Below are 65,480 nucleotides of genomic sequence, written 5' to 3' on the forward strand. Positions count from 1 at the left end.
GCGCAACCATTGACCCCCTGGTTCACCGTCCCCACCGTGGGTTTCACCGTGCCAGTAAAACAACCAGAGGATCCCGTCAGCTGGAAGATACCAAAACCCAGCAGCGTGTCGGCGTTGAAGGTGTCGGCGTTGAAGTTGGTGCCGTCGGGGATGGATGGGATGGAGGAGACCACCGGGAAGGATACAGCACCAGGACACCGCTCTAGGGTCAAATTGCCAAAATTCGGCACAGGTTTTGCCAGGAGCAGGTTGGAAGGGGAGGGGAGGATGAGGATGGGTGGCATGAAGAAGGCGGTGTTGGTGTTGGTGAAGCCAAAGGAGAAAGAAGACAACCGGGTGGTGGACACCCATCCCCATGTCAACGGCGAAGAAGACCCGGCGATGGCGCTGGGTGCCCAGGGTCTGTTTCTCCCCGGGGGGTGCACATCAGAGCCCCCCATCACCCAACCCAAGGAGGGCAAGATTCGGTTGCCCAGCGTTGAGCTCTCCCCTGGGGACCCTGAATTCAACCAGTGGCCAGTGATGACGCAACAAAAGGTGTTGTCACGGCAACGCCAGAACCAGCAGCATTGAGGTGTCTGGGTGCCACAAGCCCCTGGTGGGTGCAGAGTGGGGGCTCACAAGCCCCTGGCGAGGAGCTGACTCACCATGGGGACGCTGGTGGTGGGTGCTGAATGCTACGACCTGGTGGCCACGGTGGGGAAGGGGACCTTCGGGGAGGTGGCCCAGGGCCGGCGGAGGAGCACGGGGGAGATGGTGGCCATCAAGATCCTGAAGAAGAAATGCTACCATGGCCGGGTGGTGAAGAATGAGCTGAAGCTGCTGCAGGCCTTGCGGGGGGTGGACACAGAGGAGTCGCACATCGTCCGTTTCCTCGAGTCCTTCGCTGACGGTGCCTGTACCTACCTGGTCTTTGAGCTGCTGGAGCAAAACCTCCGGGACTTCCAAAAGAAGAACAACTTCTTGCCATCGCCCGTCCGGCACATCCGTACCGTCACAGTGCAGCTGCTGGCGGCGCTGCTCAAGCTGAAGGAGCTCTCCATCATCCACGCTGACCTCAAGCCAGAGAACATCACGCTGGTGGACCACGCACGCTATCCTTTCCACGTCAAACTCGTCGACTTTGGCTCAGCCTGCATCCTCACCGAGGCCTGCCACATCAAGCAACCCTACATCCAAACCCGCTTCTACCGGGCACCAGAGATCTTGTTGGGGTTGCCCTTCTGCGAGAAGGTAGACGTCTGGTCTTTGGGTTGCGTGATGGCTGAGCTTCACTTGGGTTGGCCGCTCTACCCCGGCATCAACGAGTACGACCAGGTCCGCTACATCTGCTCCACCCTGGGGCTACCACGGGGTGAGTTGCTCTGCGCTGGCTGGAAGACGTGCTCCTTCTTCCAACGGGTGCCACATCCCACCGGTTCCTGGCAGCTCAAACCACCGGGCGAGGAGATGGCGAAGCCGGTGGAGAGGAGGAGGTACGTCTTCTCCTCGCTGGATCAGTTGGCGGCGGTGCACATCCACCTGGCGTCTGATTCTGGCCAGGAAGCCCTGGCCGAGCACTGTGACCTGCGTGGGATGGTGGCGCTGCTCAAGACGATGCTCACGTGGGACTCGCAGGAGAGGATCACGCCCAGCGCTGCCCTCGAGCATCCCTTCATCTCCCTGCAGCAGGTGAAGTCCAGCTTTGAGGCCACCCAGTATTACCAGCTCTGCCACAAGGACTTGAGGGCATCCCGTAAGGATGCCAGCGCGGTTCAGCTCTTCCCTGGCACGGAGGAAGGTGCCTTCATCCCCGCCAGTCAACGCGGCATCCAGGAGGCCACCACCCAGATGGATGGGCTCAGCCTGGCTGAGCCAAGCGGGTACAGCAGCGGCACGAGCCCGCAGGACGTCTGCCAAGCCCCCATCCCCACCCGCCACGGCACTCGGCGCTACCAGCATCAGCGGCATCCCGGGACAAAGCGCGCTGCCGGTAACTCCATCGTGCTGGGGGCCCCCGGCAGCCGGGAACAGCGTGGCCGCCACGATGGCAGCGTGGTCGTTGGGAGCGTCGTGGAGCAGAACCTGCCTGGGAGAGCGAACACCTTGTCCCACGCCAAGGTACAGCCATGGGGGGGGCCTTGTGCAGGGACAGGGGGCTCCTGGGCGTGGGTGCTCTGGGACACCGGGTGCTGGGTGGCTTTGTGTCCCCCAGGTGCTTTGGGGCCCTGGATGCTCGGGGTCCCTGGTGCCCCCAGATCATGGGTGCTGGGGGGTCCCTGGTGCCCCCAGATCATGAGTGATGGGGGATCCCTGGTGCCCCCAGATCATGGGTGCTGGGGGGTCCCTGGTGTCCCCATATCACGGGTGCTGGGGGGTCCCTGGTGCCCCATGTCATGAGTGCCCAGAATCCCTGGGTGCTCAGAGTCCCTGTGTGTCCCAGGTCCCCACCAAGGGGTGGGCACACCTCCCATGGGTGCTGCTCACCCCCTCCCCACCCTTCTCCCTCGCAGGAAGCTCCGGTGACGCGGTGCGACCCCAAGCCGCCAAGCGCCATCCCTGTCCCCAAGGATGGGCTCCAGGGGACAGACTGGGACTCCCCCACTCTACCTGGCACACTCCTCCCGGCACAGAGCCAGGAACACTCACATCACTGCTGAGCCACCGTGGCAACCCTGGCACACCCCCTGGCAGAGAAGAGCTCCCCAAAGACCTTCCTCTTCCTCACCTTCAGCCACCCTGACCAGCAAGACCCGGCTCCACGCCGGTAGAGAAGAACGGAGCCAGGGACGCACCAGGATGTGCTGTGCCAGATGCTGTCGGCACCGGTTTTTGCAGCGATCCCCCAATAAATGGTTTGCCGACAGCCAAGCGTTTCATCTGACTCTTTGCTGGGGTGGGTTTGGCACTGCCGAGACTCGAGGGGCGCCCGGCTTCCCTCCCGGTGCCGGCACGGCATTCAGCAAAGGCCCGGCGCTCTCCATCGCCGTGGCGCAGAGGACCCCTTGCCTCAATAACAGCACCGCAAACGCCACAAAAACTTGTTTTTTTCCCCAAACGGGAGCGGGGAGGCTGAATTCGGCACAGCCGGAACCCGCGGTTCCCCGGTGGCCCGTTGCCCGGTGCCTACCGGGAGCCGCAGAGGCTCTCCCACTGCTCAGCGTCGCTGATGTCAGCGCTGTAGCGGGAGCTCCAATCCCGCTCAAAAACCGCCTGCAGCTGCTCCCGGATGGTGCCGGCCGCAGGGACGGTGGCGGTGCCGGCACTGCTGGGGCTCAGCGTCTGGTTCACCACCAGCGCCGATCCCGCCGTCCGCGTGAAGTAGTCGCCGGACCAGTTGGATGTCCCTGCAAGGAGATGTGGGGTCAGGGGGACACACACACACACCCCAAAACCCGCCCCCAACAGCAGCCGGCGGCGATTCGCACGCGGGGACATCGTGCTCACCGATATATGCCGCCTTCTCCGTCACCATGTCCTTGTTGTGGTGCACCCGGGCGGAGGGGATCTGGGCTTGTGCCGCGCTGGCCGGCACCATGAACAGCCGCTGCGGGGAGCGAGGAGACCGTCACCCAGCACCCACCAAACCACCGCCCGCCGGCACGCCGCGCTCAGGCCGCGATACTCACCACCGCCACGCTGTAGTGGGTCTGGTTATCGGCGATGGCAGCAAGGGATTTGAGGAAGGGGAACATGGTGACTCGGCTGTGCCGCCAACAACCCACCAACAACCGGACCTTGACCCGGCGTTCAAAGATGGCTTTCCGCAGACGGTTATCGATCGCCGGCCAAAATCTGGGCAGGGAAAGCGGTTCAGCCTCACCGCTGCCGGCAAGTCAGGGTTGGCGTAAGACCACACGAACCTCTGGGGGTGGGAGAATTCGGTGGTGGGTAGGTAGCTCATCACCGCGACGTCCACGAAGGCCTCAGCGGCACCGGCACCGGGCCCCAGCGGAAGGTGGCCAGGCTGGTAGGTGACTGTGGGTGCAGGAATGGGGTGCAGGGGGGGCCTGGGGGGCCTGTGGATGCAGGACAGGGATGGGGGATGCTCGGGGGGCCCTGTGGATGCGGCGCTGGGGATGCCGGATGCTTGGGGGTCCCTACGGGTGGACGCATGAGTGTGGTGGGTGCCAGGTCCCATCTCCCGCACCCTCACCCAGAGCATCCCGATCCTGACGCCCTCCAAGGAGCTGCCAGCGGCCCCCGGCCCGGTGAGCGCAGCAGCCGGCAGCGCGGTGGCCGTGGAGTTTGCCCTTCCCAAGCTCCCCAAGCTGGTGAAGAGCCGAAGAGCTGCCAAAGCAGCACCAACTGCCGCAGCCACCGCGGTGCTGCCCGCGGCGGAGCCCAAACGGCCACGCGTGACGCCATCCCGGTTAACGGTGAAGGAAGCGGCCGCCACCAAAACGCAGGCGATGGAGGAGCCGCCAGTGGAAACGGAGGTTGCTGGCGGTGCCACCGAAGTGCCGGCAGGTACCGGCCCGCGGTTACCAGCCGCGGAGGTGGCAGTGCCAAAAGTCACCGTGGGGCTGAGCCTCGCTGGCGCGGCGCTGCCGGCCGCCCCTCAAGCCAAGGAGCCGGCGTTCCGGCTGCCACGGTTGGAGGTGGCTGTGCTCTTCCTCCTCATCCTCCTCCAGCCCCGCGGTGTGTCCCAGGGGTCCCTCTGTCGCCTGTGAGGCGAGAGGACACGGAGAGGGGGCACAGACACCGTGATGAGGGGCTTGGGGACACCCAGGGACGCTTGAGGACAGTTGGGGATGGTAGAGGATAGCAAGGGGCATCCAGGGAGCCCCAGGGACAGTCAAGAAGCTTCTGGGGACATTTGGGGACACTCGGGGACACGCAGGGAGCTCTGGGGATGGTTGGGGACACCCAGAGAACACCAGGGACATTTAGGGGCCCCCAGGGATGTCTGAGGATGGTCACAGACACCCAGAGAGCCCCAGGGACCTTCAGAGACCCTCCAGGTATGTCTCAGGATGGTCAGGAACGCTCAGAGAGCCCCAGAAATACTTGGAGATGGGCAGGGAGTCCTGGGGGTGGCCAAGGATGGCCAGGGACAACCAGAGGGCCCTGGGAATAGCCATGGAGGCCTAGAGGTGGCCGAGGATGGCCAGCGACAGCCAGGGGAGCTCTGGGAACACCCAGCGCCAGTCAGAGACCCCCGGGGGCTCCCGGGGAGGGCTGGGGCTCCCCCAGGAAAGACAGGGACAGGCGCGGGACCCCCAGAGAAGCCCGGGGACAGCTGGGGACACCCGTGGAGCCCCCGTGACCCCTGGTTCACCACCTGGTTCAGCACCACCCCCACCCCCCCCCCCCCAAGCTTTACAGGCCCCCCCCAGAAGGCAGCACAGAAGAGGGGGTGCTGCACCCACAGGCGTTTATTTGACAACTAAACCTTGTTACAACCAGCAACACTGAACAGGGGGAAAATACCGGGTCTGTAGGAAGAAACCGGGGGAAAAAAACCGGGTGTGTAGAAAGAAAATAGGGGGACACAAAGAAAACAGGGGGCAGCAGCAGGGTGGGGGGCACGGGGGGGCCCCCCTCAAGCCTCCACCAGTTTGCCGAGGGAGCGGAGGTTGAGGCTCTTGAGCTCCCCTGAATCCATGAAGACGAACCCCTCCTCCTCCTCCTCGTCGATGTCGATCAGGTACCCGGTAGCTTCACGGTCCTCCCCCAGGATCACCTTGACCTGAGGTGGGGGGCAAATGGGGGAAGAGTGGGCCTTGAGGGGGCTGGTGGGGGGTCCCAGGGGTGCTGGGAGGGTCCCAGAGGGGTTGTGGGGAGGTCCCAGGGGGGCTGGGGTAGCACCTGAGGGGATCTAGAAGGTCCCCAAAAGAGCATGCGGTGGTGGGGGGAGTGTTGGGGGGCCCAGGATAAAGGATGGGGCTGGGGGGGGCCCTACCTTGTTCCTTCTGGTGGGGGTGATGGGCTCCAGGTACTCGCTGGAGATGCTCACCACCTTCTCGATGTCCTTCAGGTAGACGAAGCATATCCCGTCCTACAAAAACAAAAAAAGGGGGAGGGGGAAATCAGCATCACCATGTGTGTTACCCCCTCCCTGCCCCAAAACCACCTCCCGGGGTGGGGGGGTCTCACCATGACGCTGCGGATGACGCCGGTCTGTCCCACCACCCGACTGTCACGGTAGGTGTCACGGACCTTCACCTGGATGTCGGTGGTCACCCAGTCGCTGGAGCTCTGCACGATCCCTGAACCGGGGGTGTGGGGGTTGTCCCCCCCTGGGGAGGGGGCCCCAGGGGTCCTGCGGCTGGTGCTGGCCTGGGGAGAGAGAGAAGGCGGTGTTGGGGGGTGTTGGGGGGCTACAAGGGGGGGTTTGGGGGTCATAGCGGGGCTATGAGAGGGTTTGGGGGGTTGTAGGGAGTTTAGGGGGCTGTAGGCGGCTACAAGGTGTCTTTGGGGAGTTGTAGGGATTTTAGGGGGGCTACAAGGGGAGTTTGAGGGGGATGCTTGGGGGGGGGCCTGTGGATGCAGGACAGGGATGGGGGATGCTCAGGGGGGCCCTGTGGATGCAGGACAGGGATGGGGGATGCTCGGGGGGGGCCTGTGGATGCAGGACAGGGATGGGGGATGCTCGGGGGGGCTTTGGATGCAGGACAGGGATGGGGGATGCTCGGGGGGGCCCTGTGGATGCAGGACAGGGATGGGGGATGCTCAGGGGGGCCCTGTGGATGCAGGACAGGGAAGGGGGATGCTCGGGGGGGACCTGTGGATGCAGGACAGGGATGGGGGATGCTCGGGGGGGACCTGTGGATGCAGGACAGGGATGGGGGATGCTCGGGGGGGCCCTGTGGATGCGGCGCTGGGGATGCCGGATGCTTGGGGACACCTACAGGTGGACGCATGAGTGTGGTGGGTGCCAGGTCCCATCTCCCGCACCCTCACCCAGAGCATCCCGATCCTGACGCCCTCCAAGGAGCTGCCAGCAGCCCCCGGCCCGGTGAGCGCAGCAGGAGAGGATGAGGAGGGGGACGCCGGCGCGCGAGGGGGATTTACCAGCGTCCGTGACCTCCCCGTGCTCATCGCCGACCCCATGGGTGCCGTAGAGCTGGTCCCTGAGCTCAGCGTGCCCAAAGCAGAGCCGGCCGTCACCAGCGGGCAGCCGCGGGTGGAGCTGGACTGTCAGTACCAACTGATGCACGCAGTCACACGGGTGAATAAGCGCCTAGTTTTTTTATTACTAAAAGCATGCATTTTTATATATCTCAGGGGCCGGAGCGTCACAATATAATTGGTAAAAAAGTTGCTTCCAACGTTCTCATTGGATAACCTGTATCAGTTTTCTCCCTGGTTACTTCGTGCTGTGCAAGTCTGCAGCTCCCTGAAGTTACTTTCTTGAAGCAAAGCTTCCCTTTCTCAAGGGTACACTGGAATGTTGCCAAGGTCAAACTCCTCTTCAGTCAGGTTGTCGGCAGACCCGCTGCCTTCCCCAACAATTCCCCCTTTTTGTATTTGTGTAAAAATATTGCATGAGCAGTTTTTTGCAGGGCCCTTTGCAAGAAAGTGCCAAAGCAAGGCAACATCAGTACCGCAACCACAACTGTCAAGATAATTAGTCCCAAAGTCCTGACCACAGATATTAACCATCCGGACAGTCCCCAGCTTTTGAACGTTTTGGTAACCAATCTAGATTATCATCCACCTGTAAATGTTTCACTCCTTCTTTTAGCTGCTGTGTGCTTTTATGGATCGACTCAGAACGATCCGATAAATTCATACAACACATTCCTTCAAAATCTTCGCCCCCACGTCCTTGTGCTAAAAGCAAGGAATCTACGGCAGCTCAGTTCTGCAAAGCCGCGTGTCTGACGTATCTGCACCAGTTAGTGACCCCCTGAGGGCCAGTGGTGCAGCCCTGTCCTGTTCCTCAGCCAACACCCCAGCCAGTCCATTTCTTTAGTGCAGCCGCAGCAGCGACTCCTGGTGCAAAAAGGGAGGATGCGATAATTTGACCAGGATTCCACAATGTTACTCTGCCATCACAGTTCTCAGCACATCGATGCATATTCCTTTCCTGTCGCAATTCTTTGTGTCTCACTGTAACACCAGGTGTTAGCACAGTAAGACGACCAAGGCTACGTGGGCCACCATTAAGTTTTGAGGGCCGTCCTCCCCACGCTCTGTCCCCACGTATCAAGAATATTGCAGGGGGTAGAGCAACGGGAACACCAACTGACTGAGAGACCTTCGGAGGGGTAGAGGCACACCAGGCTGTTGCACTGCGATAGATCGGCTTTACCTGCTTTTCCTGAGCCATCTGTAAAAACAGCGAGGCCTTTCACTGCTTCTGGGTGGCTTAAACGTTTCTGACCAAATGGTACTTCCCGAGCAAATTTCAGCAGGGCTGTGCTGGCAGGTGATATGAGATCTGTCCCTGAAAACCTGCCATGGCTGCCTGCAGCTCGTGATTATTTGCCAGGCACCATTCGAAATACCAACTGTGCACAGGTAAAACAACCGTAGCCGGATCACGCCCCGTGAGTTCTAAACATCGCTTTCTGGCTTTTATGATTATGTCAGCAATAAGCTCAGACAGTCCGGGAGCAGTTTTTCGTGGGCGGAAGGACAGAAACATCCACTCTAGACTATGCAATGGGTCATCCCATTCAGGGTTCCGTTGTACTGGAGCCCCGAATGGGACAGTTTTGTCAGTTAGTACAGAGAATTGTACTACCTGAGACAGATCTATTCGAGAGACAAATCTCCCGTGTGTAGATTGTTCCTCCATAGGAATGACACTTAAGGCTTCCTTGTTTAGTATTCTGGGTTCTGCTGGATCATTAGAATGTTTTAGTAGCTCCAATAACGGCTGTAATTGAGAACTGGTAAGTCCAGGACAGGCCCTTATCCAATTTAAGGATCCCATCAGTTTCTGTACATCATGGAGAGTTTTAATTTCAAGGTCGAGTTTCACAGGTTGGGGCATAACCTGCTTGCTTGTCACTGTCATTCCCAGATATCTCCACGGTTCTGCCTTTTGCACCTTTTCAGGGGCAATAACCAATCCGTATTGTTGCAAGGACTCTGGCTAAGTGCTCCGTGCTGTTCAACTGCTCCTTGCTGTTGCTGCTAACAGGATGTCATCCATGTAATGGCAGCAATAGCCAGGAGGGAACTTTTCTCTCACAGGTGACAAAGCCTGGGCTACAAACCATTGACAAATTGTTGGCGAATTTTTCATGCCTTGTGGCAAACCTTCCCAATGGTACCTTTTCGAAGGCTCTGCATGATTTCAAGAAGGCACAGAGAACGCAAATCTTTCTTTATCTTGGGATGCCAATGGGATAGTAAAGAAGCAGTCCCTTAAATCCATCACAATGATTTCCCAAGCCATAGGAATCATGGCAGGTGAGGGTAGGCCCGGTTGTAGGGCCCCCACTGTGGCCATAACAGCATTTATTTGCCGTAGGTCATGCAAAAATCGCCATTTTCCTGATTTCTTTCTAATTACAGACACTGGAGTACTCCATGGGCTGGGAGAAGGCTCACTATGTCCAGCAGCTAGCTGTTCATCACCAACTCCTGCAGGGCCTTTAATTCCTCAATTGGCAGGGGCCACTGATCCACCCCCACGGGGTTATTTCTTAACCAGGTCAGCGCAAGGGTGGGTTGTTTTACACCCTGCAGCACAGTGGCCCCTGTCAGAAATCCGTAGTAACCTTCGCTCCCCGTTGTGACAAACGGTCCCTCCCCGTAGGTTCAGGGGGGCTGTCGTCACACAGGGCTTGGCCCTCAGGCTCGGGAACCAGAAGAGGCGCAGCTGCTGCCCCTGCTTGTGTTGACCCTCCCCGTCCTACCACTCCCATTCCCGTATTTACAACTGGCCAGGTGGGTGGCCACGAGCACTGAGATACAAGAGTTACCTCGGCTCCTGTGTCCAGAAGTCCCGTCAGTTTTACTGCTGTCGGCGAGTGCCCTCTGCTGGATAGGACACAGCCCGTCCGCGCTCTCCGGGATGAGACAGTCTGTGACCAGACCTGCGGGGTCCCGTGCAGCCAAATCCTCCGTCATGTCGCTCCCGACGTTCGGTTTGGGGTCACAGCTCAAAAATGGTACGAGCTGAGCAATTCGAGTTCCTGGGGAATGGTTACGGGCGGGCAGGGAGTAGAAATCCCAGCACAAACGTGCCCAGTATAATCATCGGTAATTCCCACGTGCACAATTAGTCCACTCGAGGTGCTGCCAGAGCTCCCAGTCAATCAAGCACTCAGCCCTCGCCCTGTAGGTCCTTCAGCACCCAGCGGTACTTTGACGATGTCTGTCGGTGAAATGGTGGCTGTGTCGGCAGTGCAGACACCCCATCCTGCTGCCCCGACAGCTCCGGCCGGGAGCCGCTCACAGAGAGGTGCCGAGCCCCTGACGTGCAGGAGGGATTTTTTACCGTCGCGTGCCCCCTCGCGCTCGCCTTCCCGTTCCCCTGGAGAGGCTGTCCGCTGGCAGGAAATCTGCACCAACATTGTTTGGCAAAGCGCCCTATTTTTCCCCAGCGGCTGCAGGTTACTCCTGCGGAATTGCTGGCAGAGTTTCTTGGATTTTCTTGTCTGGCAGGGCAATCTGCTTTAACACGTCCCCCCGGCCCACATCCAAAGCACTTGGGAGCGGATTTAGCCTTCATGGCCGTAGTAGTGCAGCCACTTGATGCTCCACAGTGCCAACTTCAGAGCAGGCAGCGACCGTATCAGGCACAGAGGGGTCTCCAGGCATGGCTTCAATCATTTTTTGGCAGTCCTCGTTAGCATTATCTCTTGCCAATGGCAAGAATACAAGATATTGCACCCCATAAGTTTTGCCCTGCTGCCTGCCACGCTGATACACTAAACGCCGTGGCAGCTGTTGCTTCAAATCCGTGCGTTTTGCTCCAAACGAGCATTCGCCTGAGCCCGTATTCACTAGTCTCCCCACCCTTCCGTTGAAGCAATGCTTTCCATGGGGACAGTGGTGTTTCCTCTCCTTTCGTTAAATGCTGTCCCATGGCTACAGTCCCGTTCCCGGTGGCTCACCTTATCAGGTGTCCAAGTTCAGGTCCGGACCACGCAGGTTCCCACTGCTCTCAGCTCCGCCGGGCTCCGTCTCCGCTCACGCCGTCCTGCAGCCCGCTTTGGCGAAGTCGCGGATCCCGAATCACGTCCTTGCCAAGTCGCCGTCTCGGCCTCGTTGCACGTCGTCGTCGCGCGTCGGGGCCACCAGATGTCGCTGTACAGACGGACAAAGCGACACACACACACACGGGTGAATAAGCGACTCGTTTTTTTATTACTGAAAGCAGGCATTTTTATATATTTCAGGGGCAGCGTGTCACAATAGAATTGGTCAAAAAGTTGTTCCCAACATTCTCATTGGATAACCTTTATCAGTTTTCCCCCTGGTTACTTCCTTCATCCTGCTGCATAGTCTGCATCTCTGAAAGTTATTTTACTGAAGCAAAGCTTCCCTTTCTCAAGGGTACACCGGAATGTTGTCAAGGTCAAACTCCTCCTCAATCAGGTTGTCGCAGACCAGCTGCCTTCCCCGACACTGTGAGACCCATGGGAAGTCTGTCTGTCCAGAGAGGCTTCTGAAGAGCTGACTTCAGACACGGGAAAGTCCCTTCCAACCCAAACCATTCCAGGATAGGATTCTAGGATTTCTCTTAGTCACGGGTTCCTCCCTGCAGGCACAGAAACGCTCCCTCGCTCTTCTCCAGAGCCACCCCTGCTCTCCAGAGAGCCTTTCCCCAGGCGAGCGGGCAGGGGCTGGGCTGGCCGGCCATTCCTGGGGCCCACCCGTGCTCCCCGCAGGGCCCTGCTCTGGTGGTGCTGCCCTGCAGAGCCAGAGGGCTGGGGTGCCCCAGGGCCGTGGGGTGACTCTGCCCTGGCCGTGCTGCTGGGGGGGGGAGCAGAACCTGCTGGACGGGGATCCCTGCTGCTGAGCCCTCTCCCACCATTCCCGAGTGCTCAGCAGCCAGGGACGGCTCTGGGCAGGACCATGGCTCACAGGGGGCCTGTGCCAGATCCACCCCGTGAGTTCTTCCCAAGTGTGTCCCGAACCCCTCTCCAGTCCTGTGTCCCTTTGCCTGCTGGCTCCTCCCAGCCTCTCCCAGAGGGGATCCTCAGCACGGCCCTGAAGATCTGCACATAGGACACCACAACGAAAACAAACCATCCAAGAAATAAACAGGCAGTAACCATGATAAGCCCAACTTCCCTGAGGTAGGAGCGTGAGCGGGAGAGCTTGAGGATCTGGGGGATTTCACAGGGTTTTGCCTTGGTAGAATGATAATGAAAATGTGTTGGCAGTGTGCAGAAGAGAATTGAGCAACCCAGTGCCCCAGGCAGCTGCTGCCATGTGGACACAAGCTCTGCTGCCCAGGAGGGTCCCCTACTGCAGGGGTTTGCAGATGGCAACGCAGCGGTCGTAGCACATGATGGTGAGGAGACAAAACTCTGCTGTGACTAAGAAGAGAAAGAGAAAGGCCTGGGCAGCACATCCTGAGCAGGAGATGCCCCTGTTGTCCCAGAGGGAATTGGCCATGGCTTTGGGGAGAGGGGTGGAGCTGGAGCCCAGGTGGAGGAGGGAGAGGTTGAGGAGGAAGAAGTACATGGGGGTGTGCAGGCGGTGGTCGCAGGCGATGGCGGTGATGATGAGGCCGTTGCCCAGGAGGGCAGCCAGGGGGATGCCCAGGAAGAGCCAGAAGTGCCAGAGCTGCAGCTCCCGTCTGACCGTGAGTGTCAGGAGGAGGAACTCAGCGATGGAGCTGCCGTTGGACATTTGTTCACTCTCGGCATGGGGGCCTGTTCACAGAGGAAAAGACATCACTAAGTTAGGACAGATTTCTCATTTCTGTCTATTCGGTTTCTCATGAAGCTGCTGGAGAACACAGAGGTGCCCTGGGAGAGCTGTGCCCTTCTGCAGGACAGGATGCAGCCCAGCAGGACCCCACTGGGAAAGAGTCGAGTGTCCTAAGGACGGGGTGTCCTGAAGAGTGAACTGGCTCATTTGTATCACCCTGAGCCTGCAGAGTGCGAGGGCACATGGACATTTTACTCCCATGGAAACATCTGCATGGCAGTGCCCACAGGGATTGCTCACGGCTGAACCCCACCCCATCCCAGAAAGTCCGGTGATACCAGCACGGGGAGCAGAGGCCGAAGGGGAAATATGGAGAAATGCCACAGGGCTGCTGTGAGGAGGCAGGACAGGGACAGAGGGTCGGGCTCTGCTGGGTGGGAGAGGAGACCAGGGGGTTCCTCTGGAGTAGGTGTCTGCACTGCAGGGGATGGCAGGGAGGTGCCTGAACTCCTCCTCCCGAGGTGTTTCCAGCAGCAGCTCCCTCTTACTCTCTGCCCACGTCTCTGCTGCCTGGAGCTGTCACAGCCAGGAGCTGCTTCTCTGTCCCCAGGTCTGCTCCCTGTCAGTGCTCACAGCCCCCATCCCACCCGCTGTGTGCTCAGCTTGGCCCTGCAGACCCCTCCCGGCAGCAGGGCCCTGCCCAGGGGCATCTCTGTGTGTGCAGGGGCTCAGGAGAGGCTCAGACAAGTGCTAACGAGACCTGGGGTCTTAGTGTCTGTTCCAGAAAGGAGAAATATATCCCCATCTCCCACTGCCCGCCCAGCAAAACAAGAGGACACTTACTGGGTTAAGTACTGTGAAGATTTCTCCTCCTTCGAGCTCTCCTCACCCTCCCGCTCCTGTCTGCCTTTCCCCTCTCTCTGCCCCGCTCCTCTGCCCTCGGTGCCTGCAGGCAGTGCCCCCAGCCCTGCTGGGCTTGGCAGAGGAGCTGCTCCTGGGCAGAGCTGGCTCTCTGCAGCGCTGACCACTTGCCCTCAGCTCCCTCTGGCCCAGGAGCCCGGCCCAGCTCCGCAGCAGAGGACCAACCCAAGGCATTTTAAGGACCCCTCGGGTGGGTTTGGGGCCGAGTCCATGAACCCCAGGCAGCGATAGGAAGTTGAAGAGCCTCTCAAGAAGTCCAAGTCAGATGCAAACTCCAAAGTTCCTTGGAGTGTTAATGGGTCCCAGTGAGGACCGTTCCTGACAAAGCCTCCCCAGGGGCTGTTACAGCAGAAAACTCCAGGCAGAGGTGACAGGTTGTGAGAGACGAGAAACCAGGCCTGCGAGGAACTAAGAAAAACAGCCTGAGAAAGCAAAAGTTGAGGCTGATCAAAGAAATGCCTCAGACACTCGCAAGACAAAACTCTGAGTGACGGGGTGGATGGTGTGGAGGCTGAAGCTGATAAGGCTGCTCCAACAACACAAGATGCAGCTGGAGGGGGGAGCCCTGTGGAGACAGGACGGCTCTGCTCTGGGGCACCCGGCCAAATTTCAAGGGCCATCTGTCCCGTGAATGACCTTTGCTTCATTATCCACGAAATGCATATTAAAGCTCACATCCCTCAATATGCTAACGAGGGCTAACATGATCATGCTAATTACATCATCCCATGAAACACCTCACCCCTCCCATACATGGGATACGTAGGTGTGTGGGTCGACCTGGGGGACGGACCCAAGGAAAGTGGGTATAAATCAAGGGGGGGAAGGAAGGGGGGGCCCTGGAGAGTGCAGGGAAGCGAAGAAGACGGCTGCCTCCTGTGCCTCCTGGAGCCCTCGCCGGCGGGATCAGCGCAGGAACCCGGACGGGTGATCTGTATTTCCCCATTCCCTCTGTCTCCCTCTTTTCCCTTTCCCATTAAGACATGCAAGGCATATTGTATTGCTTGCCACAACTCGCTATGTACCTAGCCAACTACCGTGTGTTCAGTTAGTACATTGTGGGTAGTTCATAAATGTTTGGACTTGGAGACTTGTCGTCCGCTCCGTTGGGGTGATACTAAAAAGCCGGTCGAGGAAGAACTCTCTAAGACTCAGAATCAGAGTGTTAGAAAGCAGGCATTCTTTACTGCAGCGCTGGGTGCACGGGGGATCGCTCCTCCCCAAGCGTGCACACCTTGGAGCGAGAAGCGGTTCCTTTCTATAGTGTAAAGCATCTACATATTCATTATAATTCCGAGAATAGCGAGAGATCTTACAGTTAGTTTTGAGAAATCATTAACACAAACCCCACTCCAAGTCTCTCTCTGTTGCGCCTGCGCAGGGGCTTCTGGTGGTCTTGGGGGGGGTCTTCAGGGTGAAGACTGAAGATGCCTCCTCTTCCTCTCGTGACGTCTCACCTAGTTACCATTTCTAGAGTTATGACAACTTAGCCTTCACTGAGTCACAGAATCACAGAATCGTCCAGGTTGGAAAAGACCTTGAAGATCATCCAGTCCAACCACTGACCTCACCCTGACCGTTCCCAACTCCACCAGATCCCTCAGCGCTGGGTCAACCCGACTCTTCAACCCCTCCAGGGATGGGGACTCCCCCCCTGCCCTGGGCAGCCCATTCCAACGCCCAACAACCCCTTCTGCAAAGAAATCCTTCCTAAGAGCCAGTCTGACCCTGCCCTGGCGCAGCTTGAGGCCATTCCCTCTTGTCCTGGCGCTGGGTCCTTGGCTCAAGAGACTCCTCCCCCCTCTCTGCACCCTCCTTTCAGGGAGTTGCAGAGGGCCAGGAGGTCTCCCCTCAGCCTCCTCTTCTCCACACTAAACCCCCCCAGTTCCCTCAGCTGCTCCTCCTAAGACTTGTTCTCTGGATCCTTCACTAGTTTCGTTCTTTTCTGGCCACATTCCAGCACCTCAATGGCCTTTTTGGGGTGAGGACCCCCAAAACTGAACCCACTCATCGAGGGGCAGCTTCACCAGTGCACAGGGGTGAGATCCCTTCCCTGTCCCTGCTGGCCATGCTATGGCTGATACAAGCCAGGATGATGCCATTGGCCTTCTTGGCCACCTGGGCACAGCGCTGGCTCGTTATCCATCAATCACCCCCCCAGGTCCCTCTCTGACTGGCAGCTCTCCAGCCACTCCTCCCCCAGCCTGTAGCCCTGCTGGGGGTTGTTGTGGCCCAGGGGAAGCACCCGGCATTTGGCCTTAGTGAAACTCCTCCCGTTGGGCTCAGCCCATCGCTCCAGCCTGGCCAGGTCTCTCTGCAGAGCCTCCCTACCCTCGAGAGATCAACACTCCCACCCAACTGGGTGTCATCTGCAAACTGACTGAGGGGGCACTCGATCCCCTCGTCCAGACCATCGATAAAGATGTTAAACAGGAGTGGCCCCAAAACCCAGCCCTGGGGGTTCTTCATCCCTCTGTCGTCTCCACCACAGGCTGTCCCACCGTGTCCCACACCTGCACCTCTTTCTCCACAGGCTGTAGACATCCACCCGGCTACCACGCCTTGCTCTCACCGCAGCATCTCCCTTCCTTTACTGAGATCTCTCCATCCTCCCTGGCTGCTCCTGCAAACACAAAGCCTGGGGCTGCTCCAGTCTCCCTCTGGGTGACTTGTTACACCACAGCACTGCCCTTCGAGTGACAGGGTTTGCGTCCAACCTGGGCCTCCCCAGCTGCACGTAGTGGCATTAGTTCTTTCTCATGCTGTATCTTACCACCAAGAAAAGCTCCACCAGCTCTGAAATCCCCCCTCAGCCACTCTCAGGCTACCCCTATAGTGCCTGGAGCCTTCACACCACTGCCCAAAGAACTCCAGGTCCCTCGGCCCCCCCACACAGGCCATGGGCACTAGGTCCCGAACCCCACCTTGGCAGAGCTTCACTCAACACTCTCCAGGTCCCCCCTACTTCTCCAAACTGGGGAGCCACACCCTGGGACGCACCCGTGTGTGTGGGGCCACACCAGTGCTGAGGGGAGGGGGATGGGAACTCAGGGTGTCGGGGTGGCCCCCGCTCCTCCAAATGCAGCCCCGTAGGCAGCTGCCCTTGTTCCCCGTGTCCATCCTCTCCTGGCTCGTAGGGCATCCCTCGTAGTGCCCAGGCCCTTCTCCTCAGAGTCGCTGCTCAGCCGGGCAGGCCCCAGATGTACGGGGCTATTTGCCCCCTGCCTGTGCAGGACCGACCACTCTTCCTTGCAAAATTTCAAGTGACTTCCATTTGCTGAACCCCAGGTTTTCTCAAGGTCTCCTTGGACTGAAGATCCATTTGGTCAGCTTTTAATGTTTATGTGTAGCTGGCTCATCTTGATTGGGGGGTCTCTCAGAAGAGAACAACGTGAGCAGTTGAAGGGTACTACAAATACCCCCTGCTAGAGAAACTCTGGCTCTTGAGGGGCTGGTACTGCTAAGGCCATGAGGCTGGGCCTGGAGGGGAAGTTGCCCTTCATGGGGGAGAGCAGCAGGAACGTGTGGAGCTCTGCCTGGGGATGGAGGATGAACCAGCTGAGAGCTGAAGGGTCACGGGCAACACTGTGGTGGGCGGATGTCTGGTACAGACCCCCCGATGGAGGAAGTAGATGGACCTTCTTCATTCAACTGGAAGAAGCCCTGGGCCTCATGGCGGACATAAACTAGCCCCATATTTGCTGAAGGGGCAACACAGCAAAGTGAAAGTCATCCAGGAGGTTTCTGGAGTTCAGTGACAACATCCTCCTGACAAGGGTGACTGAGGAGGCAGCAAGGGGAGGTGTCCTGCAGGAAATCAGACTTAGGAACAAGGAGGAGCTGGTCAGGGATGTAACAATCAGGGGTGAGAAAGTAGAGTTGAGGCTCCCGAGAGAAAGGAACAAGGCAAAGAGCGGGACTTCAGGAGAGCAGGCTCTGGCCTGCTGAGGAACCTGCCCGGAAGAATCCCATGGGATACAACACTGAAGGAAGAGGGGAGAGCTGTTGGATGGTCAAGGATCTCCTCTGCCAGCTCCAGAACAGCACACCCAGACATGCAGGAAGTGAAGCAACACAGCAGGAGGCTGGTGTGGATGAGGAAGAAGCTCCTGACAAAACTCAAGCATGAAGAGGCAGCCCAGGGAAGGTGGAAGCTGGCTGCCTTCCAGCCTCAGTGGTTCTGTGACTGTGCTGGAGAGAGACCTTGGGGTGTGTGTGTGGCAGGGAGGTTGGGAGTACTGGAGGGATGGGGGGATCCCAGGGCCAGCTCCTGGACAGCTGGAGAGTCTAAGCTCAGCTCCTGGAGAGATCACTACCGGACGTGTGTCTATCTAGGGCTGTTTGCCACTGCCACAGCCCAGCATACAAACAGCCCAAACCTCGTTTCTCCTTTCTCCACTGACAGTGGTTGTGCTCGGCCTGCAGACCTCCGGGGGCCCCTTCCAGGATGGGTGACGGTGCATTTCCTTCCACCACAGCTCTTCCCTTGAGGATGACGGGGAGAGCACTCACGTTCCCCATGCCCATGGAAGCCAGCAGGCATAAGTTTGGAGCGATCAATACGGACTTTTTTGTCCCCTTGAAGTCACTGACGCAGGGCTGCTCGGCAGGGAACCTCTGATGCAGGTTTCATCCTATCTGAGCTTAACCTTTGGTTTTCTTTTTCCTTCTTTTCCCTCCCAAGTTCTGCATTTTGATCACCCTCATACACTCCCTACAAACAGCCCAACTCTGCTCTTTCCCCACTGCCCCTGGCTTTGCTTGCTTCGTGCCCTCCTAGAGTGTTTCTAAGAGGGTTCTCGTGTTGATTCCTGCCTTGCTCAGTCCAAAACCAGCAACTCCTTTTATTAGCTGTGGTGTCCTGCAGTTTCTTACCCTGTGATCTGGTGTTGATGGCTCACCACAACCAGGGTGAGGCACCTGCACACAAACATTAACAGCTCACAGAATGGAGCTTCAGTCCAGGAGGCCTTTGAGAATCTCTGGGATTTGGCCAACAGAAACTTCTCAAGTTTTACAAGGAGAACTGACCAGTCCTACGAGGGGAAGAATAACCTCTATCGATCCCAAGGTGTAAGAATCAGGAAAGGAAGGCAAGAAACACGCATGGCTGAGTGGAGACCTGCTGGTCAAAGAAGGGCAAGAAGGAAATGCACAGGCAGTGGCAGCAGGGACAGGTACCCTGGGATGAGTAGAGCAACTACTCATGTAGTAGGGATGGGGTCAGGAAAACCGAGAGGTGGCTTGAGAGGAACTTGGGAAGGGATGCAAAGAATAAGAAGAGCTTCTACAGGTACGTCAGCCTGAAAAGGAAGGTCAGAGCAAGTGCATCCCCCTGATGAGCAAGACCGACAAACTAGTAACAGTGGACAAGGAGAAGGCTGAGGTACTCAACAACTTTTCTGTCTCAGACTTCACTGCAACCTCTCTTCCCACACCTCTCGAGTGGATGCACCGCAAGGCAGGGACTGGGGGAGCAAAGTCCCTCCCGCTGTGGGAGAAGATCAGGTTCAGGACCACCTGGGGAACTAAACATACATAAGTCTGTGGGACCTGACGAGCTCCATCCCAGAGTCCTGAGGGGACTGGCTGATGTTGTTTCCAAGCCACTCTCCGGGATATTTGAAAAGTCACGGCAGTCAGGGGAAGTCCCCGCTGCCTGGAAAAAGGGAACCACTGCACCCATCTTTAAAAAGGGCAGAAAGGAGGACCCTGGGAACTACCGACCCGTCAGCCTCACCTCTGTGCCTGGGAGGATCACGGAACAGATCCTCCTCGAAGCTGTGCGGAGGCACATGGAGGACAGGGAGGTGATTCGAGACAGTCAGCGTGGCTTCACCAAGGGCAAGTCCTGCCTGACCATCCTCGTGGCCTTCTAGGATGGGGTGACTACGTCATGGACAAGGGAAGAGCTACGGATGTCATCTAGCTGGGCTTCTGTAAGGCCTTTGACATGGTCCCCCACAACATCCTTCCCTCAAAATTGCAGACATCTGGATTTGATGGGCTATTTGGGGTCCGTACTGGGACCAGTACTGCTCAATATCCTCCTCAATGACACGGACAGTGGGACCGAGTGCACCCTCAGCACGTTTGCAGATGACACCCAGCTGAGTGGTGTGGTTGACACTCCCGAGGGACGGGATGCCATCCAGAGGGACCTGGACAAGCTGGAGAATCGTGCCCATGTGAACCTCGTGAGGTTCAACAAGGCCAAGGGCAAGGTCCTGCACCTGGGTCAAGGCAACCCCTGCTATCAGCTGTGGATGATGCAGGGGTACTGGGGGATGAGAAGTTGAACATAAGTCAACAATGTGCCCTTGCAGCCCAGAAAGCCAACCGGAGCCCAACAAGAAGCTGTTTCCTGCTGTGCCTCCAGAACACGGGGTGCCCCGAGGGCTGGCACTGGCTGCCCCTCACCAGAACACCCCAGTTTGCTCTAATCTGCCCTTGCCTGGGGCACACGGCGGGTGGGACGGGGATCTCCTCTACAGACCCCCCCTGGCCTCCCTCAGCCACTCTGCTCATCGCTGAGGGGCAGCCAGAGAGGACCCGAGCGCCCGCAGAGGAGAGGGGACGAGGACACGCACACGCACCCGGCCGCAGAGCGTACCTTTGCTGAAGGGGCTTATTGATCGTTAGAGGGAAACAGCCCAGGGCTCCCGGGGATCAGCCAGGGCTGATCATCTCCTCGTGCCGCTGCAGGGGAACAGAACAAGGGTGTCACCACCAGCTCCAGTCCTGAAAGACAGAGCTCAAAATGTCACCCCCAGTGTCTGCTGGGACACGGGACGGGACTTGTCCCCACCGTCTCTCTCTGCAGAGACCTGGGGAAGGAGAAGGGAATTGGAGCCTTCAAGGTAGGACTTGGCTCTCCTGAGTCCCATGAGGCACCCAGAGCCCCTGGCCCAGGGTGTTGTTGCCCCGGGATGCCCCTACATCTCCCAGAGCCCTGCCCAGCCCTCACAGTGATCCCAGGGTCTGGATGGCACCAGAGCCCCTGCCTGGCCTGCACGGTGACCCTCCGGGGCTGCAGAGCACCACGGAGCACGTGGGAAGGCACGGGGACAGCTCTGTCCAGCTCACCCTGATGGGGGACACGGGGCAGGGACAGTCCCCTCTGCATCCCTCTCCCACACCCAAGGTCTGCCCACCCCTGAGGGCTCAGGGATCCCCCGGGACCCTTTATGGGGGTAGAGACACCCCGATGCTGCTCACCTGGACATCAACAGGGGCAATCAGGCGTTTCTGGTCTGCAGCATCCACCAGCTCGTCACCCATCAGGGGCTGGGAGAAAGGGAGGGTTAGGGACACACCCGAGTGCACTGGGAGCTACTGGGGGGCAGGAGACAGCAGTGGGGTCCTTGGGGAAGGGGCTTCTGGGACAAATGGCATATGTGAGTCAGCGGGGTGCTGCGCAGAAAGGAGTGGGGGTCCTGGGGAAGGGGCCCACCTGGGTGCGTGGCTGTGTACTGGGGCATCCTGGGGAGTACTGGGGTGTAATGGGATGGATGGGAATGCAATGGGGTGTGGAATCGCTGGAGAACAACGAACATGTTGTGAGCGATCCAGACCGAGGGGCCTCACTGTAACAACAAGCTGCAGCTGTGTTCAAGGACATAAGCAAGGCCGAGATAGATTTAGAAACTACATTCCTGGCCAAAAGATAAAGAAGTTGGACTGTTGAAAACAGGATGCCTACTTAGTGGGAGAGCAGTGTGTGGACACCACACCGGGACCAATCGTAGAGGGCAAAAGGGTGTGTGAACAAGTAGCTTTAGCCTATTAGCAATAAGATAGCGGCGCGTGAAGCTTGTGATAGTGTATAAATTGCTGTGTATCCTTTAATAAAGTGGCATCAACTTGATCACATTGGTCGTATAAGTTGTGTCCGGGACCCCCGCGTCAGCAATGGGGACCCCGGGGAAGGGGGCCTCCCTGGGAAAACACTGGGGTGTAATGGGTCACACTGGGATGCCCTGGAGTGTCGTGGCCATGGGAGGGGAGGGTCTGGGGCCAGCAGAACCCGTGGTACCCAGCCCAGCCCTCTTCACTCGCCCGACACTGATTCCCCCCTGCAGTGAGACCACGAGACCTCACTGGTCACTGGGATGTCCCCAGTCCCAGCAAGGGATGGGAGGACCAGTGTGCCCTCCAGTCCCCCACACTGGGTGCCCTCCAAGTCCACCCCACTACCGACCCCCAGGCAAGCACCTCCACTTGCTTCTAATAATGCCTGGGGAAGAAGAGCAAAAGGTGCTCTGGATTGGACCCTGCTGGGGCTGGGGCTGGGGCACAGGTGTCTGCAGTCCCTGCAGGCCTGTGGCTTCCCCCTGCTCTGAGCAGGAACATCCCTTCCGCACCCCCCAGCCCCATTCCTCCAAGTGTCACCTGGGAGAGCTGTCCATGCAGGGACCAGGGGCGGGGATGGGGACAAGGAGAGCCTGGGGAATTCAGGGCCTCCAAACAGGACGGGGTGCGGATGGGGGCAGCCAAAGACGGGGCACTGGGGTGAATTAGTGGACCCCAAGGGCCTGGGCTGGGGATGTTGAAGGGCCAGGACTGCGTCAGATGGAAGCGGGGGGTAAAGAGATCCAAGTGGAGGGAACACGGGGACTTCAAATGCGGTGGTTGGTGGGGACAGAAGGAAGAGGACTGCAGAGGCCAAAAATGAGGGGATTGGGAGAGGGATTGGGAGTGGGGGTTCAAGGAAGGGGATCTGGGGACACCACCACTGTGGACAGGATGAAAGGCAAAGGACTGAGGGGAAAGACAAAATGAAAGGCTTTGGAGGGATCAAAGGGAGGGAATTTGGGTACCCTAGATGGGACATGGAGGAGATCCCGGGGATGAGATGTGTGAGGGGACCAAAAGGATGGCCCGGAGATACACAAAAGGGATGGAGGGGAGCACTGAGGCAAGAAACTGGTTGGGGCCCTTCCAGGGAGGACACAGGTCTGACCATTCAGTGAGGAACTCGGGCTCCAGGCAGAAGAACATTAATTGTGGGGGAAGTGGGGGAAGAGACACAATTGTGGAGGGGAGAAAACTGCACTGCCCAGGGCTGGGGGAGCAGGGGAGCCTGCAGGAGCCCCTTGCTTGGGAAAGGGAGAGGCCAAGGCAAGGGGCTTCGTGCTCCCCACTACGATTCCGTTCTGCAGGAGCTGATGTCCTGCAGCCAAGACCCATCCCCAGCCCTGAGCCCCTCCCTGTGGCACTGGGGACTCACCTGAGCATCTCCCACGGCGCACAGCAGGATGGGGAAGAGCAGGGCCACGCCGAGCACTGCGACCTTCATCTTCCTCTGCGGTGTGGCGAGTGCTGGGGGAAGCTGGGGAAGGTGAGAATTTCCACTGCCTCACAGAAGTGACGGCAGGAAAAAGAGGGAAACTTCCAGAAGTGCTCTCAGCCCTGTTCAGAGAAGGTGGAGGAAGACAGCACAAGTAGGATTAGCTACACGTTAGACCAAGCTTGTAAAGATCCTTGTCCATCTCCTTATCAAAACGGCAAACTCATGACATTTTATTTTTTCAATATGCTACTGTCACATAAACATGAGCACGTCTTTTTAGATGCCATTAAACCCGCGGATAGGATCTCCCTGAACAGCACCTTCCATGTTAAGTGGCTACCAAATGCCACCCACCTGACTGGCAGCCTGTTTTCAGCGCAGCAACCAGCACCGTAAGCCGGAGGAGTGCCTCCAGTTCCTTGGGGACACTCAGACATCAGCAGTTACTGACATTTTTCACCTCCTGGAACTGGAATCCAGTTGCTGGGGGCTACGTCGGGCAACCTGCGCCCCTAAACCCGATGCTGCCGCTCGCAGTGGCTCCCGGGCCGAGTCAGCACAGGGCAGGGCTGTGCCCTGCATCCTACCAAGGCAGCCCCGCGGAAATACAGCTGCAGCCTCCTGGCAGGGAAAGGAGCAACACAGGGTTCGCTCCCCAGCTCTCCAGGGTAAGTCTGGACCTAAACCGCCCCTCTCCAGCTTTACGCTCAGGTGACATGTGCCAACACCGACCCCGGACCAGGGGAACTCACAGAGCAGCTCCCGCGGGGACGTCACGGGGGAGCGCAGGGCAAGAGAGAAGGGGCTGGCGAACGCGCACCCGAGCCCCAACTCTGCACGCGGAGCGAGGGCTGGGACTCCTCAGAAAAGCACAGCTGGCCTGAAAGAAGTCGACCCTTCCCTCCTCACCTCTCCTCGTCCCAAACGCAGCTGTAAGGCCACGCGGTTCTCCAAAAGGAACGGGGCCCTGGTTGCTCATCGCATCCTTGCGCGGTGCCACGGCCTGCGGCACAGAGGGACAGCCTGGAGGGGTTTCTCCTGGAAGGGAGAGGGGTGGGGAACAAAATCAACATCACGAACAACACCACCACCACCACATCCAAGCCACCACTGAAAAACAGGAAAGAAAGTGCTATAAGACCCAGGTGGAACAGTGAAGAACAACAACAATGAACTCAAGATTTCCCCCTGTCCCGCTTCCATTTCCAGCCCACGGAGAGTTTCCTCAAGAATCACCAAGCGCAGGTGACAAACCAAGGGATCTGTGTGTTCACAGCACAGGAAAGCAAACGGCTCCTCCTCAGCTGGGGCACCCTGCGATAGACCCCCACACCAGCCCAGCCAGTGCCCCCTGCACACCGCCGGCTACTGCGGCGCTGGATCTGCAGGGCCCTGCTGGAGAGCGGCCGGGCTGGGGCCTCTCCCAAGCGCTGGGGACTTTTTCTCCCAAGAAAAGCTCCACGGGAACGACACCGCCAGGGACACGCAGCAGCAGCAGCTCTGAGTCCAAACTCAGCTCCACGGACGCTGCGGGCGCAGAGTGACTGAGGGTTTGTGCTGCAGCTTCACAGCGCTGCCTTCGGTCCCGCACAAGTTCTTCACTGCCAGGAGAAAATCAGGAGCAACAGTGCTCGACGAGCACAAAAAGCTCTTTTTCCTCCGTCCCACCCAGCAAGATGCCTGTCCCAGCCTGCACGGGCGAAGGCCACAGCTCACTGCCCTTCGGTCGCCAGCACAAACCAGCCCTCCGGCACTGCTGTAACCAGCCTATCCCAGCGCTGGCAGGCCCAGGGCCCAAAGGTTTCCTTTCTACGGGCAGAATTATTTCTTTCCCAGGCAACAAGAGCCCTGAAGTTTAGAATCTGTCCGAAAGCAACGAAACACAACTTCGTCCTTCACCAAACCTCCTGTTTCCTAAATGGGAAACCAACACACGTTCAAAGAGCCCGTCTAAGGAACCCTGCCCTCACAGACTCACCCACGCCAACCCAGGCACTACAGTTCAAGGTCGAAAAATTACCCCATTTCTCTCCAGCAAGACACCCACCCTCTTTCTGCCAATTCCCTCTCTAGAGAGAGTCAGCAGTTTCATTTCCGTCAGCAACACGGAGACATCCGAGAAGAATCTGGGGAAAAAACACCACGGTAAAAACAACGGAGGGGCAAAGGTTTTAACATTTATTTCTTCAAGAAAAATCAAAATCTTGGATTTATAGAAGACTGCGCTTAACTGATTGCAAATACTATTGGGCAAGATACTTAACGGAAAACTCGGCTCCCTGCAGTTCAGCTACTGCTGTCAAAAACCACGAAGGGGTCGCCAGACGAAGGTGAAGAAAAACTCCAGGGGAACTCTTCCCTGCTTCCCAACTCCCACCTCTCCCCCCAACACCACAGGCGGGCTGAGTCAGTTTTACGTTACTTGCACTGGGTCCAACAGCAGAGATTTGATGCCGGGGGAATTCCGTGATGGGGTAACGGCGCCCTGGACTTGCAAACTCGCAGCCTGGGCGCTGCTGCCGTTTGCCCACGCGCAGGCAGCGCTCGAGCAGCTGCCGAGGAAGAGCGCTTGCAGGCAAAGCTGCCAGCAACGCCGACTTCCAAAGGGCAAGGTTTTTACTGATGATCCAGTTGGAACACCAGGAGCGAAAAGCAAATTGCAGTAACTTCAGGAAAACAACACAGGCAAAGGGATTAGACACAAACTGCACAGGGAGGGAAAAAGAAAGCTCTGAGTAGGGAACACCGAGACTTCTGAGCCAGCCCTGACTTGAGCCACTGAAGCCCCGTGACACAAGGTCACAGGAACACAACAGTGCTGCTCCTGAGCCCCAGCTGCCTTGAGGGTTTTACTCCTAACACGTGCCATCTGGGAGAAGAGGAATTCAGCAGTTATTATAAACAACATCTATGAAGAATCAGATGAATATTCTAGGGGCAACCCTGAAAAACGCCAACAACTTTCATTTCCCAGCCCCAGAGTTCGCTGGAATCTGTATTACAGTCGCCAGCTAAAATTTAAGTCTGGCACAAATGCTACATGGAACATACAGCCCCAGCAGAAAATAGATCATCGTTGCTTTTCCGCCTTAAAAAGCCAATCTGAACCCGTGCCTGTTAACTGCGACCCAAGGCAGACGTGACCACAACCCTTCCAGCCTTCTGGAGGTGCAGGTGGGACTGAACAGGGTGGGGGCACTCGGAACAGGCTCACCCAGGCAGGCTGGGCACGGTCACCCCCACGTCTCTCCACCAGCACTTGCTAACGCTGTTCCCCTGGGGTATCCAGAGCTGCAGGCAGGGAACAGGAAAGCATCTCCTCTAACACCAGCGTTCAGCCCAGAACTCTGCCTCCCCAGCGCCCAAACGGGAGAAAACTCAAACTGTGCCCCTTCTCCTCACACCGGGTGAGAGTTTGGGACACCAACGGGATGCCACAGCGGGGAAAAGCTCCAAGGACACAGCCTAAGGGAACCGGAGCTCCCCGGGTCTCAGAGTAATTCTAGAGCTAAAGCTGGGACAGACATCAACTCCAGATCAGGTAAGACAGGCCAGCGCTCAGCCCTGACCCGGGAAGGCAGCCTCCTCCTGGCCTGCCCAAGGGGTTCCAACCCAGCACACTTTCTTCCCAAAGCAGGACGCTGCCTTATTGCAGTGTGACGCCACTCACCCGCTCCTGGAGACGGCACCAGAGGGACACGGCACAAGCCATCAAGCCGCTGTCTGCGAGCACCAGAGCCCTCTGGGGACTGTTCTTCACCACGGGGCCCTGAGAGAGAAAACAGGAGACAGAAGAGATGGTGAGACATTTCAGCTACGGCGGAGCGACCTCAGGGCAACAAGTAACACTGAGACGGAGTCCTTTTGCCCTGGGGAAAAGCGCACACCGAAGAAAGACCCGCTGAACAGAATTCTCAAGTCAAACAGAGGGGAAAAAAGCAGATTTGAGGAGCACAACATAAGAACAGACTACCACAAGACCTCTTTTGTATGGTACTAAAGCGCAAACACACCACACGTACGCCAAAGCTATTCCATAACCGTGTGTTTCATGTCATTGTTCCACCGCTATTTCAATATATTTCAATACGCAGCAATCTCTATTTCTGTGCCTATCAACAGCCAGAGAAGCCGAACCTTTCCTCTCCCTCTGGCCAGACGCATCTTTCACCTCATCGTACACCAGAAGCATTCGGAACACCCCACAGCGATGGGCTACAAAATCCCAGGAAAACCCGCAGCTAAGAAGCCTTTGAAGAAGCCCGCTGCAGAATTCACGATGGACGCAGACAACATCACCAGCGGAGGAGCATCAGCAGCACAGCGTTCCCAAACTGACACCTTCTTCAGCAGATGAACCCGAACAGCTCTGCCCCGGGCGGTTTTTCCCCCGCGAGGTTCTAATTTAGTTTCTGCCCCTCAGACCGTTCCCGCCGCGTTTCCTCCCCCCGCCCCTGCCGAGGCCGCGCGCACCGAGCTCAGCGCCCGAGCAGAGGCACCAATTCCCCTCCGAGCACCCACCGGTTCTTCCCGCAGCACCCGATCGCCCGCTCAGCCCCGCTGCCGTGTCCCCGCCCCGCTGGGACGAGCGGCCGGGCCCGAAGCCCCCCCCGGGCCCAGGCGCCGGCGGCTCCGGCCGGGCCCTTCCCGCCGCAAGGGGAAGAGCGTCCCGGCGCGGGCCGGGGCCGGGGCAGCTCCGGCGAGGACCCCGCTAGAGGGGCCCGTCCCAGCGCCTGACCCGCGCGGGCGCGTTCCAGCGGTGCCGCGGGCGGGCGGCAGCCGGCGGGCGGGCGGGACGCCCTGGGCAGGGCAGGACCCCGCCCGGAAGCCGCGGCCCTGAGGAGGAGCCGGGGCCGGAGCCAGCCCCGGGGCAGGGCCGTGCAGCCGCGCTTCCTCTCGGAAATAAACCCTTTTTCTGCCCAATTCAGCTGATGCGGCCGCGTGCGGTGGGAGCCACCGGTGTTGGGCCCTGCGGGTGTGATCCGCGCCGCGCGGAAACACCCTTTGGAGAGTAGACGAGGGAATGTTGGTGTGACCGGCGGGCGCAGAGCGGTAGGAAATAAGGTCTCGTTGTTTCTCTTTGTCGGGGGGGGTATTGGGGGGCTCTGGCGGAGGGGTTTGAGGCGTTGTGGGGCCGCGCTGGGTTATTGAGGGGTTTTTAAGGGGGGAGGGGGGTGTTTTGTTAAAATACAGCCCATACTTGTCCGGCAGCAGCTGCCTCCCAGTGCGGGCAGAGAGAGCCTGCCTTCTGGGGAGGAAGGAGCCTCTCCACAGCCCGCAGCGGGCACCCAGGGCTGTGTGTGTCCCCCGAGGGCGGGACGGCCGCGTAGGGCGCGAGCGAGCGAGGCTGCGTGTGTCGGAGCCGCGTCCTGTAAGAGCTGGGAGACACCCGCGGGTTCTTTTAGGGGGAGGACAGCCAAGGATGGGAGTTTCAGCAGAAGAAGGGCGGCAGGAAGGAAGGAGAAAGAGGCATCGGACCTGTCAAATTCTCCCGGCAGCGCCGAGAGCGAGAGCTGCGGTGAGTCCCGGCCCTCGGGGTCCTGTCACCCCTCTGGTGGGTCCCGCTCCCCTCCTGCCCCTCTCCTCTCTGTTCCATGCTGCTGTGATTTCTGTCCCCCCTGCCCCCCCCTTTCCTATACCTCTCCTCTTCTTTATTCTTCTGTCCTGCTCCCCCTTCCGCTCTCACTTTCTCTTGTCCTACTGCTCCCTTTTCTTATTTCTCTCTGAGCTTTTGTCCTGCTCCCTCTCTCCCCTTTCCTTAGGCTTCCATCTCTGCCCTTAGTGCCCTCACTTTTTAAATTTTCATTCTACGTCTTTTAGTTCGCTGTCCCTATTTTGTGTTTCCTTAGAGCTGTCACTTTTTAAATTTTCTTTTCTGTATCTCTGTTCTAGTTCACTGACCCTATGTCATAATTTTGTTCTTTTGTACCAAAATTTGTACCAAATTGCACCCCTGGTACCCCAAAATGCTCCACTGGGCCCCAAAATGCAGCTGTTGGCCCCAGTGGACCCCAAGTCATAATCCCTGGTGCCATAAATTGCCCCCTCAGGCTCCAAATTGCCCTCGGGGTACCCCAGATCGCCCCCACCATGTCTCAAATCACTCCCTGAAGCCTTGACTTGCCCAAAATCTCCTTCCCCCGTCCCCCAGATTTCCCAGTTGGGCCCCAAGTTGCCTCCCTCGTCCCCTGAACCACCCTCCAGCCGTCCCACATCTCCTCACCGAACCCCAAATCGCCTCCTGGTGCGATGGGGGCTGCCAGGGTCTCATCGACCCCAAAACCTCTCGCTTTGGTTCAGAGATATTTATTATTTTAACAACGTTTAAACTTGGCAGCCGCAGCCGCTTCCACCCCACGGAAACCGGGCAGGGTTTTTGGGGAGGCTCAGAGCGGGATGAGGCGGAAAGTGGAGAAAAACACAATCTGAGAGGCCTGGAAATGGTTAAAAAAAACCCCAAAAAGATTAACCAGGCACCCTGATACCTCGATTTAAAGTGTTTCGGGGCTGCCGCCCTCCAGGCTCCTGCGAACCATCTCCAGGAGGGAGTCGGAGTAGGCGCGGAGCAGCCGCAGGGTTTCGGGGTGCGGCGGCAGGGCCGGGGCCTCGGTGGCGGCATCGGCGTGGGGGGTGACAGCGCGGGCACACAGCTCGGCTTTCATCCAGCCAACGAGGCCGGCGAGCGCCGCCCGCGCCCCTGCAACATCCTCCGCGGTGGCCTCGGCGCAGAGAGTCACCTGCGGGGTACGGGGGTCCCGTGGTCACCCCCTGTTTCATGCTGGGGGGGTTAAAACACACCCCTGGTGTCTCAGTTCTGAAACGAGCCGCCAATGGGGGGTTTTTGGGGGGGTTCGACCCCGCAGATGTGGGTGAATACGCCCACGGGTCGCCTGCCGAGGGAGGGAGATGGGAATGACCCCCCAAAATGTGAATTGAGGGGTGTCGTCCCCCAAAAAGAGGCACCGACCTGGTTGTAGAGCCCCAGCGTCTCCTGGAAGTATCCCCGCAGCACCCCCAGGGCTGCCGTGAAGGCCTCGACCCGGCGGCGGGAGCCTGCGGGCATCGCGCTGCTGTCACCACCCTGTCCCCCCCTGAAAAATCTGCCTCGTCCCCGTCTGGAAGGGGGTTTGGGGGTGAGGGAAGCCCCTCTTCATCCTCAAACACTCACCCGTGGGGCTGTTGGAGCCCATTTCCTCGCCCGTTTCTTGAGGTTTTTCACCGGGGGGGTTCTAAAAATTGATGAAAGCAACACTGAGCCCGGCCCGAGGGATAAAAATGCCTATTTTTGGGTTTCTCTCCCAAAGATTTCCTGCTTAGGTAGAAAACCAACTCGCCTCCGGTTGCTGGAGCTCCTCGGGTGTTTGTAGCTCGTCCCTGAGCAGCTCCTGGGCACGAGCCGGGCTCTGTGGCCGGGCCAGTGCCCGCGGGGGGACGGTAGCCACCAGCCTGCGGGACGAAGCCGGGGTGAGGAGCAGGAAACCCCCGTGGGACGGACGGACAGATGGACACACACGCCGCCTGCCACCCACCTGCTCTTCTGGCAGCGCCAGAGGAACCGGGCTGAAATGCTCAAGCGCGGGTTCAAGAACAAGTTTTTTTCGTCCTCTCCAGGTTCGGGCGGTTTCAAATCCTTTAAGGAACCCTCGAACTTCTCTGCGGCCGCGGGGCAGGAAGCGTCGGCTCGGCTGTCCCTGACCCCCCGGCGCCGCCCACCCGCGGTTTCCCCCGTTACCTGCAGCGTCCGTCAGCGTCTCAAAGTGCTGCTTGAGGAATTTTTCCTGCTCGGGGGTCTGGGGCAGGGAGCTGCTCTGCAGCGGGTTCTCCTCCGGCTCCTCCACCTCCCCGGCGGATCCCGGCGAGTCCTCATCTGCTGGGACAGAGCCGGAAACGCCCCCACCCGCGATGAGCGTTAACACCGGGCGGTTTTTATTCTGAGCCCCCCCCAAGCGCTAAAGCCCCCCCCGCCAAAGTTTCCCTCTCAGTTATGAGGGTTTTGGCCCAGCGCGGCCCCCGCACCACCACCGTTACCTTCGGGCTGGACGCGAGGCTGCGGAGTTTCCTCCGGGGCCGTGGGGCGCAGTGGCAGCTCCATCGGTTGCTCTAAGCTGGGATAAAATTTAAGGGATCTGATTTAAGTCGCGCCTAAAAATGTTCCCTCCTCCAATGCTGTCCTGCCCCTGGGCTGGCGCCTTCCAAGCCAAAAACCTCTGAGATTTGGCTTGAAGGGAAAAGCCACGATGGGGGTGAGGGAACAGTGGAGCTCGGCGTGAGCTGGGCTTTGGCGTGGTGACGTTTAGCAAAGCCCAGACTAGCAGGCAGAGGGTGGTTTAACGCCGATAAAGGCGGCGTTTGCTTCCCCATCCAGCACCGACCTGCTCGGCGCCGGCCCACGCGGCTCTGCCGGGCTGGTCCCGGTCGTATCCAGCGATTCCCATTCCCCGTCGCTCTCCTCACCCGGGAAAAGCTCGGAGAGCTGGAAATCCTCGCCGAGGCCGCTGGGAGAGGCCTCTGCCTGCAGAGACGGGGAGCTGACCTCCGCAGATGGATTTTTCCCGGAAAAACGGGCGCTGGTGGGCGGGGATGGTTTAAAACCAGAGTCCAGCCCCACGACTGACCTCCGCGAGGAGACGGTCCAGGCTGCCAGGGCCCAGCTCCACATCGCCTTTGAGGGGGGTGAAATAAGGGGGGTCCGACTCCGGCAGAGTCTTGATGGGGCCCATCTCGGCGCGCTCTGCCCATCGCCCCTGCGGCCGGTAGCCTCGGGGGGGGCCGGCGGCCACCATGTCCCCGTCCTCCGCCTCTCCCAGCTGGAAAAGGGGAAGGAGGAGAGGGGGTGTGGTGGAGACACGCTGAAGGGATCTTCATTAGGCGCCGTTCAATGAAACGCAATTAAATTTAGATCTTGAGGGGCGACTTACCAGCCTCTTTGCCCACAAGGGCAGCCTGCCGTTGGTCAGGACACAGGCTGGTGCTGGAGGGGGAGAGCGGGGTCAGGAGCGGTGCCCACGGGCAGAAAACGGGGCGCAGCCACGGGGGGGGACGACGTACGCGGCTCCGAGTCCTCCTTAGAGGGGGTTTGTGGGGACGAAACCTCGTCCTGCTCCTCCTGGGGCTCCTCCTCGGGCGCCGCCGTTCCACCGGGGATGGGGACGTTGGTCTCTGGCCTGGAGGAGGGGAGAACACTGGGGCTTCCCCCCCCCGCCCCCCAAAAGCAAAAACCGGGGTGCGATGTGGGGGTGAGGGGCTTTACCTGAGCTGCGCCAGGAGATCGGGCTCCTCCTCCCGCTTGGGCTGCAGTGGGTCGAGCTCCAGCAAATGCTCCTTCATGCTGCTGGTGATTTTGGGGCCCAGGTGCCAAATAAAGATGCAGCTGGGGGCAGAAAGGGAGGTTGGGGGGGTCAGATCGCCCCCAAATTTTACATATGGGGGGCTTTACATTAATTCCCTCAGTGAATTTAATCCACCCAAGCCCTCTGACACATTTGGGGGTAGAAAGGCAGGTTGGGGGAATCAGATCGCCCCCAAATTTTGGATCCAGGGGCTTTATGTTAATTCCCTCGATTAATTTAATCCCCCCCAGCCCTCCAGCACCGCACCCAGCGCCCTCAAACGCCAATTCTTCTCCCATCGCGTGTCACGCAGCGTGTAGGGTGAGGCCTATAGGGTGAGACGTATGGAACGAGGCATAAATCAGATTATTTCAGGTCTGGCAGCCCCTACCTGTCCCCCGAGACGGTGATGAGGTGTTTGCAGTCGTAGGTGAACCGCATCCCCGTCACTATTTCTGTGCCGAAGAGAAGGAAACGCAGGGGCGGGAGGGGGTCACTCGTCAGGGCACAACCCCCCACGCTCGTTTAGATCGGAGCGACGTCGCGGGCACGCGGGGGGTGTTTTTGGGGGGTTTCCCGGCCCCTCTCCTCCGCGTCTCGTTTCTCCGCGGGCGCCTCCCGAGGGGACACGGACCTGAGTGGCCAAACATCGTGGCCACGCGCTCGCCGGAGCGGAAGTCGATGAGGGCGATGGTCTTGTCGGAGCAGCTGGTCGCCAGGAAGGTGCCCGAGGGGTCCAGCTGCACCTGGGGGAGGGAAGGGTGGGGGGACACGGCGGGGTTTGGGTCGATGGGACCTTCAGCGCCCACCCAGCCGCCCGTGGTGGGCCCGGAAGCGCCGACACCCGGTTCAAATCACCCTCGTACCTTCAGCAAGGAGCCGTCGTCGCCCTGCGAGCCCTTGTAGCAGCATTTTTGCTTCCCGCTGGCAGTGCTGTACACCCTGCGGGGGGGCGGGGGGGGTCAGACGGCAGCGAACCCCGCGGAGGGCCGGGACAGAAAAGCGCCTTCACCTGACGTTCCTGTCCTGGCAGGCGACAGCCACGTATCTCTGCGTGATGTCCATGTCCATGTCGTACAGGGTGGTTTTCTCGGCGACGTGATGCATCCTGACGAAACTGAAGCCGTCCGGGAGCTGCAGGGAGACAGGAAGAGCCGCCCTGTTGCCTTCTCACCCATCTAACTTTCGGGGAGAAAAATGCAGATCCGGGTGGAGTCGGCCCCTAACCCACCTTCTGAGCGTTGCGGAAATAAATACTTTTATCGGCGCCGCAGCTTATCAGCTGAAGGTCCCCGTTGCCTGAGCAAAGAGAGCACAGGGAGAGGCGATCATCCCAAATTCACCAGTGAGTGAATCCAAAAAATGATTATTTATGAATGAATCAACAACAAAAAAAGAGTTTTCTAAGAACTAGGCGCAATCCAAGGGATCTCCCTGCTACGCTCCCCCCCGATGGAGGCCTGGGTGCTCTTCGTCTGGAGGTGCTTTTTTTTACCGAGGAGCCTCCTCAAACACAGGTTTTGAAGTTTAGGGACGTAAATCCAGAGAGAAAAACCCCATTTTTAAGGCAGGACAAGGCAAAGGGCAGCCCAACGGGGGAATTCGGGTGCAATTCAGCCACTTACCAGCAAATTTGACCGACGTTATCGCGGAGGAGTGATCGTCCAGGGTCTGCTCCAGCCTGTAGTTGTTGTCTACGTTCAGGACGTGAATCAGCCTGTCCCTGCTCGCCGAAGCCAGCAGCGCCGCTCCTGCAGCCACCGGAAAAGAGAGGGTTAAAACAGCGCCACGCTGAAGGTTTTGGTTGAGAAAACGGTGTGTTTGCTGCCGTCGACTGCAAAAATTTTGATGCAAACTGGTTTTTAAGTTGGGTGTTAACGGGGACGGTTACCCCCAGCACGGGCTGAGCCGGGTTTTAATCTGAGTGGCCCCGGGGCTTGTCTCCAGCTCCCGGTGGCTCCTCAGGGGAGGGGCCCTTCCCTGCAAAGTTCATTTTTTAGGATGTCTGAGCTTATTTGGTGAAGGAGAAGGGAAAAGCCCATCACCGGGATGGAGGTTCGGGACGGAGCCTTACCGGTCTCCGGCTCCGAATAGTCCAGGCAGAGAACTTCAGAATCGTGCGCTTCCACTTTAGCCACCTCCTGCATGAACTGCAACTCGTGTATCCTGCGAGGGAAGCGCGGCGGCGGCTCCCAGAGCCCAGGGAAGCCACGGGGGAATGGCGCCGGGAGGCTCCCGGCAAACGGGCACCAGCTAAAACACGGGGGGAGCCCACCTGGGGCCCCACCCTCCTCCTTCAGCTCCGGGCCGAGTGTGGTGCCACTTGCCTGAGGGTTCCCGCTCGGTCCCCCGAAGCCAGATGCTCCCCGTCGGGGCTGACCTGCATCACCCGCACCCCGGATTTGACGTCGAGGTGCCCCACGGTCTCGCTTCGGCTGCCGGTGGAGTCCTGGAGGTGCTGCGTGTTGTTGTCCACGTAGATGATGTTCAGGAGGGTCTTGGCGTGGGAGGGGAGGGGCCCGTCAGAGCTCAGGGGGCTCTTTGGGGAGGAGGGGACCCCGCCCACGTCACCCAACTGCTCCCAACTTCCCCACTTTCTTTTTTCCACGCTTCCCGCTGAAGAAACACCAGGATTTGAGGAGCACAACGGGCATCCTTTGATTGTTCAGACAGAAAGAGCCAACGCAGGAGAACAGAAAGCCGTTTCCAGGCTCACTAAAACCACCAAAACCCACTAAAAACCGCCGCTCCTCTCCCGCTTGGGCAGCAGCTCTGTATCCAAAGCAGCAAGAAGCCAACGGGAACCTCCCCAAAACCTCCATCGACTTCATTTTCTAGAGGCAAATCCCACAAGACGAGAGCACGAGGAGCTGGTTGAGCTCCCCCAGCTGCTGTCGTGGTTTTGGGGGGCTGGGGGGTGGGATGCAGCCCCCCCCTCCCCGTTGTACCGTGCTGTAGGTGTTGCCCTGGAGGGCACACGCGGAGCCGCTCCCCAGGGTCCAGGCGCGGATGGTGTTGTCAGAGGAGCACGTCAGGAAGGAGCCGGGAGGCAGATGGGATCTCCGCTCCTCGCAGTCGGGGTACACCTGCGCCCAGGTGACGTTTTGGGGGGGGTGTGGAGGGGAATTGGGGCTGTGGCTGCCCCGAACTGCCCCCGTGGGACCCGCTTACCTCGACGCTCCAGACAAAGGAGCTGTGGAAAAGGTCCGACCACACTTTCTGGACATCCCACAGGTCCCCCACGTCCCAGACGTAGACGCTGTGGTCCCTGTAGACGCAGGACAGCCAGCGGTTGCTGACGTCATAGGCCATGGCGATGGTGTCGGGGTACACGAGCTCCGGCCGCCTTCGGGGAGGGAGAAACTGAGTCAGGTCGCAGCTTTTTGGAGGGGGGGGTGACCCCTCCAGAGCCTGCTGAGCGCTCTGACAGTGGCAGAGTTGATTTGCAAATGAAACGGTGTCCGTGTCCCGAAACGAAGGGGAAAACGAAGTTTTGGGGCTTCCCACACCCCCCGTAAGCCTGACAGCCCCCCCTGTCCTCACTGTGCGTAAAATTGGGCACCGATTCAAACCCGACCCTCACCGAGACGAGCAGTGAGGGCTGCGGGGTCTGAAACCCCGTGATTCGGCGACGGACACCGTGCCGGGGGGTTTGGGGGGGAGCACGCGGGGTCCCGTGAGCCGTTGGAACCTCGGTGGGGGGGTCTGGGTGACGTCCACGCCCAGGGGATGAGGTTTGGGGAGGTCGCTGAGGTAACGCATGTCCCGAGCCTGGAAAATCTTCACAGTGCCGTTGGCGCAGCCGCAGAAGATCAGCCCGTCGCCGAGGCAGAGGCAGTTTGCCAGAGGCACCTGTGGCCGCAGCGGGGTGAGCTCCGTGTCGGTGGGATTCACCCAAGGCGCAGGGGGGGGTGTGGGGAAGCTGCCCCCCACCTTCAGGAAGATCCATTTTTCCAGCACCCGCTTCTCGTTGAACTGGCAGAGGAGCCCCGAGGAGGAGACACAGAAGGTGCTGCCCGACGTCAGCCCCCGGCCGCAGGCCACGCCGCAGAAAAGGTTGTTGTGAAGTTGTCCCAGCAGCCCCGAGCGTCCCTCCAGCGGCACCGTCTTGTTGATCTGCGAAGCGATTCGTTAACGAGCGCTAACAAAGAAAATGGCTCCCGCCGCTCTCGGAGCCAGCTGAGCCCAAGCACCCATGGCTTCGAGGTCCGGCGCCGTGCGGCCGGAGCAAAGGGATGACACAGCGTGAATTTTGGGGGGAAAACCTGGTGGTTTTTTGGTTCTTTCCTACAGAAACCGCCCGCTCGCAGGTCGCGTGGGCTTCGGTGATGAGGGTCGGGGCAGCAGCCGGGCCTGGTTCAGCTCCGGTGCCCCGGCGTCGGCAAAGGGGCACCCCCTCACCTTCAGCTCCCTCGAGGAGTCCAGGAACCAAAACTTGACGTGGTGGTGCCCCGCAGTGACGAAGTAGCTGTCCCCGGAGAAGGACACGGCCGTCACTTTGCAGGACACCTTGTTGGACGCGACCAGGGAGCCTTTCTGCTCAGAAAAACGCGGTTGGGTCTGAACAAGAAGCGTTACCCGCCGAAAAACCCCGAGCGGCGGGGCGGAAATGTGGAAAAGGGCTGTTTTCTCCCCGTTTCTGGGGAACTTGAGGCTGCTTTAAGGCGGGATTAGCCGAAGCTCACCTTCCAGTCCCAAACGTTGACCGCCATGTCGTGGGGGTACCCCACCGACACCAGGTACCTGGCGGTGGGGGAGAAGGCAACGCAGGCGATGCCGTGCTGGTGACCCTGCAGCGCCGAGACCTGCGCCCCCTCCTCCACCTCCCACACGCGGACGGCCGGGCGGTGCCCGTTCTGCGGGGAAAAACGGTGGCGTGAGTGAAAACGGGGTGGAAACCCCCCCCCAAAAAAGCCGGGGAGGAGTAACCTTGCCTTGACAGGCAAAATAGGGGTGTTGGGTGTCTACAAACCGGTGGCACCCACCTCGCCAGTGACAATGAGCTTCCCGTCGGGTGAGAAGGCCAACGCGCTCAGGGTTTTCCTGAGAAATAGCAGGTTTTCTTTAAAAACTAGGCTGATCCAGAGGGAAAACTGAGGTTTTATTGGGAGGGGAAATACAAGCGTTGCTCCTGAAACCTGGTGTATGGCACAGCCTGCATTTGGGGGTACCTGGAGGGGTTTGGGGGGTACCTGGACATGCTCAGGAGGTGTTGGGGGGTCCCTGGAGGTATTTGGGGGGTCCCTGGAGGTATTTGGGGGGTAACTGAGGGTGTTCAGGGGGTTTTTGGGGGGTATCTGGAGGTGCTTGGGGTTCCTGGAGGTATTTGGGGGGTACCTGGAGGTATTTGGGGGGTACCTGGAGGTATTTGGGGTTCCTGGAGGTGTTGGGGGATATTTGGGGGGTTCCTGGAGGTATTTGCGGGTATCTGTAGGTGTTTGTGGGTACCTGAGAGTGTTTAGGGGGTATTTGGGGGGTACCTGGAGGTGTTTGGGGAGTAACTGGAGGTGTTCAGGAGGTATTTGGAGGGTCCCTGGAGGTATTGAGGGGCTCCCCGAGGTATTTGGGGGTACCTGGAGGTGTTCAGGATGTGTCTCTGTGTGTTCTCCCGGGGATTCAGGATGACGATGACGCACCTGGATAGGAAGAGGGGAGGTTTTTCCCCAGCTGGGATGCTGGGGGGGCACGGAGGGGTCCCGGGGGAGGGGTCTCACCCGGCGGGGTAGGCGACCAGCCCCATGGCCGGGTCGCAGGCCAAGCCGTTACTGGTGTGGGCGGTGACTCCCAGCACCTTCTCCAGCGTCACCTGGGCGAGAGGACGAGGGGACCCCCGGGCTGGAGGAGGCGGGGGGCAGATGGGGGCGGGGGGGAGGCCCCGGATGGGGCCCCGAGCCCGCACGGGTGGCCCTGGGGCAGCACCCGAGGGCCTCTCTGTGTCCCACCCTGCGTGTGTCCCCCCCATCCCCGTGGGGGCCCTCTCTCACCCTCACGGGGAGGCCCCGCCCTTCTCCCGCCCCCCCCGGCCAACGGCCGCCCGCCCCGCGCGCCCCTCACCGCCTCTTCCGGGCCTTGGTACCGCGATCGCCGCCCCAGGCTGAAGATCGGAGGCGAGCCGGGCCCGGTGCCGGTGCCGCCGTGAGCCCCGCCGCCCGCCGCCGCCATGGCTCCGGGCCGCCGCCGCTCGCTCCTGCTCCGAACTGCGCGCGGAAAGCCGACGTCCCGTCCCTATTGGCCACCGCCCACGCCGCTCACCGCCCGCCTCCCCCGCCTCGCCCAATGGCAGCGCGGCGCCGCGCGGCTAGGCTCCGCCCCGCTTGTTCCTGTCACTCCACGCCGCGTTCGGCCAATAGCGGCCCGCCGGCCGGCGCTGACCCCGCCCCCTCGCTCCCGTGTGTCCGCGGGTTCGAGCCCTGCGGGCCCGGCCCAACTGGCTCGGCCGTGGCCGCCGGCGGCAATTGGGTCACGGCGGGAGGCGAAGGCGGTTCTTAACGGTTGCGGGAACCGCCCCGGGAGAACGGGGCCGGCCCGGCTGTGGGGAGCCCCGCGGGGGTCCCCCCGCTCCTGCCCCGGCGTGGAGGCCGCGGCGCCCCCCGCTTCCTCAGTGCACATGCGTGGCCGCGGGGAAGGCAGTGGGGGGGCGCCACGCATTGCCATGGCGACGTACGTGCGTGCTGACGTAATACGGCGCAGCGTCACGTGAGCCGGCAGCGGCCATGCCCAAGTACTGCCGCGCCCCGCACTGCTCCAACGCGGCGGGACAGACCCGGCCGCTCGGCCGCTGCCTCAGCTTCTACAAGTCGGTACCGGGGAGCCCGGGCGGGGCGGTGGCCTCTGCTCTGAGCCACGCCCACGGGGGAGGGGCCTGGGCAGGGGCTGGGCCGAGGCTTGAGTTTGAGCCTGAGTCTGAGTGGGCCTGGGCCAGAGTGTGAGCCTGAGTGGGGTCTGGGTCTGGGCTTGAGCCTGAACCTGAGTGGGGCCTGGGCAGGGTCTGGGCTTAGGCCTGAGTTTGAGCTTGAGCCTGAACCTGAAATTGAGTGGGGTCTGGGCCTGAGTTTGAGCCTGAGCCTGAATGGGGCCAGGGCAGGGTCTGGGCCTGAGCTTGAGCCTGAACTTGAGTGGGGCCTGGACCTGGATATAAACTTGAGTGGGCTCTGGAACTAGGCTTGAGCCTGAGCCTTGAACCTGAGTGAGGCCTGGGCAGGGTCTGGTCCTCGGCCTGAGCTTGAGCCTGAGCCTGAACCTCGGTGGGGCCTGGGCCTTGCCCTTAGCTTGAGCCTGAGCCTAAACTTGAACCTGAGTGGGGCCTGTGGAAGGGCCAAGTGAGCTCTCTGAGGAGGGGTGGGGAGCCCCCAGGGTGTGTGTGGTGGTGGTGGGGAAAAGACCCTGCCGTGGGGCAGCCTAAACCGGGGCCCTTTGGGTCTCCTGGAGACTGGGGATGTGGGGATCCCCCCCCCAAACACCCCGTCCCCCCCCAGGTTCCCGCTGCACGACGCGCCGCGGTTGCGCCGGTGGCTGGCACAGATGCGCCGGGAGAACTGGCTGCCCACCCGCCACCAGCACCTCTGCAGCGACCACTTCGAGCCCTCCTGCTTCCAGCACCGCTGGGGCGTGCGCTACCTGCGGCCCGACGCCGTCCCCACCATCTTCCCCTGCAGCCCCACGGTGAGACCCCGCTCCCTGGAAGCATCTGGAACAGTCTGGAACCCCCTCTGAAGGTTCTAGAACCATCTAGGAGCTCCTCTGGAAGGGGCTGAGAGAGGGAAAGGTCCCTTAGAAGCATCTCGGGCATCCACTGGGAGTGTCTTGGGGGTCCCCAGAAGGTTCTGGGTGACTCTAGAAGGTTCTGGAGGAATCTAGAAGGTTCTGGAAGGCCCCTCAGAAGGAGCGTGAAGCTCTTTGAGGGGTGGTGGGTTGTCCCGGAGGGATCTGGAAGCTCCACAGAGGGTCCTCGAGGTGTGTCACCTCAGGGTGGCTTTTGTCCCTGAAATGTGTGTTTTGGGGGCGAAACCTGCATTGCTGTTCGTCCCCCACTCTGCCCTATTGCTGCCAGAATGTCCAGAAATTAGAATTTGGTTTTTTTGGTCGGTTTTTTTTTTTTTTTGACAGAAACAGGAGAAACTCAGCACCCAGCCTAAGCAGCCCCTCAGTGGCGCGGAGCCAGTGCCGCCGGCCCAACCCCTCGTCCCCAAATCCACCAGCCCAGAACCGGGCGTGACAAAACCTGGGGACAACCCCGAGGGGGTCCCTGGCCGCACCATCATCACCCAGGTGCCCCCCCCAACCTCCCGCCGTGCCAGTGCCGCCATATTTCGAAGCCGTGGCCGCTCCGGAAACGGTCGTTTCGTTGACTTTAACCGTGCCCATCGTTTCCACCGTCCCCATCGTGTCCCGAGCGACCCCGGCGCCGTTGTCGCCGCCAGATGAGCTGAGCACCGAGGAGCTGGTGGCCGTGGCCGTGGTGCTGCAGCGGAAGGTGAAGGTGCTGCAGCAGCGGCGGCGGCGGCACCGCGCTCGGCTGGCGGCCATGGAGGGGCTGGTGGAGCAGCTGCGCCGCGACAGCCTCGTCTCTGAGGAGCGGCTCAAGCTGGTGGGTGACGCCGGGTGATGCCGCCGGGTGATGGCGGCGGGTGACGGCGGCGGTGCAGCCGCAGGGACGTTTCAGATGCCGCCAAGGGCAGGGATGTCCCCGTGTCACCTCTGTCCCCTGTGTCCTTCCAGGCGTGTTTGCAGCCGGTGACGCCAGATCCTGCCAGCACTGTCACCATCATCTGCCAGGAGGAAGAGGAGGAGGAGGAGGAAGAGGAAGAGGCGGCGTTGGTCTACACGGGGACAAGCTGCGGCCTCGGCCTGGCCGGGCCGTTGTAAAAGGCACAAGCTTTAGAAAACTCTTTTCTCTTAGGATGTTATTAATAGCAGGAATAATTAATAAACAGATACTGTTTTATAGAGCACAGGTGCTCTAGGAACAATCCTGAAGATAAGTGACCACGACGGCCGAAGACTGCAGCAGTGAGCGGTGGTGTCCGAAGGGGAATTGGAACGGCACGGTCAGAACTGGCTGAAACTGGAATACAATGGACTTTTGAAATGGGTGATGAATTGAGAGCTGGAAGTGCCTGGAAACTCCCCAGAGACTCTTTGTATTGTATGTTGGATCGTCTCTAGAGAGGGCGCTTTTTGGGAGCTGTGGCCACTCCCTGAGGTGCTGGCCCAGCTCTGAGTTGTTAATAAAGCCAGCCCAGAGGTACCCGCAGCCTGGGAAATCCTTTAACACCCAGGGACCTGCCAGAGCCCCCCATGAAGGTCCCTGTTGACCCCCAGGGACCCTCTTGAGCCCCCCAGCACCCCATGGAGGTCCCTGTTGACCCCCAGGAACCTTCCTGAGCCCCTCAACACTCCATAAAGGGACCTTCTGCCCCACATTGAACGTCCCAAACCCCTCCAGGACCCCACAAATGTCTCTGCTGCACCCTGGGGACCCACAGGACCTTTTTCAGGAGGAGGGGGACAGCTGGTGACACCAGGGACATGGCAGGGGCTCAGTGTCTCCCCCAGGCCAGCGCGTGGAGGCGGTGGGCAGCATCCCGCAGCCGCCCGCGGTGCTCGAGGCGGCAGTGCAGCCCAGGGGGGATGGACGCCAGCCCCCCCCCGCAACCCCCAGCACCCAGTGGTGATGGTCCCCGTCGAGTCATTGTCCCCACCGTGCAGCACCCCCCGGGCACACAGGTACCCCCAGCATCCGCCAGCTGCCAGCAGGGCCTCCAGAGCCACAATGGGTGCATCATGGCCACTGCGCCCAGGCCACCCCTCCAGTGCCCAGCCCAGGTATGCTGCGTCCCGCTCGGCTGGTGACAGAAGGGGTGGCACCTGTGGCGGGCCACGACCCTCCAGCAGCCCCCGGGATTCCAGGTACCTGCAGAGACATGGGACAGTGAGGTCACTGGGGACACTGGAGTCATTGAGGGCATGGGGCCACTGGGGTCACTGGGGATACTGGGGTCAGCAGGAACACTGGGGTCATGGGGACACTGGGGTCAGCAGGGATACTGGGGACATTGGGGTCATCGGTGTCACCGGTGACAGTGGGGTAAGCAGTGACATGGGGGGGTCACCGGGCTGTGGCTCTCCAGCAGCCCCTGTGACACGAGGTACTTGTGGGGACGTTGGGGACAATTGGGGTATGGTGGCAGTGGGTGCAGTGGGGACATCAGTAACACCAGGGACACTGAGGTCACTGGGAGTGGGGGGTGGCCCTGGGCTGAGGGTGGCAGCACTGGCAGGGACACTGGGGACACGGGGACACAGGGTGGGAACTGGTGGTCCTGCGGCCAGACTGGGCACTGGGATCAGCAGTGACACCAGTGACGGAGGCATCGCCAGGACTGGGAGAGAGCCCCTCCCAGTGCTCCCAGTGCCCCCCTCACCGGTGCCAGGCATCCCCGAAGAAGGGCCAGGCAGCAGCGTTGTCCCCCACGGCCACCCCGGCACCTTCCACGTAGTCCCACGCGAGGGGCAGGACCCGCAGCAGCTCAGCCCCCCACCGCTCTGGGGGCTCCCCCCGAGCCCCCAGTGCCCCGAAGAGGGCCACCGCTAGCGCCCCGAGGTACCCTAAAGGGGACAGGGGTTTCAGGGGGTCTCCGGTGTCCCCTGTCGTCCCCCCCCGCCCCAGGCCTGGCACCCACCGGTGGGGTGGTGGTGGGTCATGCGGCCGCTCTCGATGCTCACCCGGATCAGCGTCGGCAGCTCCCAGGCGTGGGGGTACCTGCGCTGGCGTCAGCCCTGTCCCTGTCCCTCCCCTTGTCCCCCGCCCTGTCCCTGTAGCCCCGGCCTTGTCCCCATCCCCATCCCGCCACCCTTGGACCCGCTGTCCTTGTCCCCATTCCCCTGTCACCGGCCTCTCAGCTCCAGCACCACCATCTCCCCAGTCCCTGGTCCTTGTCCCCTCCAGCTCTGACACCCCCATGTCCCCATCCCCCTCTGTGTCCCCATCCCCCTGCCTCTGACACCCCCATGTCCCTGTCACCCCCATGTCCCCATCCCCCCCAGGTCCCACACCCATGTCCCCATCCCCACATCCCCACATCCCCCCTTGTCCCTGTCTCCCCATGTCCCCATCCCCCTCCCATCTCTGACACCCATGTCCCCACCCCTGTCCCCTCCATGTCCCCATTCCCCCACTTCTGACACCCCCATGTCCCCAGCCCCGTGTCCCCATCCCCTCATGTCCTCATCCCTCCACCCCTGACACCCCCATGTCCCCCTCCCGCCCCCCCAGATCTGACAGCCCAGTGTCCCCATCCCTGTCCCCTCCAGCTCCAATACCCCCACATCCCCCTCCCATTCCATGCCCCCCCAGCTCTGATACCCCCACCCCCCATCCCCATGTGTCCCCCCATGTCCCCCCCACCGCCACTGTCCCCCCCCGTGTCCCTGTCCCCACCTGAGGCCGATGGCCAGGCTGCGCATGGCGGCCCCGCAGCCGGTGCCGCTGGGGTTGAAGGGGATGCGATAGCCCTCGGGCTCCCCCGGCCGCAGCTGCGAGGTGCCTGTGGGGGTGTGTGTGGGGGGTGAGACCCCCCTGGCACCCCCCAACCCCCCCCCAGACTGTCCCCCCCCCGCCACTCACCCAGGATGCTGGTGGGCCCTGGCTTGCGCCCCTCCATGTCACCCATGGCGGCCACGTACCAGCGAGCCAGCTCCTGCAAGAGGGGTTCCCCCTCCAGGCCTGGGGGCGCGGGGGGGGCTAGTGAGGACCCCCCCTGGGCCACCCAAATAGGAGAGGAAGGCGAGGTGCCATGCACCCCCCCTCAACAGGAGGGGAAGGGGGACAACATCTGTGAACACCCCAAAACTCAGGGAAATAGGAACACTCCTGAGCACCCCAAATTGGGTGGGAAAGGGGTAACCCCCCCTGCACCCCCCCAACTTGGGAGGGGGAAATGGGCCCCCTCCAGCACCCAATATGGGAAGAAAGGGAACACAAACTCCCCCAAACCGGAGGGAAAAATAAGACACCTCCCCCCGCCCCGAGGGGAAATGGGGACCCCTCCAATTATATTTTGGGGGAAATAGGAAGCCTCCCTGGACCTCCTAAAAGGAGGGTGTGTGGAATTAGGATGCCCCCAAACCCCCTCCAGGGTCTGTCGGGGACCCCCAAAACCCCTCCCAAGGACCCCCCCATACAGCCCAGGGGTATAATGGGGACCCCCCCCACCTCCCACAGGACCACCCTGTACAGTCCAGGGGTATAATGGGACACCCCACCCCCCCCAGGACAGTGACAAAGCTCCTGTTGATTTTAGCGGGAAGAAACATAACCCAGTGATGCGGTTGGAATAAAGCAGCCTGGAGTACGAGGTACTCAGTGGTAGATCTGGGGAATTACTGAGAACCTGTCCGAATGGGGTAATTTTTAAATAGCAGTGCTAGGGAAGTGTTTGGTTTTTTTAGTAACTTCTCTTACTATTTTTTTTTATTAGGATCAAATGGTTTTTGTATAAACAGATGTCTTTCTCACATCCCATGTTCCCTTCCTGCTCAAGTATACAGTGAGCTCACAATTTATGTCAGAAATCCAGTGTCTTTCTCATAAGAACTGACTTGTTGCAAGAAAACATGTCAAAAACATGTTGAAAGAAACAAACATACATGATACATATTGGTAGCTTTTCATTCAGAGCCTCAGTAAGTATTAAATGAAGTATTTAAAGACAAACAGTTGAGAATAAATAAGTTTTTCATATAGTGAAAGGAGCATTCAAGCTGACTAAAACAGTGTTTAGAAGACATTACTCTGACATATCTAAGTGTCACTCATCAGAAGCAGGGTGCCTGCAGGTATTAAGTATGTATTTCCTAGGCAGATTACTCTGTTTAAAACAATTTGCCAAGGTCCTGCAGTGAGAAGTTCTGTAAACATCTTTCATTCATCCGTTAAGACTAACTTCAGCTGGCTACTCCTGTTTTTACCCCAATTTCTGTAAGCTTTCTCCTGTTGGTTGGAACATTTGCCTCATTACTGGATTAGCTAAAAAAATTAAAAGCAAGTAAAATTTAAAAGAATAGAATACCTTTTTAAATTGCAGGACTGTGCGCTGTTTGATCTCTAATTCTTTCCTAAACTGGTTTGTCATTTTCTGAAGTTCATTACCTTTGTTCCTCAGGGATTTCTCCTCGGATTGCACTCTGCACACCTGTAACGATGCACAAGCAAAGCTAACCTTTAGCTATCAGCCTTTTACAATCTCTGCAAGTTATCCAAGTGAAAACATACTTTCATCAAGGATCACGTTTTTGCAAGCATCTTTGCTAAATTCCAGGGGCTAGAAGTGCACTGTACTGTACATCCTTCCTAGGGAACAAGCCGACTTCTGACAAGCCTTTTTCAAGGGTATTAATACAATTTACTCCCCCCTTCAATGTCAGCACTAATCCCTGTTTTGACCTCCGGGCTTTAGCTCACAGCTCAATGGCAATGGAACTTCAGACTCACTCTCACTCTAAATGGATCGCTGAACGCAGCCTTGTTATGAACCACTTCTAACAGCTGGGGCTTGAGACTTGTGAAAACAGCTTTTACCAACAGAACCCCACACACACTTGCAGAAGGAACATTTGGCCTGGGGTTACAAACCTGGTTTTGTACTTGCTGAATTTGTTTCTTGGCATCGGAAAGTTTCTCTCTCAAATCTGCATGTTCTTCCTCTTTCCTCTGCAAACCTTTTTCCAAGCTCTGTACAAGGGCAGGGCTCTCAGAAAGATCCTGACGTAGCCTTGTGTTAGAAATGAAGAGACAGAAATAACATGAGTGTTACACGTCTCAAAGAAGCAGCTTTTACACATTAACTCAGGCTCTTTGATGGCCGGTTTTATGCATGAACAGAATCGCAGATCTATCAGCTAAATGACAAGCGTTGTAATTTTACTTTGGGACTTCAGCTACTTATTATATGATCCTCAAGTAACAAACCGCTCAGATTCACTCTTGAACCGTGCAATTTTTTAAAAGTCTTGTTTTTAAGCACAGTAGAGTAACCGTTTCTATCATGAGGTGTCCTTACACAGTAACAAAAGGGACAAGGTTAATATCAATTGAGTATAAACTTGACATTTACATCCCAGACCTTGTAAGGATCAAAATAAATAAAAATCAAAAGAAAGTAGAAAAAACAACAACATTGTAACAAGTCCCGTTGTTATGAAGTGCTACGAAGTCATTAAGAAGTTTAATGGGTTTATTTTTCAGTGGTCGTATTTCTTTTAAAAAGCTTACAGTAAGTCATCTTGGATTTTCACTTCGCAATTACCTAATAGAAGATTTCTTAAACTCTGTAATTAACAGTACAAAATAAGGTCTCACAAAAGGAAAACCTTTCCAAGTGCCCCAGACCTTCACGCCAAATTGTATTTTAGAGCACATGCAGGCGCCCGCAGATGTTGGAACTGAAGAAACCCCAGTCCGAAGGGCTACACAGCATCTTAAAGCCATTTTTACAGGATTGCAGTTTCCTTGCCACATAGCAAATATAATCTCTCAGATACATTTAATCTCTTATTTCTTAAAGGTTTAAAAAGTCGAGGGGGCTGGGGAAGTTCTACTCTCCCACACCCATTACTCCTTCACGTTCTTACACTACACTGTGTTCCCCTAGAACAGCTGTTACCAAAATCACCTGATTACTGTTTCATTACTAGGCTTTTTTTTCCCTTTCTTCTTCCCCTTTTTACCATCCAGTCCTTTCTAAAGAAAACATTGCCAGCTTTTATACGAGTTACAGGATAAACATTAAACTATGCCATTTCCTCCAAAAAGGGTATGCACCATAATGCTATTAGAAATCCCCAAATAATTCATCCTTTCCTGTTCCCCCCTACGACAGTTCTGCAGGATTTAGAGCCATATTTCTGAAAGAATACACAAACAGGTGAGGAAAACAGAGCTAGCAAAATATGCAAAGACAGAAATCAAGTAGGGCACTAAAAGTTCTGAAGCAGTTTGGTTGGTAAAGTTGACAAACATGCAAGTGTGTGATGTCAAAATAAACGGATGTTCACAGAAGGTAGTTCTAACTTGAGTCTGTTCTCAAAGGGCTAGGAATTCTCTCATCATTTACTTACAATTCTAGAGATTGTATTTGCTCATCCTCATTCTTCTCTTTTCCTTGAAGAGTGTGTTTCATGTTCTCCAAGCTGTTCACCAAGGGCACAACCCCCTCCTTTAGATTTGCTTCCTGATCATTTAATTCCTTCAGGTTTTTGTCTGAATTGGCACATTCCTCTTGCAGAGCTACTGTATTCCTTTCCAGATTCAAAAGAATAGATTCTTTGTCTTTAGCTACTTCTTCTAACTTTGCTATGCTCTCAGCTTTAGCTCTAAAAGCCTCCAAGAGCCATTCAAGCTCTCTTGTTTCTCCCTCGGAGCCGGTAACTTCCTCTTCAAACGGTGCAATTACTCTGTGATCCTCTGCAGCCTGTTTTCCAAAATCCTGGGGTTTCTTCTGGATGTGCTCTTGTAACTGGTTCATAAGATCTTCTTCCTTTGTGGACTGATGATCTTGATTTGCAGTCTCATTTAACTTTATTTTTAGTTGTTTATTGCAATCCTCAGCATCATCAAGTCCCTTCTTTACGTCTTCAACTCGTCGAAGTAGTTCTTGAATCTGCTGACTTGTTTGTGAGAAGCCTTAACAATGTTTTGGCATCCTTCCCAAATGCTTCCAACACTGCAGTGAGAGGAGCTCTCCTGTCCCAGAGCTGCTGTGGAAGCAGTCTGGGACTCCATGCACACAGGACTCAGTTCAGCTCTCTCCAGCTCATCTTTCTGAGAGTCTCAGGAATCCTTTAGATCAACGGAATCAATATCCGTAGCGTAAGACTCCAAGTGTCATTTATACAACTCACCTACTTTGGACTGCATTGTTTGAATTAGTGACACTTTATAAATTATATTTTGTTTAGCACCTTCTACTTCGCTATTTAGCTGAATCACCTTTTCTTCTTGTTCCCTATTGATAGTTTCTGTTTGTCCAATTCAGAAACAATCTCCTGATGGTCAGCTCGACACTGCTGGAGTTCTGCACCTCAGCCAGAAGCCCTTTCTTCAGAGCAGAGAGCTGGAGATTCAAGGGTTTTATTTGCCCACTGAACTCTTCTCTTTTGGTTTTTTCCCTTCTGCACTGTTCTTCAGGTGCAGCCAGCTGACCTTCCCAGGTTTCAGTTCTTTCCCTCAGTGCTAGTGTTTCTGCATAGTTCTCAGTATGATTTGCTTTCACATATTCAGTTCTCTTTTGGTCCAGAGTCATCTTCCCAACTCTCCTGCACACCTCCTCAAAAAAAACCCAAACCAAACAAACCACAACAACAGCTCAGGATGATGAACATCAACAGTACAAGTCACTAGCACTGCCAAACAGCAATTACTATATGGGAAATGGTCACCAGCTGAAAGCCACACCCTTATATCACATGGCATTGTGAAGTCTTGCAGTAAAGCCCCTCGGAGCAGTTTAAAATGCAGTAGGTGCCTCTTCGGCTTACAGACGTGGTTTGCAGCAAGGGGTGCTCAGGAGCCTTAAAGAACATTTTGCCATGGCTCTACTCCAGCCTTCTGCTCTGCCCCACTACAGAAAAATCTAGCTAGTTTTACTAATATGCAGTAATACCTGTGAGCTGGATAACGGTCACAGTTATGTCTGGTTTCCACTTCCACTGGTCCAACAACCCTTTTAATACAGCCCATCCCCCATTTTACATTCAGAAAAGCAATGGCATTGTACACTTTCCTGAGAATTTTCATTCATACTCAATATGCCCTTACTTTTAAAATTAAGCTAAAAATCCAGCACAAGTGTTTTGCTTAGTGTTTGGGACTTCCTTCTCCTTTTTCAGTTGGTTTCTAAACTAGATACAAGGAGAACTACTTACGCCCACACCTAATGTGTCGCATGTAAGGTTCTCCAGAAAGATCTACAACATTCCATCACGATCCCAAATTTCCATAAACATTTTATTAGCTTAAGACTGGTTTTTCCCTGCAGTAAAATCATATGCATTTCACCACCTTCAGAACTGACTCCAGCTGTACTTCACACAAACGTTTCAGAATCCAGCTGGGTCCATTTAGTAACATGCAGGTATGTTTAGTATTAAAACCAAGCCTGACTATCACTGCAGGATTAGGCCATCCCAGCTCTGCACTCCAAAGTGATACTACAGATTTCTGTGAGTGCTGCAGCTACAGTAAGGTGGAGTTTGGCAGCCATCTCGCGTTGGGAGCACTAAGCACACGGGTACCTGTGTACTGCACGGAGACATCCTCTGAACAGACCCAACGGGTTTTATAGAGTCACTAACAAAGAGTCATACCGAAGCATTAGCAATGGTGGTTTCCATCTCCATTCAGGTTTGGGGTTTTGATTGTTTTTAGGAGGGATCAAATTCTACAGGACACTTTGTTCCTCCTGCTTTTCTGTACCTTTTCTTTTCTGTTCTAATGAGATGTATCAAGTGTTCCTGCTAGGGCAGAGGAAACAGCAGCTTTACTTTGGCTTGGAAAGCCATGCTTCTAAATACTACCAGATTAAAAATTCAGCACTGGGAGATGGTTTGCTCTGAAAGCCTAGTTGTGTGGTCTCAAGAAAACGTATCAGACAAAATACTACAAACTCCTCACGCTGGACATGAATTTTACATACTTCACTAAAAGGGAGAGGTGCCGAGATGTCTTAAGACATATTTTGCCATCTAAGGTGCCAAGATACAAAACGTAGCAGAGTTTTGCCCAACAGCTACAGTGAGAAGGGTATGATCATTCATAAGAGGATTTAGAGGTGATCGAGATGCTCTGTACTGACAACCACAATCATGTAGCAAAGCAGGATAAATATTGAAGGTCTTCAACTGTAGCTGGTTCATTCACCTCATTCTAGAAAGACTGGTGAGCTCACAGATAAAGCCAGGGAAGCAAAAAAGATTGGAAGCGCAAACGTGAGAGCTGCACAAAATATGTGTCTGTGGACTTAAAATAATTTTACTTCCACTCAAGTGAAAAGCTCTTCTCCTTTGCCAGCACTGCCACCTTGCCCAAAGCTGCTGAGTTCACAGCAGCACACAGCACGAAACACCAAGTTTCACAGCACGTGCTGTAGGACTGAACAATCAGTAACTCACTGACACCTCTGACGCTTGCGTAGGGGTGTCAGAAACTTGAGCAGGGGATGCTCCTTTCCCAGAAGTCCAGCAACAGCAAGTTTAGTACCAAAACAACTGTTAAGAAATTGATTAAGAACTACAGCGGAGTCTGCAAGAGCATCAACAGATGAGAGATGCAGCAGAAAGCAGAGTCTAAAAACTAACTTTTCTTTTAAGCATTTAGGAGTGAGCAGTGTAGGACCTTCTGCAAAAGATGGTATTTACACAGCAGTTACTCTGATTTACAGTTCAACATGGTAGATTTTCTCCTCACAACATCATGTTTACACTTCACAGCTTTTCCCTTCTGTTCTGGAGTAGTAATTAAGGTTTTTTGGAAGGGCCCCTGTTGAGTGATGGTAGAAATGCACGAACAGGGGCAGTCCACAGGTAAATCCATTACCCAAGAACCAAAAAAGGATCTCACAGAGCGCCAGCGGGGTAATTCTAATTCAAAGCCGCGCGGATACAAAGCTTTGGTCGTATTTTGGAGAGAAGTAGCAATGAGGAGCACGTACACGTCTTCTCCGTTTACACAAACTCTATTAACCAAAGCCAGGAGTGAAGGAACAGACTTGTGGCCCAGCTGCTGGCAGATCGATGTTCCAGGGGTGCCGGCACTCTGCCACTGCTGTTCCCAGCTCCAGTCCATGTTTACCCTGGTGCTCTATCACAGGAAAGTCACACTGGGTCTTGTTCACTTTCTCCCCTCTGAAAATAAAGCGAACACAGTACAGCTTAATCGAGTAACTTGAGAATATTAAGAGCATTCCTTGCAAAAAACCAGATGCTGCTGGTTTAGGTATATTCACCTATCGCACGGATCAGAAGGGAAGCACCACATCTAGGAGTTCAGTATTTCTCCCTCCTTTCTTTCCAGAACGGGGAAAAACCCATACTTTTTTGGAGTGTGCAGAGCCTTAGGCAGACACCTGTTGAAAATGTATTTTAATGCTCTTTCACCCTTTAAATCGCAGGGCTGGAAGACCAACAGCCCCCCATAACTATCTAATAACGTGAGAAATGTGTGAACCCAACGGGACAAAACGGCTCTAAAACTGTAGAATTCTTACGGGGATTTTTGTTATCCCCCCTTCCCCCTTCTCCCCCCCTTAACCCCTCCCTTCTCCCCCCTCCCTTCCCCCGCCTTCCCCCTCTCCCTTCCCCCCCCCCTTCCCATCCCTTCTCCCCCCTCCCTTCTCCCCTCTCCCTTCCCCCCCTCCCTTCCGCCCCCTTCCCCCCCCTCTCCCTTACTCCCCCCCTTTCCCGCCCCCTCTCGCCGCGCTCCGCCGTTGCTCCGATGGGGAGAAGCCGCGGCCGGGCCCGTTGGTTCCGTCGGGGAGCGGCGGCAGCTCGGCGGCAGCTCGGCGGCAGCTCGGCCCTCGCCTGGCGGAGGTGGGTGCCGGGGCTGGCCCGGCCCGGCGGGGGCTCTCCGGGAAGGCGTTGCGGGGCTGCCGGCCCCTCGCTGGAGGAGGGAAGGAGGCGGCGGTTGCGGCCTGGGGGTGGCGGCGCTGGGAGCGGGGCTGGGGGCTCTTCCCCCGCCTCTCCCCGCTGCGGCCGCGGTTACTCCCGGCGTTACGGGGGGGAAAGGCTGTGGGGGGCCGGGGGGGGGAGCTTTTCGGTGCTGCTGTGGGGCTGCGAGTGGCGGGGAGCGGCCGGGGCCATGGCAAGGCCGTGCGGCGGCGGCCGTGAGAGCGGGAAACCTGCGGAGCCTGGCGCTGAGGGAAGGTTTTTCCTTTGAATCTCTTTCAGTGTAAGCGCTGATGCGTTGTGGTCTTATGAGCTGCCGGCTGTGAGGTTTGGAGCCTTTCCAGCCCCTGTGCTGCCTGGCAGCGCTGCAGGCTGTGTGTGTGCGGTGACACGCTTGGCTTGGTGTGCCCGTCGGGATCCCCCTCGGAAGGTGTCTGCAGCTCCGAACTCTGCTGGCACCGTGAGCAGAATTACAGGGACATCTCCCCGCACACAAGTCCGTTGGAGTGGCCCCAGGCAGGCAGTGTGCCCGTTTCCCCCAGCACATCCCAGCAATGACGGCGCTGTGTGACCGACACAGTGTGCAGACAGACGGACAGTCGCACCTTGTCTGGGACCTGTGTTAGTGGTGGGACCTGACTTCTCGGAGTGCGGGGCTCGCAGGAATGCTTTGAATTCCAGCTTGGCTCGCAGGGCTTCGTGTTGGCCTTTGGCCCCTTGGGTAAGAAAGCCCAGAGTGAGGGCGTAATCTTGAGCAATCACACTCTAAAATAAGCTCGTATTTAAAACAAAATATAGACTGCCAGTTACCTAACAGCTATGTCTCCTGCCAAGGTCTGGTAAGAGTTTTGCCCCGGGACTTGTGCAGCTGATGAATAACACTCCTGGACCGGCACAGCACAGGTATGTTGCTTTCCAGTAGCAGCTTATTCCCAGCTCAGTGTTTGTTCGAGCTTTGGCAGTATTTCAGGCCAAGTTGCTCCTGGTTTTCATGTAGTGTCTGGCAAAAATAAGAGCTGTAGATCAAACTAGACGTTGCTGCCTCGTTTATGTATCGCTTTACCTCGTTTGCATCTTGTGAAGTTTGTCTGGCTTCACCAAGTCCTGGATCCGCCTTTTACAAGCTGGATGGGAAGGCTGAGCTGTTAACTGTTCTGACCCCAAAGTGCTGGTGTCCTTCAGGTTCTTTGCTGGGGGGAACAAAAATATTACGGCTGCTTAACAGGCAAGGCTTTTTCTGAGCAAAAGGGCTTTGAACCAGCCCTGCTCTGTCTGCTGCTTTAATGAACGCCGTGTGTTCCCCGTGAGTGTTTAGAGACAAAATGTGTCTGCATGGCTGTAGCACAGACATGGGAATGTAGTATTAGAGACCATTGACTCATCCTGTCCAAAGCTTCAAAACTGCAGGACGCCACGTGGTAGGTGTCCAGCTGCTGGGGTGCTTGCTGCCACAGTCTGGGAGTCTACGAGCCCAGGGAGCTGCTGTCGTAGTCTGCGAGCCCAAGGAGTTAAACTTAATCCAGAGCAAAAGCTGCCAAGCCGCGTCTGTAACATCACAGGAAAAAGCAACTGGAGAGTGAAGGGCAGACAAAAATACTAATGTTTTGAAATAAAATGCACTTTTAAAAGATTATTTTGAAATCTACCTGTCTACTATCAACCCTGAATCAATTTACTTTCATTTCCTATAGCAAATTTTCACTGCCCAGATTCTGAGATGCACAAAAATCATTAAATTTTGGATTAATAAATGAATTGCTGATCTGTAAAACAACTGAAAAAATTACTAAAAAGCACTTCTTTAACTTGCACTCTGGCATGAGGTCTTCTAATTTTCTGGTGTCCCCTTAAGAGCTAAAAGTATCTGCTAGTCTTCAGAATTTTTCTGGACTCTGTCACGTATTCAGCTACATTGTGTTACACTTATAATACCAATTATTTATCAGGTCCTGCGGAGATAACCATGAAGTTTGGGTTACTCTTGCAATGAACTTTTATTCTAAATGGCCGCTATAATGGGATGATGGAGAAGCGGATGCAGAACAATATGATTGTTTGATGTGGGGTTTTTTTTTAATTCTCTCTTCCTTGTCAGACACGGGTTTTAGCAAGGTTGTGGTATACGTGTAAGGGTTTTTCCCTGGTAAACAGTTGCTTTGCATTGGAAGAAGAATGGCTGGTCTCGTTTCATCATGATGTGAACCCCACTGCAGAGCCTCTCCCAGCTATCAGGAACTTGCTGTGTAAATTTTGAGTAGGATAAAGAAAGCTTTCTCCTTAGAGAAACTGCAGCTCTCAGTTTCAGATTGACTTGTCTTATATGAGAGACTTCAGAAGCTTTATGGCATGTGATCAGAAAGCAAAAAAAGGGTTGTATTTTATCTCGCAGGATGGAACCGAATTTGGATAAAGAGGAATTTTTCAGACCATCCTGTATTGCTGGTGCTGAGCCACTTCAGAAAACAGCACCAGGAAGCGTGGAAGATTTTAAAACAGATCTCTCCCCTGATTTGTCTTTGGTTTCTTCAAGCTCAAACACGAGGCAGGTAAGAAAGCTTTAATGTTTGCATTGTTTGGATATTTTTTAATGAGCTTAGTCTTTTCATCAGTAAGAATAATCAGAATTTTACAGAGAAGAGGAAAAGCATCTTCAGTGTGTTTTTAATTTGGAGGAGATAGATAGGATTGGACTGAGTTGTGTGGCACTGCACTGATACTTGATTGGGAGCATCAGCCTTCTGTGAATGAGGCTAATTGCCAGCTTGGAGCAGCTTAATCACAGAATGGTTTTGTGGGTTTCATTCTTGATCTCTAATTGCCTTAATGTCGTGTGTGTGTGTGTATCTATATGTACATGCTGCAAGATTATGAACTCTTAAGTTATCCCAGCGAACTTCTGCAGGGGCCTCAGCACTTGTGAAAACTGATGTAGTGAATTGCTTTTGCTTCCCTCGTCATCAAATGAGTCCGTTCAGAACAGCCTGGTGAAAATAAAACTGCCTTAACATGCTCGCTATCCAATAAAGAATCTAGTCAAATTTCTAACTTCCTTATTTATTTATTTTTTTGATTTCAGAGGAGCAGTTTGGAGCCTAAGGGACACATACCAGTTTGCCACTTACATCGTCGGAAAGAGAAAATGAATTGCAGGTGAGACATTTGTATAGTTTAAAAATACCTTAAACGTACGCTTGGGGGTTTTGTTGGTTTTTTTCCTCTAAGCTGAGCTGTTCATACTCTGTTCATGCCTGCATTGTTTCTGCTTCCTTTTACTGGAACTGTGTTTCACTTGAGATTCAACAGGCGTCAGACTGAAGCTTCCCAAAACTTCTTTGAGTCGACTGAGTGAAAAAACTGCTGAGCAGACAGTGCAGAAGTTCACTTTTTCACGAGTAAATGAATGGTCTTTCAAAGTTTTTAATTTTTTCCTGGAAAAAGTTGTTTAACTTATTTAATAGCAAGCAAACTAGGTTTTTAAACTGTCAATAGTCTTTAAGATTATAAACACACAGAATTTAAAGGATTCTGTAAAAGTCTCTAATGATTGCTGAAACACAATAAAGATGTTTCTTGGTAATGCTCAGGGGTTTGCCCCTGAAACAACTCCAGAAGAATTCTGTGACGGTACCATGAAGCAACCGGTGCAAGATTTCCTGGATGGATATAATCATCTTATTTTTACGTACGGCGTTAGAAATGCTGGGAACACCTACACATTCCAAGGTAGTAGAAATGCGTTCCCCTTGAACGAAGTTCCTTTTTTTTTTATTTTGAGAGGGTTACTTCTAGCAGAAATATTGTAACTCTTTCCTTTATTTAAACCGTAGGCCCTATACATTGGCTTCTCGTGAATAATAATAAATAACCTTTGAAAGTCTCCTTCCATAACAAATATCCTAAACTGCCAGGTGACAGTCACTGCCAGAGTTTACATAAACATACAGTGTATTGCTTTGTAAGGCTGTAATAATTCCAGCCAGGTGTGTGTGACTTCTTTTTTTCCTCCAAGTATCTAGAGGGAGGAGGGGGGAGTTAAGAAAATGTGTTCTAGATGTCAGAATGGGAAAAGTGTGTAAGTCCAGACTCATATTTGGGGTTTTTTATCATTATTGTAAAGGTCATATACATCTTATATGCCTTGTCTTCAAATAAGGAATAGTATTTGAGTCTGTTTCAGTTATTACAGGCAGAGCATAAATAATTCGAAACATATGTGAGTCCTTCCAAGTATTTCTGTCTTGTCTCAGGTTTCTGAGTTGATCAATAATATCCTAGGAGACCTTGTCTCCTGATGTGCTGTTTCTGTACTGTTAAAGCTCAATATCCTTTCTGGTCAGAAGGTGTCATTCTTTAATTATTTTTCAAAGCATTTTAACAAATAAGGTGATTTGATTTACGCGGGAACAATTTCTCCTACAATGAAATGGCAGTTCTAGAGGCTGTAATGCTGATTTTATACACAGAAGTAGTAGAGGGACAATGAGTCTTGTGCCGTGTGAAGTTGATCTTTATTGCAGCGACATTGTCTTCTAAGTGATCTTCTGTTGGGTAGATCAGAACTAAAGCCTACTGCCAGTGTTTTCAGTCAGCATTAATCTGGGGCGATGATGGGGTGCTCTGTCCTAATAAAGAATAGGTAAAGAACAGAACCCAACATTCCCAAAGTGTACAGTCCCCCACGCTTGACTAGTTTGGGCTGTATTGTGTGGGTTTTCAAGAATTTTTCATTCGTGTCTCTTCAGACTCCGGAGACTTTTTCATGGTTTCTGTTTTTCTAGGACTTAACGATGTGATCAGAATTGTCAGGGCAGAATGTTGCCTGCGGGGTGCCGTGGTTTCCTCTCCTGTTATTCCCACTATTGCCAACACAGCCTTTCCTTTCTGGCAGTACATGGCAGTCTGTGTTCAGTCCATGGCAAGGGACTGCAGTGCAGGATGCAACAGCTTCTTAGGGCTGTTCGTTGTTTGCCAGTGACTGTTACCTTGTTCGTGGGAGGTTGAATTACAAGCGGCATTACAATAAACAAGAAGTTATGAGTAGATGAGGAGAAACCAATGTAATCCAGCTGTCCTTTAACTTAATATGTTCCTTGGTTCCTAGCTGGGTGTCTGAGTGCAACCAGGTGTTACAGAGGCTCTGCCCTGGGCAGCGCAGCGAGCGCTGTAACTGCTGACAGCCCAATACTTGGCCAAGCAAAGGAGGTAGAGGAGCACTTCTTGCTGTGCTGATGGGTCCATGCACCTTTAGAGAGCTCAGGGCTCTCCCTTTTCCAGTGGGAAGCAACTCTCTGTATTTAAGTATGGATGTGTCTGTGCTGCCAGATGAGCAGCAAAGTGAGCAATATTGCTGATGGTCTGTGATTTCTGCCTTGTGGCTGAATATTGATAGGATGTAAACACGGAGCTTTTTTCTCTAGCTTGGGCACCTGATCATTTATCCTCTGGGGTTACTGGTGCTTAGTAAGGACGGAATGCAAATAGTCTCGCCATCTGCGGGGATGCTGGTAGCTCTGCTCCTTTGGACAATTTACTCTCTGTCAGGATACTTGAAAGAAATGAGTGATTTTGAGGTTGTTCCCCTCTTCCGGTCTGTGCAAATAACCTCAAAGGAAGCAAAAGTGGTTTTGGAACAGCAGAGCTCCAAAGCTGTTGGACTTGTAAAGATTTGAATTCAGACAGGTTTCTGCTGGGCTTTATTCTTAAAGAGATCCCTGTTGAGCAGTCCAGAAATCCACTTCAGTGCCTGGAATTCTAAAGCTGTTCAGTCCAATGAGAGTTACGGGGATTGGATTTTGTGTAAGCATACCTTTTTCCTGGTGTCTTTAGTTCTGAAATGGATGCAAGAATGTAAGAAAACTGAGCATAGGCTAGGAATTGGAACTAGAAAGGGATCGCAGTGCATTTTTTATTTGTAGTGGAAAGAATTAAGCCTCTCCCTAGTGGTATGCTGGGTTATAATCCAGTGGTGTGGCTGTTGTGGGATGGAATCTATCCGTTACCGTGGTTTTTATCCGAGTTAGTTAACTAGAATTCTCCAGTGTGGAAGGCAGGTGGCAGCAGAATTCTTCACGACTTCACTTCAAAAGCACAGGCATCTGTCCTGTCTAGCTCTAGCAGTCTCTAAGGGCTTCAGAAAAACCATCATGTCTGTGTCCCCTGTAGTTTTGCCACTAAATTCATAAGGTGAAGTATTGTTCTTATAGCAACAGTTTTCAAAGTTGGCACCTACTTCAGCAGAGAGAGGTTTGGGTGGGTGTTTTATGTGTGTAAAGCTTAAACCTGGAAGTTTTGGTTACACACGAATTTAACTATTTCAGGAATCGCTCTATGGAATCCCAGCTTTATATGACATATGCTCTTGACAAAACATTAAAAACCCAACCCAAATCACACCTGGTTTTTAATCCATGTTTCTTCTCTTAAGCATACTGGTTTTGGTAGACGAGTTGCACTTCTTTGCAGTTCTGTGCCTAAAAACCCAAACAACCAAAACTGAGAGTGGGAATGGAGTGTGTGTGCATTAACCTCTGTCTGTAGGGATTTGTTTTACTTTGGTTTTTTTTTTTTTAAGAGTTCAGCAGAAGGAAGTTTTCCTTCTCTTCCTAAAACCTAGGCTTTATTTCAACTGTGATACAACCTGTTCACTTAATTTCTTAAGTGAACAAGTGTTCTACATTTCCCTCTGTTTCTGAGAGTTGACCTAGGAAGCCCTAAGATACGGAATCCTGAATTAGCAAAATACCAATAAGAAAAAATTTCCAGACTCTCTAGATTCACCAGGTTAAGAATAATGTGTAAACTACACCTGGAGTTCCCCAAACCATCCTGTTAAATCACCCCGTGTCTCTGCGGGGTCCCCCCCTCTGTTTTTCTGTGGTGAGTTTTGCTGTGGCTCAGGGAGCTGAAATGCTCTGTACTGTGACAGGGCCTGAGGTGAGGGCAGTGTCAGGAACGAGTGTGAAGGTGAGAACAATCCTTTCAGTAGCAGTGTGCGGGTGCATTGAACTAGACATGATGTGTAGTCGGGATCTTTGTGTCGGCATATTGCAGCGACACTGCACTGCTGTCCGTGGAGCTGTTACACCAGGGACTGGTGATGTCCTGCCAGCGATGGGTCTTAACGTCTCTGTTCTCTTTTGCAGGGAGACCGTGGAGAGGGCACGAACAGCAAAGCACCAGTCGGTTGTAAGGGGATGTTTTATATTAAAGAATTGCAATTAAAGCAGGCAAAGAAGCTTTCTTAAGGTCAACAACTGACTCCTGGCCTGTGTTAATAATAAAAGGACTGCTTGGCATTTTTATACGCCTGTGAATTGGGTGGTAAGTTATCTGGCCCGAAAACACAGGGATAAAATGGTTAGAAGTTTACCTGAACAGGCATTAAATGAGATGAAGCTATGGCAAGGAAAAGCAGCACTACTTATGCTGTGGTCTCTGGTGGTATCCTGACCCTGTATGTAATCAGATCAACCTAATTCTGCATTTAAAAACTGCCTAAATACTAGGTTTGCTTTAAAATGTTAGAATGTCATGTACTTGTCAGTTTGATTCTCTGTCTTCTAAAGATGTTGAAGAGACCTGAATAATTCTAACAAGGCTGCATGATTTTGATCGAATTTGCAAGTGGGAAAGGCAGTGGTAGATGAGGTGTCTGGCAGATATGTAGGGTAAGCATGTGACTTCCAGATATTTCAGAAAGGGGAGAAAAATTCCAAGGGATTTTTGTCTGGGGTAAGTGCTTTTTAGAAGGCTGCTGTAATACCAGTTTGCACTTACTAAGTTTTTGAATGAAGGTCATTTTACAAGGTCTGTACTGACTTGTGATATTTTGTACTTGGCATTTTTGGAAGAACTCTTCAAAGGCCCAGAACAATCTAGCACAACTGCGAAAAATCACGTGACGTTTCCTCTTTGGGTTTCATTTTGTGAGATTTACAATGAATGTTTTTATGATCTATCGATTCCTGTATCAAATGACAAGAAAAACACTACGCCTGGCTCAAGACACCAAGGGATGTTCTTATGTAAAAGGGGATTAGAATACATTGCAAACTGCCAGACGTGTAATTTGAAAAGTCAGTCTTCCTGTAATAATGTTTCTGTCTAGATTAGCAAACTCCGAGCTGTATTCCCTGTGGCACTAGAAATGTCTGCCTTGAGCATGAAAGGCAACAGCCTGCATACACAGAAGTGTCTGTGCCTTTAATAGTGTTTTCTCTCTCTTAACTGTAACTCTGCAAAGCCTGCGTGCACTCCACCGCCTTGATATTTCTCTGAAATGGGAGAAATAGTGAGAACAACTGACAAATTTTTTAGTGTTTTGTTTTTTTCCATTTTCTTAAGACTCCAAATTCTTACCTATAGTTATAATTGACTCAACGTTCTATTTTTGAGTATTTTCTGTAGAGATACACTTCAGAGAATACGTGAGAAAGCTCAGTCTGACTGCAAATTACATTTTTCAGTACTCTAATGAAGCCTGCGATGTGATTTGCTGTGGGTTGGGGGAGGCGGGGGGTGAGCAGAACTCTAACAGTTCAGTGTTGGTTTCTGGCCATGGAAAAAACAGGTTTCAAATCCTATTGGATCTGTTAGAGGTTCTTTGGACAATCAAGACACCAGTTCTAGATTAAAGGCTTTTTTGGAGGTGTTTGGCCTGCTCCTTTTATCTTTCATATGCCCAAGTATAGATTCAAACAGCTGAATCAGATGATAAACCCAACTCCTTCATTTCTTCAAAGACCAGAAGAGGTGTGAAGTAGGAAATAGTCTGCTTTGAGCTATGCTTCAGCATAATCTCTTTTTATAACATTTGGAAGTAAGAGGCTGTTCCTGATGTTCTTGAGGAAAACCAGCTGATGATTTTCTTATTTTCCTTGGTCACAGCTGGTATTTTTGCTAGTACAATTGTGGTGACCTCTAGTTTACAGAGGCCATGATGTTCATATTCTAAGTTCCATCAGTAGGGCTGTAGGTATTTACTCGAGCCCATGCCAAGATGACACACAGTCATCACACTGCAGACAGAACTCTTCACTGATTCTTTTAACTTGATGGCCCTGAAGGATGTCTGGGTGATTCCCCCCCGCCCTCAAAATCATAGGCTACAGCAGAGAAGCTGTCCAGGTCGAGTTCTGCCTTGATGAGTATGGACATAGGGCTTTCATGCTCATGTTAGACCCTGTGCTTTGGCTTTCCAGAGCGCGGGCTGAGGTTGCTCACTGACTTGGGATGGAGCATATTTCTGTGTGCTGACAGGATGAAATGATGAGATAGATGTGCCCTTCCTTTCCCGTGGAAGGAAGAATCTTGATTTTGTCCTCATACAATTTCTGTCTGAAGCATGCTTAGTAAAATGTTTTTATGTCTCAAGGAAACGTATTGTTCTTGGTGTGCAGGTGTTCTCCCCTAATCCCTTCTTTCTTTTGGATAATGATATTTACAGGATTACCGTGTTTGTTCTTCCTAAAGATCTGCAGTGGGTTCAGATTTCTGATTCTAAAGAAGCTTTTAGACTTCTAAAACTGGGGTTGAAACACCAGAGTATCGCGAGCAAGAAACTGAATACTTGCTCCAGCAGAAGGTGAGAAACTTTCTGAATAACATTGGGCATGGGATGGTGTCTGGGAGGAGGGGGGAACTAAAATATGGGTTGTGGCTTTTGGGAGGGGAAGAGGCTTTAACAGGTCTGGCATCCTTTAGCACTGTGTGACCCAGTGCTTTGAGTCAGAAGGATTCAGTCCTTCAGTAAGATGGACGTGTTCAAAAGCTAACAGTTTTATCAAATACTCTCCTTCAAGCAAAAGCACTTAGCTTTATTCCATCTAACTGTCTGAGGGAAAAGCAAAATAAAGGCCACATAAGCATCTCTTGAGAAGTTTGTATGTGATAGAGTATATGCTGAGACAAGTTGACAGATCCAACAGTGTTTTGAACAGATGTTGTGGAGGCTGAAAATATTTTGAATGTATTTGTCTACTTTATCACTTCTCTGCTGATTGAAACTTTTCCTTTTAGTCACGGCATATTCACAGTTAAGATACTAAAAATTGAAGATTCAGGAGCACCGCGAGTGACCGAGTCGATGAGTAAGTTCAGAGCAGAGACCCTCTCTTCTTTGTGATGGAACTGTCAGTTCGGGTCTGTGTTGGTGTGCTGGTACTGGGAACTGTCAGTTCTGGTCTGTGGTGGTGTGCTGGTACTGGGAACTGTCAGTTCGGGTCTGTGTTGGTGTGCTGGTACTGGGAACTGTCAGTTGTGGTCTGTGTTGGTGTGCTGGTACTGGGAACTGTCAGTTCTGGTCTGTGGTGGTGTGCTGGTACTGGGAACTGTCAGTTGGGGTCTGTGTTGGTGTGCTGGTACTGGGAACTGTCAGTTGGGGTCTGTGTTGGTGTGCTGGTACTGGGAACTGTCAGTTCGGGTCTGTGTTGGTGTGCTGGTACTGGGAACTGTCAGTTGTGGTCTGTGTTGGTGTGCTGGTACTGGGAACTGTCAGTTCGGGTCTGTGTTGGTGTGCTGGTACTGGGAACTGTCAGTTCGGGTCTGTGTTGGTGTGCTGGTACTGGGAACTGTCAGTTGGGGTCTGTGTTGGTGTGCTGGTACTGGGAACTGTCAGTTCGGGTCTGTGTTGGTGTGCTGGTACTGGGAACTGTCAGTTCGGGTCTGTGTTGGTGTGCTGGTACTGGGAACTGTCAGTTCTGGTCTGTGGTGGTGTGCTGGTACTGGGAACTGTCAGTTGTGGTCTGTGGTGGTGTGCTGGTACTGGGAACTGTCAGTTCGGGTCTGTGTTGGTGTGCTGGTACTGGGAACTGTCAGTTCGGGTCTGTGTTGGTGTGCTGGTACTGGGAACTGTCAGTTCTGGTCTGTGTTGGTGTGCTGGTACTGGGAACTGTCAGTTGGGGTCTGTGTTGGTGTGCTGGTACTGGGAACTGTCAGTTCGGGTCTGTGTTGGTGTGCTGGTACTGGGAACTGTCAGTTCGGGTCTGTGTTGGTGTGCTGGTACTGCACTATACGCCCAGTGCTGCCTGGTAGAAACTCATGCCTGTGTGGTGGTTTCCCCAGTTCCTACCGTCACACAGTTGTTGTCCCTCTACCTCCAGCCATCAGGCTGCAGGGCTGTTCTGTGCCTTGTCCCCTCTGTGCAGCACAAGGTCCTGTCAGCCCGCTGTACACCTGAACTCCTCTGAGTCCTCAGAAGGAAGAGGGGGCAGGGGAGGGGCAAGAGGAGGTGTGTTGGGAAAAGGTTTGTCAGGAAGTCATGTAAAATTTGATTGGGAAAGCAACACTGAAAAGGATGGAAGTGTTTGTGCAGATGAAGATCAGGAAATTCTTCCTCTAAAAAAAGCGATCGTTTTTAAAAGTGAATCATTTGTGCATGTTCTAAGGTAAATAAAGGGAATTTTCCTTATCTGCTTTCAGACTGTCACTGTGGGATCTTGCTGGTTCAGAAAGATATGCCAAGGCCCACAGTGAAGGTCACAGATTGAAAGAGAGTGGAAATACAAACCCCTCTCTGCTGATTCTGGGCAAGTGCATTAACGCACTCAGGAACTGTCAGCAGTCAGAGTAAGTCCTTTTACGACTTGCAAACTGGTTGTGGCTTTTAGGTGCTGCCTCCAGTGTTTAAAAGCTGTTGTTTAAAATAGGCAATGCTAACACCAAGTTTTTGGCAGAAACATGTATAGACTTGTCGGTCTGCCAAAGTTGTCTTAAACTTGCCTTGTTTTGCTCTTTAAATCATCAGCTCTAATCTCCTTTAAGCATGCTATCATAGATTTTAGCGATTTAACTTTACTCCTCTGAGCTTGGTTTATCAAAGAAACAAACTTTGGAGTAAGTTGAAAACCCCCTTTTCACCAGTGCCATAGTAAGAGTCACATTTTTAGCCTTTTATTACTCCTTATGAAGTAGCTCAACTGTCTATGTACTTCTAGTGTAACATTTCTTCATCAGCAGAACATTGCTGTGCTATCATAACTGGGCACCGTTTGACCAAAATTGTCTGTTTTTTAATAAATACTGACATAACTTTGCACACTCTCCTCCTGATCCAGCTAACCGTATGCAGACAAAAGAAAGCCTTCCTGCTATTTATGCCCTAGCCTGGGGATCTAAATAAGAGTGAAATAATACAAAAAGTTAGTTGTCTAAAAACCAGTACGCTATCTAGTCACACTGGATAGAACTGTCCAGAACTGCTTTCTGCACATGTTCTCATTCGCAGAGCTGTTTCTGTCCCAGAAGTTAAATGAACCCAGGCTGCTGATGGATGTGCTTTGCCAAATTCACTTACCCTGTAACACTGTTCCTGACGCCTGTTCAAAGTCTGTAACGCCTCAAGGTGAAAAAGCTTTGCTAGCGTGTGTTCCTGATTATGTTCTGTGAAGTTACAGTCTGTCCTCTTTTCCTGTTCTGTCCAGACAGGAGGGATGCATTAAAACGAGCAGCTGCTTAGAGGGCTGGTAATGGATTCAGAATGTCTTTTTCTGATCCTAATAACTCGGGATTTTACCAATGTAGAAGGAATGATCTGAAGCATGATCTCTTAAAGTGTTAATAGCTGCCCCTTGCCAGTTGCATAGGAAGCAGTAAATTCCTTAAACTGATTTTGGACTGTCAGTCCTGCAGCAAAGCTACTCATGAGCTGTCTGTGTGCTCTGGTAGGAGTGTCGCTGCCTTCCTGAGTTCTGTAGCACTGTCCATGTAACTGAAGAGCTGTTGTGTGTGCAAAATGCAGCCAAGCCATTTGGTGGCAAGTGTGCGTTCAGTCATGGTTTAGGAATTCTCATAACATTTCCTATAAGCATCAAACACGATGTCCCCAGCTGTTAAATTCAAGGGCACAAATTGTGATTTTTAGGAAGTGCCAAACTGCTGGGAGATGAGGAAGAAAGTTCTGAAAAGTGTCTCCATGTGTTTGGTGTGTGCTCATTTCCTTGCCCAGGCACTCGCTATTGTCCGTTCTCAGAGGCTGGATACGGAGTGAGAGAGATCTCTGATGGTGTTGGATACTGCATGCCTAGGACTAGACGTGTTCTCTTCGTTAACGGTGAAAGGAAGAGAGAGGTTGGGGTATAGTTTGGTGTAGCATGAGGCTGTGTGACCTGCCCAAGGCTAAAGGTCGAACAGTCCCTTAGTTCAGGTGCTCCCCCCGACTGTATTGCTGTCGCCTGTCTGAGGTGATGGCTAAAGCAGCAGTCACAACAGCTCACAGTCTCTCTGCAAACAGCTGCATCTAGTCCAAAACAATTTTAGTTGATTTAATGACTACTGCTTTCATAAATGTTTTTAGGTCTTCGTGCTGGGTAGCTCTTACACTGGCTGGACATTATTAAGCATCTGCTCATCTGTTCTTTTGTCTCCAAAGGTCGCAGCAGCACATCCCCTTTCGGGAGAGTAAGTTAACTCATTTCCCTCAAGGATCCTTCAGTGCAAAGGGGAAGGTATACGTGATGGTAAACATAAGCCAGTGAGCTTCAGCATATGATGAAACACTCCATGTGTTAAAGTTC

At 54.9% G+C, this 65,480-nt stretch overlaps 6 protein-coding genes, 1 long non-coding RNA gene, 1 other non-coding gene and 1 pseudogene across 28 annotated transcripts in view; 3 read left to right on the forward strand and 6 right to left on the reverse strand.

Moving 5' to 3' along the window:
- Positions 1 to 648: 648 nt before the first annotated feature.
- Positions 649 to 2,639, forward strand: LOC141916980 (homeodomain-interacting protein kinase 4 pseudogene; annotated as a pseudogene).
- Positions 2,640 to 3,006: 367 nt separating this feature from the next.
- Positions 3,007 to 5,002, reverse strand: LOC141917055 (5'-3' exonuclease PLD3-like). Of its 2 annotated transcripts, none has more exons than XM_074810119.1 (4): positions 3,843 to 5,002; positions 3,705 to 3,774; positions 3,427 to 3,526; positions 3,007 to 3,326 (listed from the first exon to the last, which is right to left on the reverse strand). In XM_074810119.1, the coding sequence occupies exons 1-4, from the start codon at positions 4,142 to 4,144 to the stop codon at positions 3,106 to 3,108; spliced, it is 693 nt and encodes a 230-aa protein (XP_074666220.1). In that variant the 5' UTR covers positions 4,145 to 5,002; the 3' UTR covers positions 3,007 to 3,105. The 2 variants fall into 2 exon arrangements, with proteins under 2 accessions (XP_074666220.1, XP_074666219.1); XM_074810118.1 differs by having other exon boundaries at positions 3,609 to 3,774.
- A 337-nt stretch (positions 5,003 to 5,339) lies between these two features.
- Positions 5,340 to 27,680, reverse strand: LOC141917065 (transcription elongation factor SPT5-like). Of its 11 annotated transcripts, XM_074810148.1 has the most exons (11): positions 27,503 to 27,680; positions 26,652 to 26,750; positions 23,891 to 24,019; positions 22,919 to 23,100; positions 20,908 to 20,976; positions 20,303 to 20,388; positions 9,864 to 10,076; positions 6,997 to 7,114; positions 6,079 to 6,261; positions 5,885 to 5,980; positions 5,340 to 5,671 (listed from the first exon to the last, which is right to left on the reverse strand). In XM_074810148.1, exons 8-11 carry the CDS (start codon positions 7,033 to 7,035, stop codon positions 5,525 to 5,527), a joined length of 465 nt encoding a protein of 154 aa, XP_074666249.1. In that variant the 5' UTR covers positions 7,036 to 7,114; positions 9,864 to 10,076; positions 20,303 to 20,388; positions 20,908 to 20,976; positions 22,919 to 23,100; positions 23,891 to 24,019; positions 26,652 to 26,750; positions 27,503 to 27,680; the 3' UTR covers positions 5,340 to 5,524. The 11 variants fall into 11 exon arrangements, 4 of the variants coding, with proteins under 4 accessions (XP_074666249.1, XP_074666251.1, XP_074666250.1 ...); XR_012621242.1 differs by lacking the exons at positions 5,340 to 5,671; positions 5,885 to 5,980; positions 6,997 to 7,114; positions 9,864 to 10,076 and adding an exon at positions 11,001 to 11,193 and having other exon boundaries at positions 6,215 to 6,261; positions 20,303 to 20,430; positions 27,503 to 27,667; XR_012621241.1 differs by lacking the exons at positions 5,340 to 5,671; positions 5,885 to 5,980; positions 6,997 to 7,114; positions 9,864 to 10,076 and adding an exon at positions 11,001 to 11,193 and having other exon boundaries at positions 6,217 to 6,261; positions 27,503 to 27,667.
- On the reverse strand, positions 26,467 to 26,551 carry LOC141917102 (small nucleolar RNA SNORD45). The gene has a single exon (XR_012621254.1). It is a non-coding gene; the product is annotated as a small nucleolar RNA SNORD45 (small nucleolar RNA).
- A 133-nt stretch (positions 27,681 to 27,813) lies between the features above and the next one.
- On the forward strand, positions 27,814 to 41,557 carry LOC141917060 (THAP domain-containing protein 8-like). 10 transcript variants are annotated; one of them, XM_074810132.1, is made up of 4 exons: positions 27,820 to 28,045; positions 28,387 to 28,499; positions 39,786 to 39,972; positions 40,417 to 41,557. In XM_074810132.1, exons 3-4 carry the CDS (start codon positions 39,832 to 39,834, stop codon positions 40,732 to 40,734), a joined length of 459 nt encoding a protein of 152 aa, XP_074666233.1. In that variant the 5' UTR covers positions 27,820 to 28,045; positions 28,387 to 28,499; positions 39,786 to 39,831; the 3' UTR covers positions 40,735 to 41,557. The 10 variants fall into 10 exon arrangements, 9 of the variants coding, with proteins under 9 accessions (XP_074666237.1, XP_074666236.1, XP_074666233.1 ...); XM_074810131.1 differs by having other exon boundaries at positions 27,820 to 28,033; XR_012621233.1 differs by lacking the exons at positions 27,820 to 28,045; positions 28,387 to 28,499 and adding an exon at positions 38,948 to 39,106 and having other exon boundaries at positions 40,417 to 40,897; positions 41,029 to 41,169.
- LOC141917081 (WD repeat-containing protein 62-like) lies at positions 30,295 to 38,964 on the reverse strand. The gene is made up of 24 exons (XM_074810166.1): positions 38,643 to 38,964; positions 38,365 to 38,557; positions 37,884 to 37,946; positions 37,296 to 37,353; positions 36,996 to 37,166; positions 36,712 to 36,846; positions 35,894 to 36,426; positions 35,482 to 35,656; positions 35,259 to 35,396; positions 34,638 to 34,807; positions 34,385 to 34,476; positions 33,936 to 34,061; positions 33,542 to 33,609; positions 33,323 to 33,444; positions 33,177 to 33,252; positions 32,945 to 33,056; positions 32,702 to 32,765; positions 32,232 to 32,351; positions 32,030 to 32,145; positions 31,900 to 31,952; positions 31,597 to 31,830; positions 31,354 to 31,493; positions 31,010 to 31,086; positions 30,295 to 30,848 (listed from the first exon to the last, which is right to left on the reverse strand). The coding sequence occupies exons 1-24, from the start codon at positions 38,962 to 38,964 to the stop codon at positions 30,295 to 30,297; spliced, it is 3,912 nt and encodes a 1,303-aa protein (XP_074666267.1).
- Positions 41,558 to 41,849: 292 nt separating the features above from the next.
- On the reverse strand, positions 41,850 to 50,043 carry LOC141916981 (kinesin-like protein KIF20B). The gene is made up of 8 exons (XM_074809982.1): positions 47,428 to 50,043; positions 45,944 to 46,082; positions 45,381 to 45,503; positions 43,937 to 44,035; positions 43,825 to 43,856; positions 43,751 to 43,786; positions 42,993 to 43,072; positions 41,850 to 42,223 (listed from the first exon to the last, which is right to left on the reverse strand). The coding sequence occupies exons 1-8, from the start codon at positions 47,832 to 47,834 to the stop codon at positions 41,850 to 41,852; spliced, it is 1,290 nt and encodes a 429-aa protein (XP_074666083.1). The 5' UTR covers positions 47,835 to 50,043.
- An 890-nt stretch (positions 50,044 to 50,933) lies between these two features.
- Positions 50,934 to 51,577, reverse strand: LOC141917071 (uncharacterized). The gene is made up of 2 exons (XR_012621244.1): positions 51,312 to 51,577; positions 50,934 to 51,210 (listed from the first exon to the last, which is right to left on the reverse strand). It is a non-coding gene; the product is annotated as an uncharacterized LOC141917071 (long non-coding RNA).
- Positions 51,578 to 63,413: 11,836 nt separating this feature from the next.
- Positions 63,414 to 65,480, forward strand: part of LOC141916982 (kinesin-like protein KIF20B) — a 6,287-nt gene continuing 4,220 nt past the window's right edge. Inside the window, exons 1-2 of the mRNA XM_074809983.1 lie at positions 63,414 to 63,534; positions 65,336 to 65,480. The exon at positions 65,336 to 65,480 is cut by the window's right edge and continues 18 nt beyond it. The gene's annotated coding sequence lies outside the window, so the exon portion shown is untranslated. The remainder of the gene's footprint in view (positions 63,535 to 65,335) is intronic.

This window comes from Strix aluco, chromosome 33 (genome assembly GCF_031877795.1).
Source record: "Strix aluco isolate bStrAlu1 chromosome 33, bStrAlu1.hap1, whole genome shotgun sequence".
NCBI lineage: Eukaryota > Metazoa > Chordata > Aves > Strigiformes > Strigidae > Strix > Strix aluco.

Excerpts from the sequence above, each read along its gene's own strand:
- LOC141917060 (XM_074810128.1), top strand. The coding sequence starts at position 39,024 with ATGCCCAAGTACTGCCGCGCCCCGCACTGCTCCAACGCGGCGGGACAG. Across the intron at positions 39,107-39,785 it reads CGCTGCCTCAGCTTCTACAA|GTTCCCGCTGCACGACGCGC; the intron begins GTCGGTACCGGG and ends GTCCCCCCCCAG. Across the intron at positions 39,973-40,416 it reads TCTTCCCCTGCAGCCCCACG|AAACAGGAGAAACTCAGCAC; the intron begins GTGAGACCCCGC and ends TTTTTTTGACAG.
- LOC141916981 (XM_074809982.1), bottom strand. The coding sequence starts at position 47,834 with ATGAACCAGTTACAAGAGCACATCCAGAAGAAACCCCAGGATTTTGGA. Across the intron at positions 44,036-45,380 it reads CAGTCCTGCAATTTAAAAAG|GCCTGGAGGGGGAACCCCTC; the intron begins GTATTCTATTCT and ends CCGCGCCCCCAG. Across the intron at positions 43,857-43,936 it reads AGGGCCCACCAGCATCCTGG|GCACCTCGCAGCTGCGGCCG; the intron begins GTGAGTGGCGGG and ends ACACCCCCACAG.
- LOC141917065 (XM_074810148.1), bottom strand. The coding sequence starts at position 7,035 with ATGGGGTCGGCGATGAGCACGGGGAGGTCACGGACGCTG. Across the intron at positions 5,981-6,078 it reads GCGTCATCCGCAGCGTCATG|GACGGGATATGCTTCGTCTA; the intron begins GTGAGACCCCCC and ends TTGTTTTTGTAG. Across the intron at positions 5,672-5,884 it reads CCCCCACCAGAAGGAACAAG|GTCAAGGTGATCCTGGGGGA; the intron begins GTAGGGCCCCCC and ends CCCCCACCTCAG.
- LOC141917055 (XM_074810118.1), bottom strand. The coding sequence starts at position 4,144 with ATGCTCTGGGTGAGGGTGCGGGAGATGGGACCTGGCACCCACCACACT. Across the intron at positions 3,775-3,842 it reads GAATTCTCCCACCCCCAGAG|ATTTTGGCCGGCGATCGATA; the intron begins GTTCGTGTGGTC and ends TTCCCTGCCCAG. Across the intron at positions 3,327-3,426 it reads GGAGAAGGCGGCATATATCG|GGACATCCAACTGGTCCGGC; the intron begins GTGAGCACGATG and ends ATCTCCTTGCAG.
- LOC141917081 (XM_074810166.1), bottom strand. The coding sequence starts at position 38,964 with ATGGCAATGCGTGGCGCCCCCCCACTGCCTTCCCCGCGGCCACGCATG. Across the intron at positions 35,657-35,893 it reads AGCCCTCACTGCTCGTCTCG|GCGGCCGGAGCTCGTGTACC; the intron begins GTGAGGGTCGGG and ends CCCTCCCCGAAG. Across the intron at positions 32,766-32,944 it reads CACGATGTTTGGCCACTCAG|AAATAGTGACGGGGATGCGG; the intron begins GTCCGTGTCCCC and ends TCTTCGGCACAG.